Source organism: Pristiophorus japonicus, chromosome 8 (assembly GCF_044704955.1).
Source record: "Pristiophorus japonicus isolate sPriJap1 chromosome 8, sPriJap1.hap1, whole genome shotgun sequence".
NCBI classification, from domain to species: Eukaryota; Metazoa; Chordata; class Chondrichthyes; family Pristiophoridae; genus Pristiophorus; species Pristiophorus japonicus.
Window position 1 is genome coordinate 225,380,371 of NC_091984.1, and position 72,089 is coordinate 225,452,459.

General features: G+C 47.2%; 1 protein-coding gene across 1 annotated transcript; it reads right to left on the reverse strand.

The window, feature by feature from the left end:
• Positions 1-15,755: 15,755 nt before the first annotated feature.
• kctd10 (potassium channel tetramerization domain containing 10) lies at positions 15,756-51,456 on the reverse strand. Its single transcript, XM_070888014.1, has 7 exons — positions 51,395-51,456; positions 44,556-44,769; positions 34,140-34,309; positions 29,221-29,307; positions 28,085-28,137; positions 25,653-25,848; positions 15,756-19,927 (listed from the first exon to the last, which is right to left on the reverse strand). The coding sequence occupies exons 1-7, from the start codon at positions 51,395-51,397 to the stop codon at positions 19,709-19,711; spliced, it is 942 nt and encodes a 313-aa protein (XP_070744115.1). The 5' UTR covers positions 51,398-51,456; the 3' UTR covers positions 15,756-19,708.
• Between the last annotated feature and the right edge of the window lie 20,633 nt (positions 51,457-72,089).

Genomic DNA, 72,089 nt, shown 5'->3' on the forward strand with positions numbered 1-72,089 from the left:
GAGGTGCTCAGCGCCCTCCCGAAAGTACTTCCTCCACTTAGGGCGGTCTTTGACCAGGGATTCCTAGGTGTCGGTGGGGATGTTGCACTTTATCAAGAACTTCTTGCTTGCCGTGTAGGAGTTTCAAGTAGAGTGCTTTTCACGACCACCGGACATCCCAAAACCCTTTACAGCCAATGAAGTACTTTTGGAGTGTAGTCACTGTTGTAATGTAGGAAACGCGGCAGCCAATTTGCGCACAGCAAGCTCGCTCAAACAGCAATATGATAATGACCAGATAATCTGTTTTCAAGTGATGGTGACTGAGAGATAAATATTGACCAGGACACCAGGATGAACTCCCCTGCTCTTTTTCGAAATAGTGCAATGTAATGTAATGGTCCTGTGAAACTAGCAGTCTCACTCATTTTAGTTGGTACGGGGAATTGAAAGAACATACTGGTCCATAAGAACATAAGAAATAGGAGCAGGAGTAGGCCATTTGACCCCTTGAGCCTGCTCCGCCATTTAATAAGATCATGGCTGATCTGATCATGGACTCAGCTCCACTTCCCCGCCCGCTCCCGATAACCCTTTATTCCCTTATCGTTCAAAAATATCTCTATCGCCATCTTAAATATATTCAATGACCCAGCCTCCACAGCTCTCTGGGGCAGAGAATTCCACAGATTTACAATTCCAATAGGAAGTGATCTGAGGTTAAGGCACTTTTTCGGTGCAGCTTTATTCTCTATTTAACCAGGGCTTGATACTGACACAGGAGTACAAAACGTGGCAAATGTTTAACCTCATAGTGTCTAAGAGCACAAATTCACCCACAAGTAAAAGCAAACTAGCTACCACAACTGCACTCAAAAAGGCTTCTGTACGAAAGTATCCACCTGATATTCTGTGGGGAAAAGGGTGATGTCCTGGGCTAGTTTCGATCACCTGGATGGGTCAGAGAGGAATTTTCCCAGATTTTGTTCCCCCAAGTTGGTCTAGGTTTTTATCTGGTTTTTGCCTCTCCCAGGAGATCACATGGCTCCGATTGGGGTGGAGTGTAGAATGGTTCAGTGTAAGGGGTGTCGCAGTTGTGTGGGGCGGACTGGTTGGGCTGGGTGCTCTTTACCTGTCCGCCATTGTTCATTGTTCATTGGTTTATATGTAACCTTCAGGGCTGCTGACCGAGGGCCGTGCGGCTCTTTGTCGGCCGGTGCGGACACAATGGGCCGAAATGGTCTCCTTCTGCGCTGTAAATTTCTATGTTTCTATATGCAGTGTGTACTTTTTATGCAAGGGTACTATATGTTCTTTTGGGTCGTTTTCCTCATTTCCACTAATTGTATTTCCTCACACATTTATGGTTGAAAGGGCAGGGCCAGCTTTCCTCACCAGCAGAGCTAACTTTCTGTCGTCTGGCAGATGATAGGCCCAAAGTTGGCAAAGATCACCCCCTAGAGGCTGTGACTTGTTTTTTTTCTTACACAGAATGGAAAACACATTGCAGCCAACTCAGAGGAATTCATTTACAGGTTCATCAAAATGGCAGGTGCACTACTTTCAAATGAGTCACGCTGTAATTCCAATGTGATCCCTCTGATAGCAGCAAGTGTGGAGCCAGGCTCATTATTGGGCCTGAATTGGAAGTGGAAATATATGAAGACTTAAACAAATATATAAATACAGCTGCCCTGGAGTTTTGTGGTAAAAAGCACGATTCGATGTGCTACATGCGTTGGTGTTTAGAGGGACCTGAGTGTCCTTGTACACGAATCACTGAAAGTTAACATGCGGGTACAGCAAGCAACTAAGAAAGCAAATTGGCCTTTATTACAAGAGAATGAGAGGTGATCTCATTGAAACATACAAAATTCTTAAAGGGCTTGACGGGGTAGATGCAGGGAGGATGTTGCCCCTGGCTGGGGAGTCTAGAACCAGGGGTCACAGTCTCAGAATAAGGGGACGGCCATTTAGGACTGAGATGAGGAGGACTTTCTTCACTCAGAGGGTTGTGAATCTTTGGAATTCTCCACCCAGAGGGCTGTGGAGGCTCAGTCTTTGAGTATATTCAAGACAGAGATCGACAGATTTTTGGATATTAAGGGAATCAAGGGATATGGGGATAGTGCAGGAAAGTGGAGATGAGGTAGAAGATCAGCCATGATCTTGTTGAATGACGAAGCAGGCTCGAGGGGCCCAAATGGCCTACTCATGCTCCTAATTCTTATGCTCTTATGTACATGAACTATGGGGACCAGGAGGACCTAGCTTCAATCCTTGGGTGGTGCAGAGCTTGGTGAGCAGCACTGTGACAGTGAACTAGGAAAAGAGGTGCATTTATACACCACGGATACAGCCAATTTAAGTACTTTTGAAGTGTAGTCAATTCATGCACAGCAAGGACAACAACAACAACTTTTATTTAAATAGCACCTTTAACGTAGCAAAACGTCCCAAGGCGGTTCACAGGAATGTTCTAAGACAAAACAGATAAAGTTGACACCGAGCCACAGAAGAAGAAATTACAGCAGGTGACCAAAAGCTTGGTTAAAGAGGTAAGTTTTAAGGAACGTCTTAAAGGAGGAAAGAGAGGTAGAGAGGCGGAGAGGTTTAGGGAGGGAATTCCAGAGCTTAGGGCCCAGGCAACAGAAGGCACGGCCACCGATGGTGGAGCGATTATAATCAGGGATGCTCAAGAGGGCAGAATTAGAGGAGCGCAGACATCTCGGGGGGCTGTGAGGCTGGAGGAGATTACAGAGATAGGGAGGGGCGAGGCCATGGGGGGGATTTGTAAACAAGGATGAGAATTTTGAAATCGATGTGCTGCTTAACTGGGAGCCAATGTAGGTCAGCGAGCACAGGGGTGATGGGCGAGCGGGACTTGGGCTGCCGAGTTTTGGATGACCTCAAGTTTACGTAGGGTAGAATGTGGGAGCTCATCCAGGAGTGCGTTGGAGTAGTCAAGTCCAGAGGTAACAAAGGTGTGGATGAGTATTTCAGCAGCAGAAGAACTGAAGCGGGGCGGAGGTGGACGATGTTACGGAGGTGGAAATAGGCGGTTTTAGTTATGTCGTGGATATGTGGCCGGAAGCTCATTTCAGGGTCAAATATGATGCTGAGGTTGCAAACTGTCTGGTTCAGCCTCAGACAGATGTGAGGGCGAGGGATGGAGTGGGTGGCTAGGGAATGCAGTCTGTGGCGAGGCAGTCTTCCCAATATTCAATTGGAGAAAATTTCTGCTCATCCAGTACTGGATGTCGGATAAGCAGTCTGACAATTTAGAGACCATGGAGGGGTCGAGAGAAGTGGTGGAGAGGTATACCCTCAAACAGCAATGTGATAATGACCAAATAATCTGGGTTTTTGTGATAATGATTGAGGGATAAATATTGGCCAGGACATCAGGGATAACTCTCCTGCTCTTCTTCAAACAACAGTGCCCAGGATCTTTTACATCCAGCTGAGAGAGCAGACGGGGCCTCGGTTTAATGTGTCACCTGAAAGACAGTACCTCCAACAGTGCTGCGCTCCCTCGGTATTGCACTGGAGTGTCAGCCTGGATTTTTGCACTCAAAGCTCTGGAATGGGACTTGAACCCACTACCTTCTGACTCAGAAACAAGGGTGCTACCCACTGAGCCAGTAGCTGACGCACAAGAGGTAAAGTGAACTTCGATTTGCAGTGCTGATTGTCTCCAACCACAAATCACAAGGTAAGACTTTCATCAAACCCACTATGTTTCCTTCAGTTATGGTACAGTCATAGTCTATTCCTTTTTCAATTTTGCCCTTTATTCGTCTCACTAACTCTTGCTGGAAAACAGTTTCCCAGATCAGGTCACCCTTGCTGAAGTGACCATTCTTCATATGTGAGCATAAGCAATGCATATTGACCAGCTATTCCATCATTGACTGTCACAGCAACCTTGATCCAATTCTACACATGGGCAAGGGTTGCTCACTAGCAAGCAGGCGCAAGAATTCTGGCAGATTATTTTTCCCCCCTTCCCTAAGTCAAGAGTGCTGAGGCCAATTCTAGCATCGCAAGCTGAACTGGGCACAGACAGGGAATTTGATAGAATCATAGCGCACAGAAAGAGGCCATTTGGCCCATCGTGCTTCTGCCAAATCTTTGAAAGAGCTATCCAATTAGTCCCACTCCCCCGCTCTTTCCCCATAGCCCTGCAAATTTTTCCTCTTCAAGTATGCATCCAATTCCCCTTTGAGTCACTTGATCGTCACCCCATCCGCCACTTTAATCATTCACTCCCTGCACCACCGGTTCACCGTGGCTGCATTGTGCACCATTTACAACATGCTTCTTTGTCATCACCTCCCAAACCCATGGCCTCTACCACCTAAAAGGACAAGGGCGGCAGATACATGGGAACACCATCGCCCCCCCCCCCTGTCTTATTTAAGAAACATGGCAGCCAATGTGCTCACAGCAAGCTTCCCTCCGAGTCACACACCATCCTAACTTGGAAATATATCGCCGTTCCTTCATCGTCGCTGGGTCAAGATCCTGGAACTCCCTCCCGAACAGCACTGTGGGAGCACCTTCACCACACAGAGAGGGCACCGCAGGTCAGTATCAAACCTTAAATGGAGTAAACAGACACCCGCATTCAAACCACAAAGCTTTCGGTGTTCGGCATCTCGATCTTCTCCACTTGCCTGGATGAGTGCAGCTCCAACAACACTCCAGAAGCTCGACACCATCCAGGACAAAGCAGCCCGCTTGATTGGCTCCCCATCCATCGCCTTCAACATTCACTCCCTCCACCACCGACGTACCGTGGCTGCAGTGTGTACCATCTACAAGATGCACTGCAGCAACTCACCAAGATTTCTTCAGCAGCACCTCCCAAACCCACGACCTCTACCACCTGGAAGGACAAGGGCAGCAGGCACATGGGAACACCACCACCTCCACGTTCCCCTCCAAATTACACACCATTCTGACTTGGAAATATATTGCCATTCCTTCATTATCGTTGGGTCAAGATCCTGGAACTCTCTCCCCAACAGCACTGTGGGAGTACCTTCACCACACGGACTGCAGTGGTTCAAGAAGGCAGCTCACCACCATTTTCTCAAGGGCAGTTAGGGATGGGCAATAAATGCCGGCCTTGCCAACGACGACCACATCCCGTGAATGGATTAAAAAAGTACTTAGGCAGGAACTGGAAGACCCAAGAACTGTATCTTAGCATTTATTTTATTGCTTCTTGGGTTGTGGGCAGTACTGGCTCTCGTTGCTCTGAGTGTGGGACCTGAATCATGCGTAAGGATAGAGGAAGTAGGTTCCGAACCTGAAGGACATCAGTGAACCAGTTGGGTTTTTGACGACAATCTGGCATTTTCTGCTGCTAATTATCAGATTAATTGAATTCAATTTCACAAGTTGCTATGGTGGGATTTGAACTCACGACCTCTGGGGTTACCAGTCCAGCACCATAATCATTCAGTGACTTCTGGAGAAGAGGAGGAAATAAAATAGGAAGACTTGCAATTATATAGCGCCTTTCACGACCACTGGATGTCTCAAAGCGCTTTACAGCCAATGAGGTACTTTTTTGAAGTGTAGTCATTGTCTTATTTAAGAAACATGGCAGTCAATGTGCGCACAGCAAGCTCCCACAAACAGCGCTGTGATAAAGACCAGAAAATCTGCTTTTGTTACATTGATTGAGGGATAAATCTTGGCCAGGACACCGGGGAGAGCTCCCCAGCTCTTCTTTGAAATAGTACCATGGGATCATTTACGTCCACCTGAACGAGCAGATGGGTCCTCGGTTGAACAGCTCACCTGAAAGACGGCACCTCCGGCAGTGCAGCACTCCCTCAGCACTGCACCTCCGGCAGTGCAGCATTCCCTCAGCACTGCACCTCCGGCAGTGCAGCACTCCCTCAGCACTGCATCTCCGGCAGTGCAGCATTCCCTCAGCACTGCACCTCCGGCAGTGCAGCACTCCCTCAGCACTACACTGTCATCGGTGCCATTAGCCCAGATTTTTGTGCTCAAGTCTCGAGTGGGACTTGAACCAACAATCTTCTGACTCGGAGGCGAGGGTGCTGCCCACTGAGCTACAGCTGATACTTGAGGAGAGGAGTAAAAGTCAAGGGGAATGAAGAGCAGAACAATACTTCAATCTCCCCCGGCACAATATTTACCTGGAAAATTTAATATTCATTTGCTTTCAATTTAATTAAAAAGCAGAAAAATGCCGAGGAAACAACGCAAATATAAATGTCAGATATTGTGCGAGTCAGAAACAAATAAGGAACAGCCAGTTGTTCGACTCTAGGATTAAGACACAATGGTAAAAAAAAAACTGATCGTGACACTTCAATGTGTAAAACACATTCTTCTATGACTGTGACCTTGCTCATCCTGTTACTCATTGCAATAATTGACTTTAAATAAAAGCCATTAATGCTCCGGATATCTGCAGGAGATTTTTTTTTCCTTTCTCTGTTTAATCTGTTGTAGTTTTGCCGCTCCACTGTTGTGTTGGATAATAAGATAATGGACTCGCGCCCAGGAATCCATTAACGGACTGGTTTCTGTTGTGCAATCGCTCACGCCTGACACTTGCAGAAGCTTGAGTAATAGTGTTGTTAATTTAATGTGATCGTGCAAATATGGAACAGTTCTCCAGCTCAATTACTGTTCCTTTCCATATTGATTAAAATTGGTTGTAGCAGTCACTGTAAAAATTATATTCTCGGCTCCTCTGTTTTTATTACCTTAGCAACCTAGAAAATAACAACTATGAGAATTTAGGAACAGCCATTAGACCCAACAAGTGTGTCACTTGTTTTTCCTTTCCTTCGGCCATGTTTTTCTCATCCGTTTCTTTAACCAATGACTTCTTTAAACGGCCATTTAGGACTGAGATGAGGAGAAATTTCTTCACTCAGAAGAAATCAGGTGAATCTTTGGAATTCTCTACCCCAGAGGGCTGTGGAAGCTCAGTCGTTGAGTATATTCAAGACAGAGATCGATAGATTTTTGAATATTAAAGGAATCAAGGGATATGGGGATAGTGCAGGAAAGTGGAGTTGAGGTAGAAGATCAGCCAAGATCTCATTGAATGGCGGAGCAGGCTCGAGGGGCTGAATGGTCTACTCCTGCTCCTATTTCTTATGTTCTCCAGGGGTCCTGCCAAAGTTACGATGGGAAACCAGGAGAACCCCCGTGGAATTTCCAGGCCGATATTTCTTAAACATTGAGACCTGCCAGATGGACTGCAGTGGTAACAGTGTGATACACAACCACCCAGGGTCTGTCCAACTTTACATTTCCAAATCCCGAATCCTACCTACGATAGTTAGCATGCGCAGGGATTGGGTGGGAAAGTGGAGTTGAGGTAGAAGATCAGCCATGATCTTATTGAATGGCGGAGCAGGCTCGAGGGGCCGAATGACCTACTCCTGCTCCTATTTCCTATGTTCTTGTGGAGATCGGTCTCGCGGGTGCTAGCTGTTCTCTGGCACTTCGCCCAAGTGGTCATTCTTCATGTGCAAGACTAGATAGCGAGTGAAGGCAGATGCAATTAACCATGTGAAGTATCACAGTGAGCCCAATCCTGACCCTTCCCTCACATGATGTTTGCATGAACACACTTCCAACAGGAATCTCCTGATAGCGATCCAGGAGTTGGAAAACCAGCGAAGAGTTAATATTTTTGGTGTAAATATGTGTTCACCGATTTTTTAATAAATTTATTAATTCGCTTACCATTCTTTTGTGGTGTCTGTCATTTCAACTTTACAGTGTGATATGGCCTGCGAGATGGATGGAATGATGGGGATGTGGTGAGCAGGAGGGATCTGGGCTTTAAATCATCCTGGTGTGAGGCTGGAGGTCTGTTTGGAGGAGGGGGAAGAGTTCTGTGATCACCACCTAGTTGAGGCAGAGCTGTTTAATACACCTCACCTCACTTAATTGTAGGTAGGTAGAAGTGTTCTCGGAATAATCTCGAGGTTAAGGCCTCCTGGTGAGAGCCCCGATGTCCCTCCTCATCTCTCTGCGCACATGTTTTCATCTTCCTTGCTGCCTACGCTCCCTCCACTGTAGATTCTGGAGGGCGAGGCAGCATGCCAGTACAGCTCCCATTCACATTACCAGGTGTAGCAGTTTGAACAATGTCGCTACTTTTTAGTTGCCACAAGACTCCTAATACAAAAGAATCTTGAAATTACCGAATGAAACTCTTGTAGTGGGTGAAACCAGCAAGAAACCACTGAAACTGCACTAACCCGACTGCTGCGAGTCATTACTGATGATCCCTTTAAATAACATCTCTGGAGCCGGTTTCCTGTTGTTTCACGCCACATCCCCTCTTCGGTGTGTACTCCAGGTGCTAAGGTAAGTGGCGAGAATCAGTTTAGAAGATCAGGCTGTCAGTGAGCGCTGCACACTCACTGACGTCACAATCAGCCTGGCGTTGACGTTCCTGGCAGGGGTGGGGAAGAATTTGGCGTGCGGCAGTGGGTTCGCCTCGCCCCCGTGATACCGCTCTAGCGCCATCTGTTGGCAATAATGGGAGGTGCTAAGGGAATGGATTCCACCGCCCCCCCCCCCGCCCCGCACACCCCCTCCCGCAAAACCTTACGGTCAATGTTTGGAGATTGAAAGGTGGGGTCGGGGTGGGACTTGCCTTATATGCGAGTCATTTTCCTGGGTTGTACCGATCTACTTCTGGACACTCCAACGTTACTCACCACTCTCTGGCTTCCCTCTTCTCCTCTCTCTCGGGTTCCCAATCTCCCACTCTTGTCAAACAATATCTGGGGAGATGCACACACTGATATGTCAGTGCAACTTATTAGCCTGTCAGAATTTTTTTTGTTGAGTTTTTTTGACTGGCAAGTGGGAACGATGCCTTATACAGGAATATATATAGAATTCACATTTAACATCTACACCTATTATATTTAACCAAAATACATAATCATCCATGCATGGGAATACAACGAGTATCCCACTGTAATGCCAAACACTTTTTTCATACTTTGCTATAGAACCCAATTTGTTTAAGATTTGGATATTGTTCCCATGTCTGGGAGGCTCTTCTGCTCTCCTCGCACTCCCAGAATACGAGAAAACACTTGGATCTAATCTTTCTGTTACTTGTTTGTGCTCCTCTGAACTTTTCTCTTTCCTGCCAAGCTCTACCCCATACGCTCTTCCTCATTTCTGCATTCTCGGTGTTCAAATCAAGACTCATTGCATGCCTTCCACTCTGAAATGCTGTCTTTCTAAGAATCCGTGTGGAACTCAATTCCTTTGGTCTTCTCTTCAGCACAGAATCTACAGATGTTTAAAAGCCAAGCTTAGCATCACCGAAACACTACTTTGTGATCTATCTCAGCTTCTCTCCCGCTGTTTTCAACCTCAGTGGTGACCCGGCCTTGACCCCTTTACCTTGTGTTCCAAATAAAACAAAGATGCGCTGCTGACTACAGATCAACCCACTCATGGGACTGGAATCAGATACAGCCCAACATGTAACTTCAATTTATACAAATAAAGCTCTGATGTATGCGCACAATTGTGCGTCTATTTGACTCATTCCTGCACCATAGCAAGGTTAACAAAGTATGAGGCACTCGGCCAACCAGCACATCAAGGCTTTTGACAAGGTCCCACACAAGAGATTGGTGTGCAAAATCAAAGCACATGGTATTGGGGGTAATGTACTGACGTGGATAGAGAACTGGTTGGCAGACAGGAAGCAGAGAGTCAGGATGAATGGGTCCTTTTCAGAATGGCAGGCAGCGACTAGTGGGGTGCCGCAGGGCTCAGTGCTGGGACCCTAGCTATTTACAACATACATTAATGATTTAGATGAAGGAATTGAGTGTAATATCTCCAAGTTTGCAGATGACACTAAACTGGGTGGCGGTGTGAGCTGTGAGGAGGACGCTAAGAGGTTGCAGGGTGACTTGGACATGCTAGGTGAGTGGGCAAACGCATGGCAGATGCAGTATAATGTGGATAAATGTGACGTTATCCACTTTGGGGGCAAAAACACGAAGGCAGAATATTATCTGAATGGCGGCAGATTAGTGAATGGGGAGGTGCAACGAGACCTGGGTGTCATGGTTCATCGGTCATTGAAAGTTGGCATGCAGGTACAGCAGGCGGTGAAGAAGGCAAATGGAATGTTGGCCTTCATAGCGAGGGGATTTGAGTATAGGAGCAGGGAGGTCTTACTGCAGTTGCACAGGGCCTTGGTGAGGCTTCATCTGGAATATTGTGTTCAGTTTTGGTCTCCTAATCTGAGGAAGGACGTTCTTGCTATTGAAGGAGTGCAGCGAAGGTTCACCAGACTGATTCCCGGGATGGCTGGACTGACATATGAGGAGAGACTGGATTGACTGGGCCTGTATTCACTGGAGTTTAGAAGGATCAGAGGGGATCTCATAGAAACATATAAAATTCTGACGGGACTGGACAGGTTAGATGCAGGAAGATGTTGGGGAAGTCCAGAACCAGGGGACACAGTCTAAGGATAAGGTGTAAGCCATTTAGGACTGAGATGAGGAGAAACTTCTTCACTCAAAGAGTTGTTAACCTGTGGAATTCCCTACCGCAGAGAGTTGTTGATGCCAGTTCATTGAATATATTCAAGAGAGAGTTAGATATGGCCCTTATGGCTAAAGGGATCAAGGGGTTTGGAGAGAAAGCAGGAAAAGGGTACTGAGGTGAAGGATCAGCCATGATCTTATTGAATGGCGATGCAGGCTCGAAGAGCCAAATGGCCTACTCCTGCACCTATTTTCTATGTTTCTAAGACTACTTCGGCTCATGCACAATTTGCATCGTCAGTCATTCTCTCTGACATATTTGAAGAATGGGAACAAACAGATAAGATTTCTGAGGAGCTCCCTGATGGCTCAGTAGGTAGATACACTGGTCATTGCGCAACTGAGCCATTCAGGACAGAAAGGTCCCAGGTACAATCCTGGCTTACGCTGATCGCGCACTAAAGGTGTTGAAGTGTGCCTCTATACCCTCGAACTCACAAAGAAAAAGTATCCAGAATTCCTGCGTCAGATTGTTATAGAAACTTGGAAAATAGGTGCAGGAGTAGGCCATTCGGCCCTTCGAGCCTGCACCGCCATTCAATATGATCACGGCTGATCATGCAACTTTAGTACCCCATTCCTGTTGTCTCTCCATACCCCTCGATTCCTTTAGCCGTAAGGGCCACATCTAACTCCCTTTTGAATATATCTAATGAACTGAACTATCTAGTGATTCCCCATTATAAAGTGCAGGTCTGAAGATGTGGCATTGGGTACTGGAAGGCTCTGCCACTGATGCTGGTGGTGGGAGTGAATAGTGGACCAGACTGCATGAGTGAGAACGCAGGTCGCTCAGACGGCAGAGATTTGTATATAAAGACTAGGACTTTGGAGACAATGAGCGAAGGGTCAGGGAGTCATGAAAGTCAGCAAAGCCTGAGCCAATAGATGAGTTGCACTTAGTATGGGATAGGACATAAGCTGCTAGGATTCTGAGTGAGTTGGAGTTTGTATAGGATGGGGCTCAGGCCAGCAAGAAGAATTGGAGAAATTGAACCTGGCGATAACCAAGGAGTGGGTAAGGAATTCAGCGGACTTGAGCAAGGTGACGGCTTTTCTAAGATGGAAGTTAAGCCGTTTTGGTGATGGCCTGGATGTGGGGTTAGAACAAAAGAACACAAGAGATAGGAGCACAAGTAGGCCATTCGGCCCCTTGAGCCTGCTCCGCCATTCAATAAGATCATGGCTGATCTGATTTTGGCCTTAACTCCACTTCCCTGCCCGCTCCCCTTAACCCATGACCCCCTTATCATTCAAAAATCTGTCTTTCTCCACCTTAAATATATTCAATGACCCAGCCTCCACAGCTCTCTGGGGCAGAGAATTCCCAAGATTCACGACCCTCAGAGTGAAGAAATTCCTCATCTCTGTTTTAAATGGGTGGCCCCTTATTCTGAAATTATGCCCCCTAGTTCTAGTCTCCCCCATCAGCGGAAACATCCTCTCTGCATCTATCCTGTCAAGCCCCCTCAGAATCTTATACGTTTCAATAAGATCACCTCTCATTCTTCTAAACTCCAATGAGTATAGGCCCAACCTGCTCAACCTTTCTTCATATGACAACCACTTCATTTCAGGAATCAACCTCGTGAACCTTCTCTGAACTGCCTCCAATGAAAGTATATCCCTCCTTAAATAAGGAGGCCAAAACTGTCCGCAGTACTCCAGGTGTGGCCTCACCAACAGTTGTAGCAGGAGATCCTGTAGAAGCTCCTCTTGGAGTTGACCAGGATATTGTGGCTTTACACAGACTTGTGGCAGGGGTCACTGCCTAGCGATCAGGAACAGGAACCATGGCTGTTTCCCTGGGGGCACGGAGGCCCAAGTATATTGTTCCCAGCATTGAAAATATACATTTTAACTGATTGGAAAGTGCTATCATTAGATAAAAGAAAGTGCCAAACCAGGAAGACAGATTAAACAGAACATGAACATATGCAGGAAGGCAAGTATAGATATTTATAAATATAGTTCAAGCTTTATTTAACTTTTGTTCAGCTAAATAAAGTGGCAGAGTTTTACAACTGTACAAAATACAGATTTTTTTCAACATTGTACTAAGATTATAAAAATAAAAATGGAATACAGTACAGTATATGCTTCCGTGACATTCAATCAAAGGCGGTTCAAATATTTGAAAACAGATCAAATCAAACTAGTACTCAAAAGATTCAAAAAATCAAATAAATTCAGACACGTCTAATTGAACAGACAATTGAAATTTGATCTAAAGTTGCTTACAGACAGCTGTGCTGGTGATACAGGGCTCGCAAGTGCAACTCTGAATAGATTACTGCAGTACTGGCTTGAAAGAATCACTTGTGCTCAAGTATTACTGATTTTTAATAAACATTTTTGGCGTGAAGGTAAGGGACATTAAGTACTGGGGAATGAAGCATACTCCATTTTGGGCAATCGTGCACTCCCAGGCACTGTTCTCACTAGGGTGTGCACACCCACAGGGTCCTGCGGAGGCCGGCTCTTATACCGCAAGAACAAAGCACAGTTTACAGGGAACGTTCCCTCCCAGGTCCCCAGGTCAGGCACACCATGGAAATTGTTAACAAAAAACTAGCAGCACCATTCGGAATCATTTTACACTCCCCAGTGCTCTCGGTGCACATTTTGTTCATCCAAGGGAAATTATTTCCATTACCGTACCAAAATGGATAGGACCAGGCAAACTTGTCGGTTTATTAATACCATGGAGTCTTCCTCAGGTAGTGCACAGTTAGATGCAGACCAAAACTCTCTCTACTCTAGCCCAACATGATGCCTTACACTCAGGTTCAGAAGAGCAGTACGATGCAGAGTAAAAGCTCTCTCAATTCAACAATACACCGGAGGAGAGCACCTACTTCTGCACCACTCTGCATCCGTCCACCGTCCATGCTCGTCCGCCCTGTGGTCTCAGAGTTCAAGCGCCAATTTAAAGGCAGTTTTGTGCTGTGGGGCCATGCCCACTCGAAACTGCCACTCATTTTACTTAGTAAGTACTACCTGCAAGTATTACTTAGTAATTATCAGGAGCTTTTGAATAAACGTTCATGTCAAATTTGGTTCCTAAAACCAGCATTACACTCTCAGTTGTGTGTGAAGGATCAGGAAACCATCCAAAAGGTTGTGGCTGGTAACCCCCCCAACAATCAAACTTGGATGTGCTTAAATGGAGCCATTGATCAAACCGATAACCCTGGAACCCGAGTGAAGAGTTTCACACAATTCAAGTTACGTCGAACATGCCGGGGCTGGAAGGTACGAGGTCTGGGGAAGAGAGAAATTAATACTATGCAAGCAGATAGATGCTTACGCCAAAAAACATTTAAACTTGGTAATAGTTGCAGAAGGTTCTTGCCTTTATTTTTTAACTGTCTCACGTCTCCCGTGAACCACTTCCATAAAAGCACTCTATAAATGGAGGACATGGAGACCAGGAAAAGGGGCATGTATTGCACTGCATCCTGGGAAAAGCTTGCTGGACAATGTAATATTAACCGATTGTCTTCTGTGCTACTTTATGGTGGAAAGTCGGCTACAGACTTCAAACTGAGGCAGTGTGGTTGTTCCAACGTCTACCAAAGAGTGCCACGAACAAGACTTTACGATCGCTATTGGTTTCTGATGATATTAAAGCTCAGTATTTAAATGAGTGAGCCATTCGAGCCACTGCTGAGTTGTATGACTCCTGAACTGTTTTCCTTTGTTCACAGCCAATAAGAGAGCCACATAATTTTTTTCCCCAAAAAACAAAGCATTTTTAAGAAAATTACAGCTTTGAAACAAAGCTAAAAACCTGCTGTTCTCTAAATTTACAGTGGAACCTCCATTGTCCATGCTCCAATTATCCAGCAAAATTTCTGTGGGGCGAGCTTGGCCCAGAAATTGGTTCCTACCATCCTGCTGGCGGAGACTGGGCCCGGGGAATGACCCCTGCGCTGGAACGGGCTCGGGCCTTATTTGCAGGACCGCCGGTTAGGCCACATGTTGACCACGCTTTCTTGAACAAGGCAGGCTCGGTCGATGCCAGCTGCATTCAGGGCAAACCAATTTTACCAAGGGGGGTCTCAAGCAGGCGTTGGGCTTGCTATTTGCGATGGGACTGAGGCCTGCTTCAGGCATGGGCCTTGGACGCCTCTTTTTCTGCCTTTACCAACATGGCGGGCGGCGCACCTCTGGCACGTAATCAGTGGGCATGTCCCGCCCGTCATGTTGGATGCTTAGGCTCCCGTTTTGTGTCATCGAATTTCTAGGCTGCTGAAACTATGCAGTATTTCTTTTGTTACTTGTACTCCAAATCTGCACACTTATTTGGGGCCCGTCAATTATCGACCAACTTCAGTAATCCCCCGTGGCTGATAATGAAGGTTCCCTCTTGTACATTTAACCCGCAGACCTCGGAAAACAAAAATAGCCGTTAATCACATGCTACGTACGAACTTCACAGTGGTGCTCAAACTGTGATTCAACGGGACCTGTCCTAAAGGTCTGAAGTAAAACCTGCACCGGAATAAATCAAACGGAATTAAAATCTGTACTGGCATCAAAAATAATTATAATGCTTTGACTATGAATATAATATTTCAGAACTGTTCACTGACATTAACCCAACAAAAAAATAAGAGTTATGTGCACATGTAGTGACATGTGCACTAGAAATCAAAACCAGCTTCAATAGACTGATTCTTCAGTAAGTTAGAACTCATACACATGAAGAAATAGAATACGTGCAACCCATTACGACTATTTAGTAATATCAAATAAGGCATGGAGCCCTCAACTAAGTGCTAGGATTATATTTTGAATTTGTGCTAAACGTTTTGTTTTGTTCAGATCAGTCGAGCAAGGGAGGCTGGACTCGAGACTTACTGAGTTAAGAAAGGGAGGCGGGTCTCGAGACTCACTGACAGAAGGCCAACATCGCCCCTGCTGAGTTACAGTGCTCCAGCGCACGATCAGAGAGACAGGAGGCTCCGCAGGTTTGTCCAAGTTTGATAATTGCCCACTTAGTTCCATTTTGAAGCAACACAACTGATCAATCAAACCAAGGATTCAGGCTTCTGAACCCTGGTGATCTACACATTCTCCCCCTCAGGGAAACATGATTTGAATAATAAAAGATAACTGGATATCTGGCCGGCCCACAATTCCCCCCCCCCCCCCCTCACCCTTTTAGTCGTAGGCAGTGAACACCATGTGTTGTCCCCGAGGTACTGGCTGCATTCTAAACCCAGGTAGCGAATCCACCATGTGTATAATAGCAGATAGGAAGGATTTCCTGCACCGAAACCAATTTTAAAAACCAGCCTGTGATGAATTCATTCGCCACATATTGATTGACTCAAATAAAAGCCAAAATGCAGAATTTACAAGATAGGTTCAGATTAAGACAGACTTCTTGCCATGATACCAAACCTACTGTCAAACCATTAGAGCTTTTAACGCCTATCTGAACAGGCGGCTGGGGCTGTAGTTTGATGATTCTTCTGAAGGGCGACACCTCGGACAATGCAGCACTCCCTCGGTACTGCTCTGGAGTGCCAACCTGGATTGTGTGCTCAAATTCGCCACCTTCTGTTCCAGAGGCAGAGACATTCGCCACTGAGCCAAGCTAAGATTTACGAAGAGATGCCATCTTAAATCTTACAATGATTGGCAGCCAGAAATCTATGCATGTCAACAAAAGGCACTGTAGAAAATTGATCAGATGCGAGTATGGGCACGAGGTATGTTTTCCCTTCTATGTGAAATCGCATTTAAGTAGATACCCGTTGTGTTACTTTCAATTTTTAACCGAGCAATATTGGAAGACTCGAGGCGGAGTAGGTTCAGGCCGTGGAGACGGGAAAAGTCAGCTTTTTTGTATTGGCACGAACACAGAGGTTACATGGACAGTGAAGAAAGACTGGATTGACTAAAATTCACCAGCTAGGAATAAGTTTATAATGGACTCTGCAACAAGATTTTTGTGATTATTGGTAGGCCATATGGGTTGGCACTGTCCCATGAATATCTACACCCGTTGCATTTTTTAGCATTTTGCTAGCAAAGAGTAATTTGTCTTTAAAAAAAATCCCTTAAGTAGCAAAAATGTTGGTGCTTGATTGACAGTAAATCATTAGTCCTAATTATTGATTAGCTGCAGTTTATCAGCAGTACTTCACTGACAAATGTACTAACTGATTGTAGTAATCCGTGATGTTCTTTTATCAGGCTACGGAACTGGTGACTGGAGGCAAGAGCTTCCATTCTACTGGTTAAAGTTCATTTGACGTCAAAACACTGATTCACTGACAGCACTGGGGTACCATTTTCATTAAATAATGCACGTATAACACATTGCTGATTAATAACTCAGGTCATTATCACTTTGTAACTAACCACAGATAAGTTCTCTTTCCTCTCAGCTTATCCCTCACATAGTGCTGTTCAACAAGATCGCGCACCAGTCAAAAGTAAAGGAGGTCAGAGGATAAAACGTAACGATTGTTCAGCTAGATTCGACAGACTTGTGCAATGGGCCAGGTCTGCACCAAAGACATTTGTTCCATTGCTCTGAAAGGATTAGGAGGGGTTGGGAAATTCAGACCAACCCACACACATTTCCGCACTCGCGTTAGTGGCGGGTTTATCGAGTGCTTTGGTACGGACAATGCGATATGAAAATTGCAATTTTAAGTCAAAATGCTCATGCATTCATCAACTTAAATTGATGCATTTAAGGAGGCTGGATAAGCATATGAGGGAGAAGGGAATAGAAAATTACGCCGACAGAGTTAGGTGAGGAAAGATGGGAGGAGGCTGGAGTGGAGCATAAACGCTGGCATGGACTGGTTAAGCCGAATGGTCTGTTTCTGTGCCGTATATCCTGTGTAAATTACTCCCACCACCAGTGACAGACGTGTAATCACCAGTGCTTCACTCCAGTAACTCAAAATGCTCTTTCCAAACGAACCCAAGTTTGGGAATCTATAATCTGACTGTACTACCTGGTTCAATTGGACATAATATTAACCCTCAGTGAGAGGACTGCAAACTGACTGCTTTCATTTTGACTTATTGGGTGGCTTAGATTCTGCGGGTGATTTTGCCAAGCTGGTTAATTATTGTATGCTGCCAGTAGCAATGAAAGAGAAACTGTTACCTTTTATGTGCTGAGCGGTGTGAACTGCGATACGGTTTCGATTCAAGACAAATACAGGAGCTCTCGCACTTGGATTTGCTTTCCTTTTGGGAAACACTAGTTACGTGTGGAGTGAGTTTCTTTAGGTTCTCAGTTAAGCTAGTCGATAGAATATTTAGCAGTGGCAGATTGCCCCCGTCTCTAGCAGGGGCGGGCACAGCATCACCCACCCGTACACTGCTGTACAGCACTGGCACTACCCTCGGTCCGGACAACCCATTCAACCCGGCTTCCCAACTCAATTTGATTCCCCTGGCCAAATTGGGACATGTTTTTAAGTGGATAAAATAACTAGAGCCTCTTTATCTCCGTTATCCTCATCTCCGCCATTGGGGGGGGTGGGGGTTATTTTTATCATGCAGATCAGTAAGGAATCGGGATGCTAAATGCTAGCGGCAGCATCATAAACCGTGCTCACAGTCAAACTTCGGGCCAACAGAAGTAATTATTTTTTTTAAATTATACTGTTCTGGTATCTATTTTGATCAGGGATAGAAATCCTCTCCACACTTGGCAAATATCTGGCACCCATTTAAAAGCAGGAATGCTGAAGATACATGGTGTTCCTGAGGATATCAGTAAGCAGCGAGTTATGGGCAGGCACCTGTTGTGTGGAAATAAATCCGAAGTCGTCTAATGTGCTGCAAGAAATTCTTTTGGGCAACGTAAATTACAGCCCTGTGAGCGCGCTTACACAGTGCACTCGACAATACAGTTAGCCTTTCCATCATCCATAAACCCCTCCCATTCAAGTGATCGCTGTTACTAAGTGATAGCTCATGATTCAAGGTGATCAGCTGCATGGCAAAAAAGTTGAAAATGGAACAGGCCAGAGACAAAACAACAGGAAGAGAGTTGAGTCCATCGTGTCTGGGCATTGGGAATATTAAAATAAAACATTTTTGATCTGTAAGGAAGTACTGAGGAAATCAACTCTACAAATCTTTTTTAAAAAGCAATGGATTACAGCACTCTAGGATCACAAGGGAACCCAAGAACTGCAACAAGGGCTTCCTAGTTCTTTGGGTGACTCAGTGTCTAAAACAAAAAAGTTAAGTCTATGTTGTGGGAGAAAAAATACTTTTTTTTGCTATGACAGGCGAGATTTTGCCCAGCGATATCTGTGACTTTGCTACACCAATTAGAAAGAAAGAAAGACTTGCATTTATATAGCGCCTTTCACGACCACCAGATGTCCCAAGGCACTTTACAGCCAATGAAGTATCTTTGAAGTGTAGTCACTGTTGTAATATAGAAAAGGTAGCAGAGGTTAAAAAAAAGAAATGCTGGAAATCTGAAACAGCAACGACAAAATGCTGGATGTACACAGTCAGGTCAGCAGTTGCTTGAAAGAGAAAGGGCAGAGCGGCATTTAGGGTGGAGACCCTGGACAAAAACACGAAATGTTAACCTTTCTCTCAGGAGCTGACCAACCTGCCGTGCATCTCCAGTTTATTCTGATGAGCACGTTGGGTCTGCCAAGATTGAAAGAGCCACTTCTGGAGAAAATGCAGCACTTCGGTTAACTATGAAAATAAATTAACTGCACAGTTACATTTTCTGTGAAGAGTAATAGACGAACATATTCTGTACAATTTAAAAAGAGGAAAAGTGTATTGCTGCTTCACCAATAATTCGGGCAACTTTTAAGGCTAGAATGTAACTGTGCAATCGGGATCGCCAAGCTAGATTTCGCAGTGTGTAAGTATTTGACTATACTTTAGCACTGCAAGTACTGTACATCATCAGGAGTTCCTCAGCCTTGCAACCTTTTACCGATTGGCTTTAACCCATCACCGTTATCAAACTTTGCAGGAACTCCATTACGTGACAAAGTTTTCTATCTCTGGGCGGGGGGGGGGGGGGGGGGAGTGGAGAGAAGGGCTGGAAGTCAGACCTGCACGGAGCCTCGGCCAAACAGAAGCCAAGGTTCTCCCCTCCCCCCTCACTGATGGAGGTGTGATCGGTCATCTGGCCGCTTGATGTGAATCCTCCGAACCCGTTCGATTCTCTCCCGCTCTTCCTCCTCCTCGAGGTGGTGAGACCGACCAGCTGCCCCTCCGGTGGCCTCCAGCAGAGCGTTGTCGGGTCCACGCCCGTCCTGGGTCTCGTACAGTAAAATGTTCAGAGTCTCTTCATAGATTCGGGCTTCGGGGAACTCAACCTGCAGGGGCGACAAATCGTCAATCCACATCTCACAGTACCGCACGTCAAACCTAGTGAATTCTAATAGACTGGCAGCAACCTGACTGCAGTGTCTCAAATGACTTTCCTTACCTGACAATAGACCAGCTTAGTGAAAATTTGTGCACAAAATCTTCTACTGTTTAGCTCATAAGGAGCACTGCACTATACACCAGAGGGCCTGGACACTGGGACCTTGTCGTTAAAAAGGATTTGCATTTATGTAGCTATTTCTACGCCCTCGATATCCCAAAGAGCTGTACAACCAATGACGTACTTTTGAGGTGTAGTCACTGTTGTAATGCAGGAAACGCCAATTTGCGCACAGCAAGCTCCCACAAACAACGTGATAATGACCAGATAATCTGTTTTTAGTGATGTTGATTGAGGGATAAATATTGGCCAGGACACTGGGGATAACTCCCGTCTTCTTCTTTGAAATAGTGCCATGGGATCTTTTATGTCCCCCTGAGAGAGCAGACGGGGCCTCGGTTTAACGTCGCGTCCATACTTAATTATACTTAAAAAATAAAAATCACAAATACTGTGGATCTGAGATTGAAACAGAAAAAGTGCAGCATGGCTTGAAACAGGAAGGTAAGTTGAAGTCTTGGTGGGACACTTCACTGCAACTCCGAAGGGCCATCTCGGAGATATAAACCTATCCTTTTCCTGCAGATATTAGTCAGCCTGCTTCACGGGTCTGGCATTTTCCGGTTACACCACTTTAAACAGCTTTGCTGCAGGTCTCCTACTGTAAATAATCGGATCTTTCTGTACAGTACGAGAACGTAGTCAAAGGCAGATTGATTATTGTAAGTAACCTAGCCGCCGCTTCCAGTCCATGAGCTGCCTGGATCACTCAGGGAGCAGGCGACTGATTAATGCGATATGTTATCATGTTGAACAGGACTTTACAATAAAACGTACACTGTATTGCTTATACAAGCACTGGTCATGGGCCAACATTAAAAAATAAACTCCCAATATGGTTTTAGACTATAGAGCTTTAATAATGAATGAATGTAATTTAAACATACGAGGTAGCACAGTAAATCAGAGGCCCAAGTGGCTCTACCACAGTGACAGGACAGATGTGCACACCAGATTTCCAACGTAGCTCTGGAACAGACTGCAATCTCATGCGGTGGAAAACGATTCACTGAATTCCTTACAGAAGGTAGGTATTGCAGGGAATTCAGGGCCAGAGGGATCTCCTGGATTAGGTTCAATGGCCTAGATAGATCGGAGAGGAATTTCACAGATTTGTTTTCCCCTCCAAATTGGCCTGGGTTTTCTTTAATCTGGGTTTTTTTGGCCTCTCCCAGGAGATCATATGGTTTTGGATGGGGTGGAGTGCATACGCTGTGATACACAAGTTAGCACAATTGTGTGGGGCAGGCTCTATGGGCCAGATGGTTTTTACATGTCCGTCCTTGGGCTCGGTATCAAATTTTGTTTTGTAACGCTCCTGTGAAGCACCCTGGGACATTTTACTTTGTTAAAGGCGCTATATAAATACAAGTTGTTGTTGTTGTAGGATAGCAGAACAGTCGCTTCCCCTCACGCAGGTTGGAGGAAGACTCTTTGCAGCACATCCTAATGTACGTCCCAGCAACCAGTTATCACAGCAGCACAGGCAGAAGCTAAGGAGCGAGAATGCGAGCCAGTCTGATTTATGGTGCAAGTCAATTATACAGACAGGAAGGTTAAGGGTTGGTGGTGGGGAGACAGGGGAGAAGGGAGAAACAAATTACATTTATAGATTGCTCTCCTGTAACAGTGTCCCAAAGCACTGTACTGGGACACATTGGACAATGAGCAGGAAGTAGGGGAGAACTTCGGGAAGGTGACTGAAGACAAAGTGGGCCATTTTATAATGGTGGGGAAATAGGTAGCAAGACAGAGAGGTTAGGAAGGAATATCACACAGTGTAGGGCCCAGGGGATAGAAGACTGGCAGTGATGCTGGTGTGGAGGGAGGTGCAGTAGACTAGGGCAGTAAGAGTGCAGCTTCCACGCTAGGAGGAGATTGCAGAGATAGGCTGGAGCAGCACCTTGGTGGGACTTGAAGACAACAACAAGTATTTATATAGCGCCTTTAACGGAGTGAAACGTCCCAAGGCGCTTGACAGGAGTGTTATGTGATAAAAATTTGACACCGAGCCGCACAAGTAGAAATTAGCGCAGGTCAAAGAGGTAGGTCAAAGAGGTTAGGTTTTAAGGAGCGTCTTGAAGGAGGAAAGAGAGGCGGAGAGGTTTAGGGAGGGAGTTCCAGACTTGGCGCCCAGGCAACCGAAGTTGAGCGATTATAATCAGGGATGCTCAGGAGGGCAGAATTAGAGGAGCGCAGACATCTCCGGGGGTTGTGGGGCTGGAGGAGATTACAGAGATAGGGAGGGGCGAAGTCCATGGGGGGATTTTCTTGCTTGACTTCCCTTAAACTTTAGGAACTTATTGCAGTCAGATCACAGAGTGTGCCATCTCTCGGGGCGGCAGGTGGGGGCGTGGTTGGCGGAGGGAGGATGCGGTGGGGGAGGGAAGGCGAGGGGGGGGGGTGGGAAAGGCATGGAGTAGGGGGGGGAGAGGAGCCGGGGGTGGAGGTGGGGAGAGGCGGTGGGGAGGAGGGGAGGTCGGGGTGGGGGAGGAAAGGCGGGAGTAGGGGGGGAGAGGAGCGGAGGGCGAGGCGGGAGGGATGCAGTGGGGGTGGAGGGGGGGAGAGGCGGGGGGGGGATGGGGGAATGCGGCGGGGGTAATCCCATTTACCGCGCAGCCACTGTATTAAACGGGGGTAAAAATTCAGCAGGCATTTCGATCAAGAGCAGCCGTTAACAATATATAGAGGTCAGATTACTTCCTAGCGGTGGTTTAAACCGAGAGTTAATGATTACACCACAATCATTAATCCTTTAGTTCGGTTGCTGTCATGCATCAATGATATCCCAGAGTAATTGTAAGATATGATGGAATCACAGAGTTCAGATAATAAAACCGCTCGAGCTTTACTGTTGCACTGTGATCCCCTGAGCCTTTGAATAAGCTTACTGCCTTGTAATCACACCACCATTCTCTATTTCACCACGATCAAACTTTTCACCGTCATATCGATTTTATTCAGTGATATCTTGCTTTAGGAAAACAAAGCGCAAATCTCTCTCCTGTGCAGACAAGAGCTTGTGGCCAAAAAATTATTTTCTGACTAATAGTTATTGTGGAACCTTGCTATCTGATGTCAGCCTTGGTGAATGGTAACATTCTCACCTCTGAGTCAGAAGGCTGTGAGGTTCAAGTCCCCCTCCAGAGACTCGAGCACATTAATCTTGGCAGACACTCCAGTGCAGTACCAAGGGAATGCTGCACTGTCAGAGGTTTTGAATGAGACATTAAGACAAGACTCCACCTGCTCTCTCAGGTGGATGTAAAAAGATCCCATGGCACTGTTCGAAGAACCGTGGGGGGAGTTCTGCCAGTGTCCTGACCAATATTTATCTCTCAAAGCAACATCACTAACACAGATAATCTGGTCATTTATCTCAGTGCTGTCAGTGGGACCTTGGTGTTGGCACGTGCATTGCCTTGTTTCCCTACAGTGCTGTTAATGTAGGGAAATGTCCCAAAGCACTTCACAAGAGTGTTATCAAACAAAGTTTTGACACCGACCGACATAAGGAGAGATTCGGACAGATTGGTCAAAGAGTTGGTTTTAAGGAGCATCTTAAAGGAGGAGGGGCAGTCAATGGGGGCGCGATGGAAATCGGGGATGGCAATAGGTCAGAATTGGAAGAGTGCAGAGATCTCGCATAAGAGAATGTAAGAATTAGCAGGAGTAGGCCATTCGGCCCCTCAAGCCAGCTCCGCCGTTCAATAAGATCATGGCTGATCTTAGACCTCAACTCCACTTTCCCACCTGATCACCATACCCCTTGATTCCCCTAGACTCAAAATATACTCAATGATTCAGCATCCACAGCCCTTTGGGGCAGAGAATTCCAATGGTTTACAACCCTCTGAGTGAAGAAATTCCTCTTCATCCTAATCTTAAATGGCCGACCCCTTACCCTGAGACTACGCCCCCATTTCTGGACACTCCAGCCCAGGGAGAAACAACATCTCAGCATCTATCCGGTCAAGGCCCCCCTTAGAATCTTATATGTTTCAATGAGATCACTTCTCTTTCTTCTAAACTCCAGAGAGTAGAGGCCCAACCTACTCAATCTCTCCTCATAGGACAACCCTCTCATCCCAGGAATCAATCGAGTGAACTTTTTAGTGCATCACCTCAAGGCAAGTATGTCCTTTCTCAGATAAGACGACCAAAACTGTGCGCAGTACTCCAGGTGTGATCTCACAAAGGCCCAGTACAATTGTAACCAGACTTCCTTACTCTTATACTCCAACCCCCTTGCAATAAAGGCCAACATGCCATTTGCTTTTCTAATGGCTTGCTGTTCCTGCATGCTAACTCGCTGTGTTACCCGTATGAGGACACCTAAATCTCTCTGAACACCAATACTTAATAGTTTCTCACCATTTAAAAGATATTGTTTTTCTATTCTTCCTACCAAAGTGAATAACCTCACATCTCCTCACATTATACGCCATCTAACACCTTATTGCCCACTCACTTAACCTGTCTATATCCCATTTGCAGGCTCTTTGTGCCCTCCTCACAGCTTACTGTCCCACCTAGTTTTGTATGGTCAACAAACTTGGATACATTACACATGATCATTTCATCGAAGTCATTAACATAGATTATAAATAGCTGAGGCCCCAGCACTGATCCTTGCAGCATTCAACTAGTTATAGCCTACCAATCGGAAAATGACCGGTTTATTCCTATTCTCTGCTTTCTGTCCGTTAACCAATCCTCTATCCATGGTAATATATTACCCACAATGCCACCAGCCCTTATTTTGCGTAGCAATTTTTTTATGTGGGATCTTGGCGGGTTGTTGGGCTGGAGGAGGCTACAGAGATACGATGGGGAGATACCATGGACGGATTTGAACAGAAGGATGAGAATATTTAAGTTGAGGCATTGCCGGACTGGGAGCCAATGTAGGTTAGTCAGCACTGGGGTGATGGATGAACGGGACTTGGTTCGAGTTAGGATATGGGCAGCTGAGTTTTGGATGAGCTGAGGTTTATGGGGGGGGGGGGGGGGTGAAAAGTAGGAGGCTGGCCAGGGGAGCATTGGAATAGTCAAGTCTGGAGGTAACAAAGGTACGAACGAAAGGTTTCAGCAGCAGATGAGCTGAGGCGGGACAGAGTCAGGCGATGTTACGGAGGTGGAAGCCAGCGGCCTTGGTGACTACGACAGTGTGTTATAACAGTCACTACACTTCAGAAAGTACTTCCGCGACTGTGAAGTGCTTTGGGATGCACTGTGGTTGTGATAGGCGCTATACCAACACAAGTTCTTTTTTTTGGCCCGATCACTATGCTATGGCATTTACCATAGTAAATAGCAATCAGTAACAGTGAATGGTTTATTGAAAATATTAACAAAAAGCTAATTAATTTAGATTTGACCTTGAAGCAAACAGATTTGAGGTTTCTATGAGCAGGGCCCAGATCTGCAGGTCAGAGAACGGAGGAGATTCTGGGTTGCTTCATTTCATTTCACCGGAAGAGCCTGTACCTGGGTTATGAGCAGCATGTCAGTGAGCAAAAAGACCGCTCAGCCTCCAAACTGAAACCCACCTTGGTCTGTTTCTTCTCCGTGGCGTACACGATGGAGGTGCAGCACACCTCAGCGATCTTACGGCCCTGCCCATAAAAGGACCAGCAGCAGATTTCATCGCCGAGGACGTCTTTTATGAAAAGGACTCGGCCATTAAAGCGCAGGGACAGCTTGTCGAACAGCTCGATGTTCTTCAGCATGTTATCATCCGAGTTGCTGAAAATAACAAGAAAAGAAAACGTTCAATGAGACACACACTAATCTGAAGCAGGTTGGCGGGCAGTTGGTCAAAACCCTGCCTTTCGCCTCCGGTATAAGAGGATCTAGCCACAGTCAGATCAACGGCAAGTAGTCGACAAAAATGCCTCATTTTCCCACCAATTATGAAATAGCATCGGAATTTCATTAACCGCGAAGCGTTAGGGAAATCCTGAGGACATGAAAGGCGTTATATAAATGTAAATATCTGTCTTTTCGTTCTTAAACTTCAGGCAAAGGCCGAGACCCTAAGCTCGAATTCCCCGTCTAAATCTCTCCACCTCTCTACCAATGTTCCCTCTAATGTTGGTTTCCTGTGCGGGCCCCTTTAAATTTGCTGCGCGGTTGCACATGCTCAGTATCTCCTCCAGCGGCAGCAGCTGGTGAGCGGCCTGCGCGACACCTCACCATTGATGCGTGGCCTCGCACCTTAGGGGGAGAGCATTGTTCTCAATCCTCTCTCTCCCCTCCTTAAAACCTACCTCTGTGACCAAGCTTTTGTTCACCTGCCCCAATATTCCCTTATGTGGCTCGGTGTCAAATTTTGTTTGATAATGCTCCTGAGAAACACCTTGGGACGTTTCACTACGTCAAAGGCGCTATATAAATACAAGTTGGTGTTGATTAACTGAGGCCGAGGTGGAGCAATTCAATCTCCAGTGATCGAATGTCACTAGATTCATCCATAGTGATGCAAAAATAAAGTCGTTATTAAGAAAGCAGCCTTATTTTTCACCACGTGTGAAATATTACCAAAGATCTTACAGTGGAGCACTGCTCGAAACCACAGCATTATATCCTTGCCTATTTATTTCTATAAACAGGTTGAACCTCCCTTATCCAGAACTCCCTTATCCAGAACCACCCCTCATCCAGAACTATTCCCGGCCACCGGGTGGCGCATGCGCAAAACTCCGACATGAACCAATTGAAGTTCTTCCTCGCTGCCGACTCCCACAATCGCTGGCCTGACCCCACGATACACCGCCCCGCCCCACCCCACCCCCCGATCTCTCTGCCGCACTCCCAGCCCCAAGCCAGCCAGCCCCGATATCCCCTTGCTCAGTACCTGTACCATCCAATTTAACGTAACTACCCCTCGTCCAGAAAAATCCCTTATCCAGAACAGGCCAGGTTCCGAGGGATAAGGGAGGTTTAACCCTGTATTCGGTTCCTCCCTATAGAATACACAAGATCCCACCTGAATGGTTTGGTAGCAGTATGCGGAGAAAAGTTGCTCTCGGGCTTCTGTCAATGCCGTTGCTGAGCCAGTTCTGAGGTGGTGAGCAAGAGGCAACTCATTGTCCAGTGTTCCCTCAACCCGTCTTGGAAACAATGTCCAGTTTCTATTCAACAGCAAAGCAGTCAGGAGTCTGGGGACTTGGCACGAGAAGCCATGGGTGCCAAACAGCACCACAATGTACTTCACCTCCCAGTATTCCGCCTGCTCCACCCCCGTTCTCCTGAAGCCCTTGATTCTTGCCGGGGTACTGTTTTACACATGAACAATGGTCACTTGGGCAAGACCTCTGGTACCTCAACCATTCATTTTTCGGCGCATAATCTCCTGCCGCCCTAAAACGCTCCAAGATCTCTGCGCTCTTCCAATCTTAGCCTCCCGCAACACCCCTGATTTTCATCGCTCTACCACTGGTGGCCGTACCTTCAGCTGCCCCAGTCCCAAGCTCTGGAACTCCCTCCCTAAACTTCCCCGCCGCGCTCCCCTCCTTTAAGGCGCTCCTTAAAACCTACTTCCCTGGCCACGGTTTTGGTCACCTGACCCAGTATCCCCTTATATGGATCGGTGTCAAATTTTGTTTGATAACGCTCTGAGGCGCCTTGGGACGTTTTACGCTATAGGCGCTATATAAATGAAAGTTGTTGTCGTTTTTGTGAAAGGCATCCTGTCCTCACCCGATACACAGACACCCGCCCTGTCCAGAAGGTGGATTACTGGATAGCGATCAGCAATGCAAGCCATGGCTGATGTTTTCCATGGTTTCCCGAGCTCAGGAATATTGAAGCCAGTTGTATCGCCCATGCTGCTGCAGCACAGACTGGGAACTGGGACCCTTTTGGTCGACAGCTTCACACTCCACCCCTTAGGCCATCGCGAGAGATCAATTGTACTTTCTAAATGTGTGTACTAATGTCTAAAACAGTACTTGGCACTGATCAAATGGTCTTCGCTTACCTGGTGTAGGAATATTTGTTGTTGCTTCTGTTATACAACAGCTTAACGGCAGGCTGTAAAGAGAAAAGAATATCAGTAGTTATGGCTCGGAGAACCGTTGGCAGTCAATTAGAATACTGCTTTGCATGTTTGGTACACGGTTTAGTCCTACTTCACACTGGTTAGGTCACAATAGGATCTCCTTCTCTACCTCTGGTGGCAGTAAGGAGCTAGTGTGAAACAACTTTAAGGAAGGCTATACTTGCATTAGAGGCTGTTCAGAGAAGGTTCACTCGGTTGATACCGGGGATGAGGGGGTTGGCTTATGAGAAAAAGTTGGGCCTATACACATTGGAGTTCAGAAGAATGAGAGGTGATCTTATTGAAACTTGTAAGATAATGAGGGGGCTCAACAAGGTGGATGCAGAGAGGATATTTCCACTCATAGGGGAAACTAAAACTAGGGCGCATAGTCTTGGAACAAGAGGCTGTCCATTTAAAACTGAGATGAGAAGAAATTTCTTCTCTGAGGGTTGTAAATCTATGGAATTCTCTGCCCCAGAGAGCTGTGGAGGCTGGGTCATTGAATATATTTAAGGCGGAGAGAGACAGATTTTTGAGCGATAAGGGAATAAAGGGTTATGGGGAGCGGGCAGGGAAGTGGAGCTGAGTCCATGATCGGATCAGCCATGATCTTATTCAATCGCGGAGCAGTCTCGAGGGGCCAAATGGCCTACTCCTGCTGCTATTTCTTATGTTCTTAAATCCAGGCGGTCTTAATCCAGGTGCTAGAGGAAGTGGGTAAATGCCACGGAACAGGACAGAGATTGGCACAAGTTGGCAATGCCAGCCTTTGGTTAGGGATGGGAATCGGAAAGATTGGTGCTGCAATGGACGCTCTTGTAAAATTGGCTGCGGCACACTGCTCTACACAGAGCTCTGCTTTGCCACGTCGTGACCTGGGGGTGACTCAATACTGACACTGGATAGAGAAAAAGATGGACTTGCGTGTCTAATCTTGAACCGTGAAAGGAAAAACACGCATTGGGGGGGAGGGGAAGCGCCACAAGTGATAACATGTCCCACAAGCCAGCGACACTCACTGTGCACCTCCCCCTTCCCTCCCGGCCCATGGTGCCCATCCCCATTGCTCGAACCTTGTTCGATGTTGCTATCAATCGCTGCTCCTCCTTGTTTGATGTGATCACAGGAACTTTGCAGAAAGGCTCGTAGGTTTCCTTCTGCTGTAAAACAAGCACAAGTACCTCAAAACATTGCAAATCAAACATTAAAAGGAACCATCGAAAGCACAGCTCACTTTATAGAGCACGATTTCCAAGAGCAGTTATAAGGAACCGTGTTAAAAATAAAAAGGGATTAAAAGTTGTGGCAACGAAACAGGTCTACGTAATTGTGGGCGATTCATTTTTACGTTGTAAAGGCAATCAAAGTCGAGCAACGACGAGGGAGGCCACTCAGCGCATTTAGCTCATGTTACTATAGAAACCTTTGGTTCTTCCATCACAGTATCCAACTGCAGGTCGAATGATGTCACAGCTTTCTTCTCCGCTGCCCTCCTTGGGGATCATTCTGGGTGTTAATCACTCGGGAGACAAAATGCTTCCGAACATCGGTGTCGAACTTGCCTTTTGTTAGTCTGTACCCGTGTGTTCATGCCCCAGAGTTGTGATTTACCTCGAAATAGTGCTCTGCATTCACAGTTCCCATTCCACTTCACAGTTTATGTACCTCTAAGGGTCCCTCTGACTTGCCTCCTTTCGAAGCTAAAAGGATGAAGCTTGTCTAACCTTTCCTCATAAAGCCAGTGGCCCTTGACTGGGTCATTTCCAGGGCATGCACAATGCCCATGTATCTCAGCAATCAGAACGTAGTAGCCACGGAGCAACGTGACCAGCGCGCTCTACAAATTCAGAGTGAAGACCTCAGATCTGTGCTTCACCAATCTAACAATCTAGAGGAGCATTGTCACAAACTCCACTCCCTCGACACCGTCTCCATCCCTGTCTCCAGCCACTGCCTAAACCGGACCATTCGCAATATTGGAATTCTGTTCAACGCTGAGCTGCACTGCAGCCCTCAAATCCAACCCATCACATCAGTACCCACCTTCGTCCCCACTGCAATCCCTCCGCCGCTGAAACCCTTATTCTTGACTTCTACACTTTCATCTTCCATAAATTCTTAATTGCCCAAAACCTCAACACCCGTCCTTTACTAACTTCCGCTCATCAGTCAGTCCCATCCTTGCTGATCTACACTGGCTCTTCACTCCCAACCCATTTAGAAAGCCCTCCTTGGCCCTGCCCCACCCTGTCTCTGCAATCGTCTCCAGCCCTACATCCTCTCCCAAATATCCCATTCTATTCCTCTGGCTCAGCCGCAACGGTCCCATTTCCTGCAATTCCCTCCCTAAATCTTTCCACTTTCCTCTCCACTTTTAAAGACTTTCTCAAAACCCATCTCTTCAACCAAGCTTTTGATCACCTCTCCTGATCTCTTGGTTTGTGGCTTGGCGCCTGTTGTTCTTATGCCCGTTTGTGAAGTGCCTTATCTCCAAGTTTGCAGATGACACTAAACTGGGTGGCGGTGTGAGCTGTGAGGGGGACGCTAAGAGGCTGCAGGGTGACTTGGACAGGCTAGGTGAGTGGGCAAATGCATGGCAGATGCAGTATAATGTGGATAAATGTGAGGTTATCCACTTTGGTGGCAAAAACACGAAGGCAGAATATTATCTGAATGGCGGCAGATTAGGAAATGGGGAGGTGCAACGAGACCTGGGTACATCAGTCATTGAAAGTAGGCATGCAGATTCAGCAGGCGGTGAAGAAGGCAAATGGTATGTTGGCCTTCATAGCTAGGGGATTTGAGTATAGGAGCAGGGAGGTCTTACTGCAGCTGTGCAGGGTCTTGGTGAGGCCTCACCTGGAATAGTGTGTTCAGTTTTGGTCTCCTAATCTGAGGAAGGACGTTCTTGCTTTTGAGGGAGTGCAGCGAAGGTTCATCAGACTGATTCGCGGGATGGCGGGACTGACATATGAGGAGAGACAGGATCGACTGGGACTGTATTCACTGGAGTTTAGAAGGGGGGAGAGGGGATCTCATAGAAACGTATAAGATTCTGACGGGACTGGACAGGTTAGATGCGGGAAGGATGTTCCCGATGTTGGGGAAGTCCAGAACCAGGGGACACAGTCTTAGGATAAGGGGTAGGCCATTTAGGACTGAGATGAGGAGAAACTTCTTCACTCAGAGAGTTGTTAACCTGTGGAATTCCTTACCGCAGAGAGTTGTTCATTGGATGTATTCAAGAGGGAGTTAGATGTGGCCCTTACGGCTAAAGTGATCAAAGGGTATGGAGAGAAAGCAGGAAAGAGGTACGGAGGGAATGATCAGCCATGATCTTATTGAATGATGGTGCAGGCTCGAAGGGCCGAATGGCCTACTCCTGCACCTATTTTCTATGTTTCTTAGGATGTTTCTTTAAGTTTAAAGTGCAACATAAATGTACTCTCTTGTTGACTGCAGTGACTGGGTACATTAAGTATTGGGTTTACGATCATTCCCAGATCTCCTTCAGCTTCTCCTTTAGACAGCTAGACATCATTAAGTATGTTGCCCCATTTCTTCGTCCAGAGTACAATTCAAATTTACCAGGGTGAATATTGAGGCTTAAAGGTTTAAATTATGTGGGACAGGCTGCATAAACTTGGCTTGTATTCCCTTGAGTTTGGATGGTTGAGGGGTGATCTAATTGAGATCTTTTGAAAGGGATTAGACTGAGATAGATAGATTTTTGGGAGGCACTCAGGGAAATCAAGGGATATGGGACAGTGCAGGAAAGTGGCGTTGAGGCAAACAATCAGTCAGGATCTTACTGATGACGGAGCAGGCTTGAGGGGCCGAATGGCCGACTCCTGCTCCTAATTCTTATATTTCTTATGTAACTATTTCCTCTGGTGGATAAATCCAGAATAAGACACATCTTAAAATGAAAGCTAGACCATCAAGAGTGAAATCAGGAAGCACTTCCTCACATACAGGTTAGCGGAATTCTGGAACGCTCATCTCCAGAAGGCTGTGGATGCTGGGGTCAAGTGAAATTTGAGAGACGGAGAATGATAGATTTTTGTTAGGCAAGAGTTCAAGGGATAGGGATCAAAGACGGGTGAAGGGAGAGGAGGTGAAAATAAGCCATGATCGGATAGAATGGCTGAACAGGCTCGAGGGGCTGAATGGCCTGCTTCTTATCCAAAGTTTCTATGCCCTGCATTGTATTCATTTTCAGCTGCCATATTTTGCAAACTTGCAAATGTTGGTGTCTCCCCCATCCATTTAGTAAAAGAAAGACTTGCATTTATATAGTGCCTTTCACAACCACCGGATGTCGCAAAGCGCTTTACAGCCAATGAAGTACTTTTGGAGTGTGGTCACTGTTGTAATGTGGGAAATGTGGCAGCCAATTTGCGCAAAGCAAGCTCCCACAAACAGCAATGTGATAATGACCAGATAATGTGTTTTTTTTGTGATGTTGATTGAGGGATAAATATTGGGGATAACTCCCCTGCTCTTCTTTGAAATAGTGTCGCGGGATCCTTTACATCCGCCTCAGAGCAGACGGGGCCTCGGTTTAACATCTCAACGAAAGACGGTACCTCCCACAGTGCAGTACGCCCTCAAAATGTCAGCCTAGATTTAAGGCTCAAGTCCCTGGAGTGGGACTTGAACCTACAACCTTCTGACTCAGAGGCGAGAGTGCTACCCACTGAGCCACGGCTGGCACATTAGTACGATTTGCTAACGTGATTAATTGCCTTTAAGTTTCTGAATTGAATTTCCTTATGTAAAGTAAAAATTGTAGCAGCCCCAGCATCGATTTCTGGGGTACTCCATTCAGTACATCAGCCAGCACTGCTTCTTCTCTTTTAGCCAATTCCTTACCCACCTCCAAGTTTTAATCTAGGATGCCCACTGCCTAAACATTTGTGGCAGGATTTCATGAGATTTTAATCAAAAGCTTTCTGGACCTCCGGATTCACGGAGCGAGGGTACGAGGTACGGCTCTGCTCACTGCGACATTAGGGGACATCCAGGAATTGAAGGCAGCCTGGAGCAGAGCATCAGGACTGGTCTCCAGCCTCAGAGGCGATGTGGGCTACAACTTGATAAGCTCAGGCTCTTCAGCCTCAAAAAGGGAGGATTCAGAGAAGACCCAATAGAGGTGTACAAGGCCATTGATGGGAGCGAGAGGGGAAATCAGAACATGCTCAGATATATCCGGGTCGGAGGACAAGGGAACATGGCTGCAGGGTTCTAAAGTGCAAGTTTAAGGCAGAAATCAGGAAACATTTCCTTACACAAAGCTGGAAGAGGATGCCAGGAACAGTAGATAGAATCGTACAGAACAGGAGGCCATTCGGCCCATCGTGCCTGTGCCAGCTCTTCGAAAGAGCAATCCAATTAATCCCACTCCCCCTGCTCTTTCCTCATAGCCCTGCAATTTTTCCTTTTCAAGTAATTGTCCAATTCTCTTTTGAAAGTTACTATTAAATCTGCTTCCACCGCCCTTTCAGGCAGTGCATTCCAGATCATCATAACATGCTGCGCCATTTTTTTTTTTGCCTCATTTCCCCTCGTTCTTTTGCCAATGATCTTATATCCGTATCCTCTGGTTACCGACTCCCCCCCGGCCATTGGAAACAGCTTCTCTCTATTTACTGTATCAATACCCTTTATAACTGAAGCAAGGCCACTGGAATCGTTTAGGAAGCTAACAGATGGGGAAGTTGAGCACTGAACAGGAATGTTTTGGGCATCAAAAAGGCTGACCAGCTCTCACCCAAACCTATCTTGTGAGTCTGCAGTCCCTGGCAGGAAGTGCTTTGGGGGTAGCCCACACGACAACAGTGACCACACTCCAAAAGTACTTCATTGGCTGTAAAGCGCTTTGGGGCGTCTGGCAGTTGCGAAAGGCGCTATATAAATCCAAGTCTTTCTTTAAATGCAAGTCTTTTAAAGCGGCTTATATAGTAATGTCATGCTCGGCGAAGCTTGATACCTGAAGGGCAACTTGGCACTCTTCCACCAGTCCCTGTACCAAGTAGTACTTGGCCTCGGCGAGCAGCTCCTCGATCACGCGGTTACTCTCCGGGAGGGGCACAGCCCCGTCACGCAGGTAGTTCAGGACCGCACCAAAGTGCTTCCCACAGCGGTCAATTAGGATCCAGCCTGCAAAAATGGAAGACATTTAGGTTCTTATCCCAGCTGTAGCCTCAACCTTTGACACTCTCTTTCCCCCTCCCCGCTCCCCACCCCCCCACCATGTAGATGCATTAAAATCAATGTTGCTGTCTTCTCTGTCCGTGGGGGCATGAGAGAGGTGTGACTGGATGATCTCTGCAGATGCGATCCTTGCAGAAACGGATACACCGGCTGCCCGGCCTGTGTCAACGTTACGGGCCGCACAACTGCTGGGCCAGAGGAAACCCGCCAAGGCTAGCAAAGCAGAAAAGGCCAGTATTGCACATCAGGCCAGTCGGTATCTGAAACAGAAAGCTTAATGTTTTGGCCGAGGGTTCCTTCTAGTGTCAGCTGTGGCTCAGTGGGCAGCACTCTCACCTCTGAGTCAGCAGGGTGTGGCTTCAAGTCCCGCTCCAGGGACTTGAGCACAAAAACCCACAAGATCCCATGGCAGTATTTCAAAGAAGAGCAGGAAAGTTACTTATCCTTCAAAACATCATAAACCCACCCGCCCCCCCCCCCCCCCCCAGATTATCTGGTCATTATCACAATGCTGTTTGTGGGAAGCTTGCTGTGCGCAACTTGGCTGCCGTGTTTCCCACTTTACAACAGCGACTACACTCCAAAAGTACTTAATTGGCTGTAAAGCACTTTGAGACATCCGGTGGTCGTGAAAGTTTTTCTTTAATCAACAAGACCTAGATAATTAGCGTTTAAGCAATTGTTTGCCAGGCCTTTAAACAGACTGTAATGTTTCCACAGCGAGAGCCAGGTCAGTGCGTTTCCATTGCAGTTATTTGAAGAAGTTACCTGTAGAGTTGAGAGCACTCAACTCAGCTAGAGACCTTTTCATCTTAGCTTTCATTACCTTTTCTTTTGTCAGTGCTGCTTGCTTTCTTCCTGAAGAGGAAACCTGTTCCCAATGCAACTCTCAAATCAGTCATTAGGGGGCTGTGCGACACTAGCATAGACTGCCTCTCCCTCCTGACAGGAGCAGCACTGGTTCCTGCTTAGCAGATACGACTGATATTGAGAGCTGTATATGGGTACAATTTATTTATTTATTTATTTATTTTTACAGTTGCATTACCACCAAAGTTCCTACGGGTGGCGGTATTGAGCCATTAGAGGTGACTGTACTCGGCACTGCCCCCAGGAGGAAAGTAGAGGCACTGCAGATGGGGAAGTCGAGCACTGAACAGGACTGATTTGAAATCTTAACGTTCTAAAAACATAATAGGATCAGGAGTAGCCATTTGGCCCCTCGAGCCTGCTCCGCCATTTAATAAGATCATGGCTGATCTGATCATGGACTCAGCTCCACTTCCCCTGCCCGCTCCCCATAACCTTTTATTCCCTTATCGCTCAAAAATCTGTCTATCTCTGCCTTAAATATATTCAATGACCCAGCCTCCACAGCTCTCTGAGGCAGAGAATTCCATAGATTTAGAAACCTCAGACAAAATTCCTCCTCATCTCAGTTTTAAATGGGGCTTATTCTGAGACTATACTCCCTAGTTTTAGTTTCCCCCTATGAGTGGAAATATCCTCTCTGTATCCACCTTATCGAGCCCCCTCATTATCTTATATGTTTCGATAAGATCACCTCACATTCTTCTGAACTCCAATAATTATAGGCCCAATCTACTCAACCTATCTTCATGTCAACCTCCTCATCTCCGGAATTTGATCAGTTTTGGCCAGTGAATATCTCAAAAGCATTTGATTCAGCACAGTTAGCATGCAAATTTTTCTTCAATATTCAGTACATCATCAGTAGCAACTGGATTTAACAGTTCGTCTACGAAATTTGTCAAAATCAGCTGACTAAAATTTACTGAAGATAAGGGATATTTCTGACATTCAGAGAAACATGTGTTAAACAGTACAGAGGAGACAACTGAGGCCTTGGCCTCCAATGATGGAATGAAGGGCAGGGCGAGAAAGACAGAATCCAGGCTAGTCAAAGGATTTGAGGGAATACAAGACTGAAGGAGGTAGCTGGGTTGGATGAAATGAGTCCTTGCAGGGTTTACATTTTTACATATTTACATTTGAGGCATTGGAAGACAAGGTGCTCGCATAAGTCATAAAGATAGGTTTGATGGGCAATTAATAGTGAGGCACTTCAGGGAACTCTCCCAAACAAAACACAACTGAAGTTAAGCCTGCTATTATATACTTAGTCTAGTATATAGTCTAGCAGAAACCAAGCGCAGGCAGCGGAAAGAGCATGCGGCAAACCAGCCCCACCCACCCTTTCCCTCAACGACTGCCTCTGACAGGGACTGTGGCTCCCGTATTGGACTGTTCAGCCACCTAAGGACTCATTTTTAGAGTGAAAGCAAGTCTTCCTCCATTCCGAGGGACTGCCTATGATGAGGAGTTGGTGGCTAAAGTTTGATGAGAAGGCAAAAGAGTCTTAATAGCTGGTGCCAGCATTAAGAAAACAGAAGTACAAATTTCTCCAGATAATGACAGCGTCATTTTGGATTATAGAATTGTTTCAATTTACAAAGAAGTTTCTGTTTTCTAGCATGTAAAAAGCACAATTTCACACTCCAGAAACAACATAATGGCCCTGAAATTCCAATGTCCTGGGTCCGTAAGAAGTTCCCACGGACCCGGGAAGGCATCGGAATAGCCGGTTTCCAACGCGCAATACGCATGCGCTGAAGACCAACATTTCCGATCTGTCAAGTTTTTGGTCTTGACAGATGGCCACATCTCAGGAGCGAGGACACTTGCAGGGGCAGGATTTCCGATATTTAGGAATATCTTGCCCTGCCAATGTCCTTTAAAATCCTGCGCTTGAAAAAGTAGAGGTATAGCCTACTTTTACAGGTGCTAGTGATTAAAAATACACATACAAATAAAAAATAAAGTTATAAAAACACTTTTTGTTTAAAAACCCTCCCCACTACGGTAAGTTTATTTTAAGTGTTAATAAAAAAATTATTTTAAGTCGTAAAACTATTTTTTTATATAACAACTTTAATTTAAGTGCATGTTAATTGTGTACTTTATTTTCTATTTTTTATTGGTTTTTAAGTGTTTGGGGGTGGAGGGGAAGGGGGTTTCTCATTAATAGCAATAGGAATTCCCTACTTACTGAACTCCTATTGCTATGAATGAGAAACTATACTGTACCTGATTGGCTGCTGTCACTAGATCCCGGCCTGTGCACGTCCCCACGTGCACGCACTACGACACGCAGTCACCAGAGGCCTCAGGATCGGAAGTTCGGACAGTCGCAGCAGCAGCAGGTAAGTGAGTATCTTTTTGGTTTTTTTTTTTAAAAGGTCGTTTCCCCGCGGGAAGAGGTCGAACGGAATTTCAGGGCCAATGTGAAGTAATGCAATCAAATGCAGCACTGAGGGAGTACTACAACGTCAGAGATGCCGAGAAGTTAAATCGATGCCTCATCTGCCTGTTTAGGTCAACAACGTAAAAGATACCATGGGTGATAATCTGAAAGAGACAGCACTCCCAATAACCAGAACAATAGTGATCCCTCAACTAACATCACCAAAACAGATTCATTGGTCAATTACCTAATTTGCTGTTTGTGGATCCTTGCTGTGCCAAGATTAGCTGCACGGTTTGCTCACACAGCGACAGTAACTGCACTTCAAAAGTAATGAAGTAACTGTAAGCGTTTTGGAACATCATGAGGATGTGATGGGCATGGTATAAAAGCTAGTTCTTTTGCGTTTTCCTGTATTGTATTCCCACTCAGTGGGTATCACTGTTGGCCAGTCACGTAACAACGTGCTTTTACATAGCACCTTCAATGGGAAAAAAAATTCCCACGGTTTTACAGATAGGTGCAAGGGAGAGAGAGATTGGGACAGGTGGCTGAAAACTTCGGAGATGGGGTTTTTGACAGGGCTTTTAAACAGGAGAACTTCCTTCTGACTCGGATGTCTTCTGAGGAAATTCTGCCGACGTCACCCCTGCCAGCAGCAGCAGGCCTTGAGGTCCCCAGCTGCAAGACATCTTGGTCCCACTCCTCGGGGAGTTAAATGGGGGCTTCCTACAAGGGGGGGGGGCAAGGTTCAGGAGGGAAGCAGGGCCGCAGGTAGGATGGCGGGGGGTGCTGTATATAGGTCTTAGTTCTTGTTAAAAATATTTTTTTGTTCAATGTTCACTGTTGGTGATGGTGGGAGGGTGTTGAGATATTATTGTTGTGTTAAAAATGTTGACGACAGTTTGGGGTTTTGGTGGGGGGAGGGGGGCAGAGGATGTTATATATGTTTGTTCTAAAAATTTTCAAATTTCTCTTTAATTATTAAACATTTTTATTTAACTTTACAATTATCCTGAAATGTCTTCTAATAATGTACGGTAAAACATCAATACAAGGGTTAGAAACAATGGCCAGTCCGGGCAGAAGGAAATGTTACGCAACAGTAACTGTCACCAATGTAAGTTCACGCAAAGCGTTCAGTTATGAGCTGCTGACACAAGGGTTTTGCAGCTGCGTAACTACCCCACGGGGCTTTTCCAGTCTTGCGAGGGGGGGGGGGGGGGGGGGGGCATGAGTTCAGCCAGGCTGATTGACCTCCCAGAGGTCCTGGTCATCCCCCTCCTCCCCTCTCTCCTGAGGTAGACCAGCGGTCCCATCTGGCAATTGTTGTCCTCTCCTGATAGCAGGTCATGCAACATGCAGCACACTACAATGAACTCAGCGATCTGCACAGGATGGTATTGTAGGTTGCCTCCAGAGTGGTCCAGGCACTTGAAGCGCTGCTCAAGCACTCCAATTGTCTTTTCGACGACATTGCGTGTGCCTATATGGCTTTCATTGTAACGCTTCTCGGCCTCCGTCTGGGGCTGACGCAGGAGGGTCATGAGCCAGCTGGCAAGGCCATATCCTTTATCCCCCAGCATCCAACCGTGGCCTTGTGGCTGACTCTTAAACAGTCTCTCACGCAAGATGTACTCATCATGGAAGCTGCCTGGGAAATTTGCATTTACTGCCATGATTATTTGCTTGTGGTCGACAACGAGCTGCACATTCAGGGAGTGGAATCCCTTTCGGTTCTGAAACACCTCTGCATCCTGTAAAGATGTGTGTACAGCCTGTTGCTCCCTGCACCTTGGAGAAGTTTGCTATGCGCGAGAAACCCAAAGCCCTCTCAGTCTGTGCCTCCCTGGCCATATGGAAGTTTATAAAGTCCATCCTGCGTGCGTAAAGGGCTTCAGTCACCTGTCGAATGCAGCATTGTGTGGCGTGCTGAGAGATACCGCAAATTTCACCAGCCGAGGTCTGAAAGGAGCCCAATGCGTAGAAGGAAAGTGCTGCAGTAACCTTATTAACCTCAACGGGCAGTGCAGTCCTGATGGTGCTGGTAGGCTGCAGATCCCCCTTGATGAGCTGGCATATCTCACTGATGACCTCCTTTCAGAAGCGCACCCTCCTGACGCAAGTGTTATCGGACAAGTTCAGATATGATTGCTTATCCCTGTAAATGCGTTAGGTGCAACATCTCCTCCTCCTCAGCAGTATGCCATCTCTTTGATTGGGCACATAATGCTCTTCAATATACCTTCTCCCATCTCTATTCTGCAGCATGTGATTAGTGATCAATACTGGTTGAGAAATTACAGGCCCCATCATTATAAATGCCCTTAATTTGTTGTCAACAGATACAAATGTAATTAGATGATTGGCATGATCAAAAAGGCCCTTAAAATCATTCACAAATTGATTCTCCTCACAACCACTTGAAGCAGCCTTTTAGTACAGATCCTCCGAGTTACAAAATGGCATCCGAAGTGCCGAGTACTGCCGACTTAAGGTCAGGTGAGCGCAGCTTTTTTTCAGCGACTTTTTCGGCCAGTGATCATTTCGGCGAATTTTGGGCGATATGCTGAAAGTAGCGGTCGGCGATAATCGGGCGCAAGTTTCCATTTTCAGCGCTATTCTCGGCCTTGCATGCAGATGACGTCATTTTTTTTAAAAAATCAGGCCGGGCGATGCAGCACATTCACGTGTGCCGAAAGTTGGGCTGGCAATAAATGGGCGATAATCGGGTGCTGGTTTCTACTTTTTAGCAAATGTGGGCGACAGCCTGCATCTCACTGCTTATATGGGCGCTAAATAGGCAATGATGTGCCAAAGTCTAGCCCTCGAGATGTAACCGGTTTTAAGCAAGCGCAGAGCTTGGGAAAGGGAGGAAAGAACAAAAAGGGAAGGTCTGCGATAGGGTGGAAAGCAGGAGAGATTAGAGACAAAAGGGATGATGGTGCATGGCGCATGGAGATGGTAATGGAACAAGTAAAGAAACAACAGATGGGTCCCGAGGAGGTGGAAATGGAAATGGTAGAATCATCAGCACGAAAAAATAAGGGCAGTGGTTATGATCTGAAATTGTTGAGTTTTCCAGTTCTGATGCGAGGTCATCGACCTGAAACGTTAACTGTGTTTCTCTCTCCACAGATGCTGCCCGACGTGATGAGTATTTCCAGCACTTTCTGTTCAGATTTCAGATTTCCAGCATCTGCAGTATTTTGCTTTTGGTGTTGCTGTGTGGGGGTCTCTATTTCACGCCCGGACACCGGTCAGACCAGCACGCCCATTCTCTGCGCGGGTAAATTACTGGCAGCCTGACATTGGCACAAGGCACTGAACGATGCCACTAGTTTGAATCGCCCGCGGTGAGGTCAATAAAGCGTGCTGCTGAGGCCAGAAAACAGTCCTTTTACCGGTCCAGGGACTTGTGTCGGGACAGTCGGGTCGGAACAAAAATCAGAAAATGGCGCAAACACTCGGCAGGTCAGGCAGCGTTTGCAGAGAGAGGAAGGTGGGGGTCACGCTTCCAGTTGACGATCGGTCGGCAGATGTTCTGGGCAGCTAGTCTTTACAAAAATATCGATCATTTAGCTTTCAGGTACCATCGACCAAGGGAGTCAGGAGTCAGTGACACAGGCTCACATTCAGTGTTCAGTGGGGTGCCGGTTATGGGTCGGGAAATCCAGTTGCTCAATAGGATGTAAACATGAGTGGCCAGCTCCGCAATTCAAACCAGACTCCTTAACCCACATACTTTTTTTTTTAAACTTTAAAGACTTAAAAAATAAAGCCTCCCATTTCTACAGCTCCTTTCACGGCCACCGGACGTCCTAAATCACTTTGCAGCCAATGAAGTACTTTTGGAGTGTAGTCACTGTTGTAATGTGGGAAACACGGCAGCCAATTTGCGCACAGCAAGCTCCCACAAACAGCAATGCGAAAACGACGAGATAATCTGCTTTTGTTATGTTGATTGAGGGATAAATATTGGCCAGGACACCTGGGATAATTCCCCTGCTCTTCCTCGAAATAGTGCCATGGGATCTTTTACCCGAGAAGGCAGATGTCTCATTCGAAAGACGGCACCTCAGCGCTGCACTGGAGCGTCAGCCTAGATTTATGTGCTCAAGACTCTGGAGTGGAACTTGAACACACTACCTCCTGACACAAGAGGCGAGGGTGCTGCCCACTGAGCCACAGCTGACAGTAGTTTAAAACATCAGCGACCCTTAATTCAATGGCAGCCTTGAAGCACACTGGTACACAGCTCCAATCCGGCCTTTACTGGATTGCTGTGATCTAGTCAGTCAGTGTCTTACACCACTTTTGGAAGGGTCAACATTATTTTCTTAGTCAAATATTCAAAGCATGCAAATCTCGGGATTTGGTATTCTCTGTCACAGCAACAGGGAAAACAGGCCAAGTGGCTTATGTAAATCGCACGGGGCTGGGATCCAAGGAATTTATTGCAGAAATGCAATGGGAGATCGCAGACTATAAAATTTATGCACAAATAAGGCAAGATATCCATTCCAAATCATTACCAAGCTACGGCTGCAAGATTATTCTACTGATTACGACCATAAATATCACTGACAACAAATCTCAACACACAAGTGAAGCAGGTCCTGCTCCGCTCCCTCTCTCTCGCCCACCCCCTTCCTCTTCCCCCCCCCTCCCCACTCGCTCAACCACCCACTCTTTCCCCTGTCCTCTTCCCCCCCCCCCCCCACACCCCTTTCTCTCTCTTTCTCTTGTGCCCGCCCTCTCCCCCCCACTCACTCCCTCTCTCTCCCTCTCTTTCTCTCGTCTGCCCCCTCTCTCTCTCTCTCTCTCTCTCTCTCTCTCTCTCTCCCCCTCTTCCCACCCCCCCGCGCTCTCTCTCCCGCCCTCTACTCTTGTCCCACTCTCTCGCACGCCCTCTTCCCTCCTCTCTCACCTGCCTTCTACCCCCCCCTCTTTCGCTGCTATTTATTTATTAATAAACGGTAAGCAGGTTTGAATAATGCACAATGCCCGTGGCAACCCTACTCCAGGTCAGACACCTTAGTGCAAACATCGAGTCAAACCGAGCACCATTTGGGACAGAGCAGCATCACTATGTTAGCAGCTGCACTGGGGATGTCTATTGGGGATTTGTGTTTTTTTTTAAGTTAAGACTTTTGTGCTCCCAAATTGTTTATTTAAAAGTTGGATTGTTGCCTTGGTGACATTTCACCCGTGAGAAGGTTCTACATCTGCTACACATCAGCTACAATGGGTTCTGGGCTGTTTGCATTTGTAGACAGACCAACGACAGCCTGCTTCTGTCAGCAGTGCGATATTCGATAGGTTTGCAGCCCGGTGACAATACCTGCTTGCTAGCTGCTGTCCATGTACCAGATTCAGCCATGATCTCATTGAACGGCAGAACAGGTCCCGAGGGGCTAAATGGCCCCCTCCTGTTTCTAGGTTCCAAAATTAAAATGGCTCGCCGGTCCTTTTGCAGTCGGCCATCATCACTCCGAGCAGAAATTAACTTCTTCCACATCGGATTAACAGCGGAAGCTGCCCATTTGGCCCAAGTGGTCCACGCGAGAATCCTCCCACCTTACTTCATCTAACTATCAGCATTTGCTTCTATTCCCTTCTCCCTCATGTGCTTTTTGAGCATCCCCTTAAATGCATCTATGCTATTCGATTCAACCACTCCCTGTGGTAGCGAGTTCCACATTCTCACCACTGAGTCAAGGTGTTTTTTCTGATGTCGGTGCGTCCGTGAATTAACTATTGGATTGCTTGGTGACTATCTTATACTGATGGCCTCTGGTTATGCTCCCTACTGGATTGATTAGTGACCATCGTATATTTATAGCCCTTGTTCTGGCCTCCCCCCACAAGTGGAAACATTATCTCCACATCTGCATTATCAATCCTTCTCCTAAAGACCATCATTTGGGTCGCCCCCTCAGCAACGTTCCCGCTACGCTGCACGGACGCACATCTGCAAGGTCCCGCGCGGGCATCTCAGCGGTTTTTATACCGTAGATACCGCGCAGGTGCAGACATGTGAACGTGCCGCGCAGTGGGGGAAGCAGTGCGGCCTTACAGGGGACGTCGCAAGAAATCGTGACTTGGGGGAAATAACCGGAGACCAAAAAGGTCTCCTCAGACTGGTGTTAGAATCGAAGGAGTCATTCCGTGGTACAATAGCTAGAGCAACTTGAACAGCGGGAACATAAATAACTGATAACAGGCAGCTCCAAACATCTGAAGGCCAAGAATGGACTCATTGAACGGCGGTGCAGGCTCAAAGGGCTGAATGGCCGACTCCTGCACCTATTTTCTATGTTTCTAATGGCCTGTCTGACTCCAGCCTGGGGAGGATAAGGACAGGAGAGGTGGGCCTTCAGAAAGTATAAACAGGAAAGGCAGGTGAAGCGGAGGGTTTCACCCGAGAGGTCAGACAAAGAACTCGACGAGCCATTGGGCACCCTGGTTTGGGAAGAGTCCTTATAGGTTAAATGGTCCTGTCCATATCTTACACCAGGCCCACCCCCAACGAGAGAATAAAAGACCTAGAAGGCGTTTCAGGGCAGACGGTGCAGAGAAGAGCTATTGGTGGCACCAGCCGTCTGTCTGATCGGGACCAATACCAGCTCCTTGTCATGGTCATATGTCTATCCTGACTGTGCGTTGTGTTTGACTATATTTGAACTACCGCTCCTTTAACTAAAATGCCTCATAACTCCCCAGACCCGTTGGGTATCCGTGTGTGACCTGTGATCCTAATCTTACAACATTGCCTCTCAGTCTTCTGTTTCCGAGAGCAAAGAGGCCCGAGCCTGCTCAGTCTTTCCCTGCGCCTCAATGCCAAAACAGGACGTACCCAAGTGACGGCTTAACTTGGCCGGCAGGGTGGTGCGGCGGGGCGGCTGAGTGGAGAGCTCGACTTACCTTCGCTGTCTGTCAGCACCTCCATCCTGCCACTGAACATGGCCTTGAGCATGGTGTCCTGCTTGGTCAGGGTCTGCATGGTGGTGTAGTACAGGGCACCGCCCACGTTCAGCTTGACGTACTTGGAGCTCGGGCTCGCCCCTTTGAAGGAGGTGGTGCGGGTCGACGCTGCCGGCACCGGACTCACCGCGCTTTCTCCGGACATTCTCTCGTCCTGCGGGAGGCAGCAGTGTTTGGTTAGGAAAAAGAAAGACTTGCCCCTATAATTGCAGGAGGCTTCTTTGTCTGTGATTTCAGATTGAAAAAAGAAAGACTTGCATTTATATAGCGCCTTTCACAACCTCAGGGCGGCCCAAAGCTCTTTGCGGCCAATGAAGTAATTTTGGAGTGTAGTCACTGTTGTAATGTGGGAAACGCCAATTTGCGCACAGCAAGCTCCCACAAACAGCAATGTGATAATGACCGGATAATCTGTTTTTGTTACATCGATTGAGGGATAAATATTGGCCCAGGACACCGGGGATAACTCCTCTGCTCTTCTTCGAAATAGTGCCATGGGATCTTTTATGTCCACCTGAGAGAGCAGACGAGGCCTCGGTTTAACGTCTCATCCGAAAGACGGCACCTCCGACAGTGCAGCGCTCCCTCAGCACTGTACTGCAAGTCCCAGCCTAGATTTTTGTGCTCAAGTGCCTGGAGTGGGGCTTGAACCCACAACCTTTTGACTCGGAGGCGAGAGTGCCACCCAGAGCCACGACCTGACATACAAGGTACCTGGGAGCACGAGGACACTGATCAGAACAGGGGTTTGAACGCAAGTAGCAGTAACTAGTTCCTGAACAACTCGCATTTATAGAGCGCCCGTTTAATGTGGTAAACAATGCCCCAAGGCTCTTCACAGGAGCACAATTGGACAAAAAAATGACATTGAGTCAAAGAGACGTTAGGACAGGTTGGCCACAGGGTTAGGTTTTAAGCAGTGTCAAAGGAGGAGAGAGCAGTTTAGGGAGGGAATTCCAGAGCTTCGAGCCCAGATAGCTGAAGGCACGACCGCCAATGGAGGGCCGAAGGGGGAGGGGGCGCGGGGAGGTGGGGAAAGAGATGGACAAGAGGCCAAAGTTGGGGGAACACACAAGTATAGTACAAAGCGTACTAACAGACCAGCATGACACACCTTGTGGTCTAACAAAACTGATTTAAAAACACTGTCCACATCCCTTCTAAACAAGTGAGGGATTCCAATAAGGGCGCCTTTATTCACATCGGGTTTAGTGAGCAGTAAAGGGCACCGGATGCCCAATCTGCGGGTAACAGCGACACTATCTTGCAAATCCAACCAGCCAAATTGCCTCGGAGGGAGTGTAACGTAGGTTCACTCGGCCGATTCCTGCAATAAGGGGATTGTCCCATGACGAGAGATTGAATAGACTAGGTCTATATTCCCGAGCGTTTAGAAGAATGAAAGATCATCGTGCTCTAGGATCTTTTACGTCCACCTGAGAGGGCAGACGGGGCCTCGGTTTAACGGCACCTCCGACAGTGCAGTATCCCTCAGCACTGCACTGGTGTGTCAGTCTAGATTTATGTGCTCAAGTGCCTAAAATTCTTAGGGGGCTTGACAGAGTAGATGCAGGGAGGATGTTTCCTCTGGCTGGGGAGTCTCGAACCAGTGGTCACAGTCTCAGAATAAGGGATTGGCCATTTAGGACTGAGATGAGGAGAAATTTCTTCACTCAGAGGGTGGTGAATAAGAACATAAGAAATAGGAACAGGAGTCGGCCATTTGACCCCTCGAGCCCGCTCCACCATTTAATAAGATCATGGCTGATCTGATCATGGACTCAGCTCCACTTCCCTACCCGCTCCCCATAACCCTTTACTCCCTTATCGCTCAAAAATCTGTCCATCTCCACCTTAAATATATTCAATGACCCAGCCACCACAACTCTCTGGGGTAGAGAATTCCATAGATTTATAACCCTAAGAAATCTCTCCTCATCTCAGTTTTAAATGAGCGCCTCCTTATTCAAAGACTATGTCACCTAGTTTTAGTTTCCCCTTTAAGTGGAAATATCCTCTCTGCATCCACCTTGTCGAGCCCCCTCATTATCTTATAAGTTTCAATAAAATCACCTCTCATTCTTCTGAACTCCAATGTGTATAGGTCTAACCTACTCAGTCCATCCTTATAAGTCAACCCCCTCATCTTCGGAATCAACCTAGTGAACCTTCTCTGAACAGCCTCCAATGCAAGTATATCCCTCCTTAAATACGGAGACCAAAACTGTATGCAGTACTCCAGGTGTGGCCTCACCAATACCCCCCCCGTACAGTTGTAGCAGGACTTCTCTGCTTTTATACTCTATCCCCCTTGCAATAAAGGCCAGCATTCCATTTGCCTTCCTGATCACTTGCTGTACCTGCATACTAACTTTTTGTGTTTCATGCACAAGGACCCCCAGGTCTCTCTCTACTGCAGCAGTTTGCAATTTTTCTCCATTTAAATTATCTTTGGAATTTTTTTTCCCCCAGAGGGCTGTGGAGGCTCAGTTGTTGAGTATATTCAAAATATTAAGGGAATCCAGGGATATGGGGATCGGGCGGGAAAGTGGACTTGAGGTAGATCAGCCATGATCTCATTGAATAACGGAGCAGGGTCGAGGGGCTGTATGGCCTGCTCGTGCTCCTAATTCTTATGTTCTTAACTGATCCAAATCAGCCGCTGATTGAGCACAGGGTCTACAATTAGGTGAGTGGGATAAAGCAGCACCAAGCTCATTGGCAAATCCCGGGTGCTCAGGATGGTCTCCTTTCTGCCTATAGTATTCTGTGCAGAACCACTGAAACGTTTAACTCGCCGACAACCTCCATGCGAGCCCGACTGCAATCTGGCTTTCCACGAGGATGTGAGCAATGAAGACTTTTGTTTCTGAGACTGTTAGTTGCGGAAGTCACAACACAATAGAAAACAGGGCGGCATCATGAAGCAGCAGGCTCACACGAACCGTTTCCTATTGCAACGGTGCCGGCATCACAACTTGTTACAGCTCCGGGACCTCCCGAGATTGTCAATGGTGCTATAGAAATGCAAGTTCTTTCTTTCTTTCTTTCTGTCAGTCACATCTGGCAAACCTATGCAGGAGCCATCCTTCGTAATCCCAGCCCTCAAAACACAGTCCACAGCCCCAAATACTGATCCACCCCAGTCCCCCGGATACCGATCTCCCCCATCCCCCAGTACCTTGGATACCGATCCACCCCAGGCCCTCCAACATGACCCCACCCCCCCCTTGGGCTCAGGCCCTCCAACACGACCCCCCCCCCTTCCCCAGGCCCTCCAACCCGACCCCCCACTCCAGGCACTCCAACACGATCCCCCCCCCCCGGGCCCTCCAACACGATTCCCCCCCCCACCGGGCCCTCCAACACGATTCCCCCCCCCACCGGGCCCTCCAACACGATTCCCTCCCCCCCCGGGCCCTCCAACACGAACCCCCCCCCTCGGGGCCCTCCAACACCATCCCACAGGGCCTGGACAGCACCATTTGAAGAGCAGAGTAAATCTCCCAGTGGCATGGCCTACCCTGAACCAACACCACTGGGGGGAAAAAAAAGCAGCTTAACTGACCACTTATCTCATTGGCCTTTTTATGGGATCTTTGTGTGTGTGAAATTGGCTGCTGTGTTTGCCTACATCACAACACTGGTTACACTTCAAAATCCAATTCGTTGGTTGCGAAGCATTTTGGGACAACCCGAGTATGCGAGAGGTGTTACAGGAATTCACATCCTTCTTTCTCAACGTGGCCGGTGTCTCGCACCGTAACCAAGGCCCTTCGCTGAGGTTCCCCACCATATTATCCTTCCACGTGCTTCCTGTTCTGGTCACCACATTACAGGAATGACGCGATTGCATGAGAAGGGGTGCAGAGGAGATATACCAGGATGTTGCCAGGAAATTTTAGGTATGAAGAAAGATTGGGGCTGTTTTCTTTGTAATGGAGGAGGCTGAGGAAAGACATTATTGAGGTGTATAACATTCTGAGGGGCCTAGATAGAATGGATAGAAAGGACCTATTTCTCTTAGCAGAGGGGTCAATAACCAGGGGGCGTAGATTTAAAGTAATTGATAGAAGGATTAGAGGGGAGATGAGATCTTTTTTCACCCAGTGGGTCTGGAACTCACTGCCTGAAAGGGTGGTAGAGGCAGAAACCCTCATCGCATTTAAAAAGTACTAGGATACGCACTTGAAGTGCCGTAACCTACAGGGCTATGGACCTAGAGCTGGAAAGTAGGATTAGGCTGGATAGCTGTTTGTCGGCCGGCACAGACATGATGGGCCGAATGGCCTCCTTCTGTGCCGCTAATTTCTAGGATTCTAGGATGCCTGGCGCGGCTCAGTAACCTGCTCTCAAGGCTTCCATCAATGCTGCGTCACTGCAACCGAGGTGCTGAACCCAGCCGTGAGGTGCAGCGAAGCAGGAGCTGCTGGTCCTAGGGCCGTGCTGTAGTGCAACCAACTCTCTGTTAACATTTATTCCTTTCCTCCATCCTCTCCCCCCTAAATAAAATGACTTTTGGACCAAATGCACCAAAAATAATCCACATGTTGAGTGGAAGCCTGATTAATGGCCCTTGGTATACCCCCACGGGGAGTCACAGAATACATTTACAACTACATAAACCTGAGGTCGTCCAAAACTCAGCTGCCCCATGTCCTAACTCTCACCAAGTCCCACTCACCCATCACCCCTGTGCTCACTGAGCTACATTGGCGCCCGGTTAAGCAACGCCTCGATTTTAAAATTCTCATCCTTGTTTTCAAATGCCTCCATGGCCTCGTCCCTCCCTAGCTCTGTAATCTGCTCCAGTTCCACAACCACCAGAGATATCTGCGCTCCTCTAATTCTGGCCTCTTGAGCATCCCTGATTATAATCACTCAACTATTGGTGGCCATGCCTTCTGTTGCCTAGGCCCCAAGCTCTGGAATTCACTGCCTAAACCTCTCTGTCTGTCTCTCTCTCTCCTTTAAATTGCTCCTTAAAACCCATCTCTGACCAAGCTTTTGATCACCTGCCCTAATTTCTCCTTATGTAGCTCAGTGTCAATTTTTGTGTGTTAATCACGCTTCTGAAGCACCTTGGGACGTTTTATGTTAAAGATATTTTTATAAATACAAGTTGTTGCTGTTATCAACAAAGTGTGTCTGGAAAGCAGGACAGCAAGTGTGACGTTACAAGTGTGGACTATATGCAAATCATTTAATACTCATTTATATAATGTATCACTGAGCAGGTCTGAATTCTGTAACAAATCACCTCTGTTCCATGTCCTATTTGCTTTATTTATACTATTCGCCCTATTTAATCAACTAACACTTTGAACTTCCTCCTTGGCAAGTTCTCGCCCGCACACACATGCAAACTATTTTTACCAGTAACATATACAGCAACTTATATTTAACTATGCTGCACTTCATCAGCCCAAGCATTATTTCCTGTCAAAGCTCTTTTTGCAAAACCTGTCAAGCTTCACTCATCTAAGCAAGCCTGGCTTCATATTAAAACCAGAACACTGCAGCACACAGCCATCCCTTCATTCAATTCACTGAAGATATTTGAGCTGCTTCAATGACATGCTCAGGCTCTGAACAAGTGCAATAATTTTACTTATTTGGGTTTAAACATTAATCTACTTTGACAATGTTGCACTTCAAAATAAACACAGACTGGCAATCAGTCTTACTCTTTCTAAAACCGATGTGTATTTTTATATACATATTTATATATATCTATATAGTTAGTTATGTTTATATATATATATATATATATATATCTATATCTAAATTAACATTTTTATATATTAGAGGGGACGCAAAGAAAAACTTGTTTTTGCAGCGAGGGATTAGGATCTGGATTGCACGGCCTGACAGGGTGGTGGAGGCAGACTCAATGGTGGCTTTGAAAAGGGAATTGGATAAGTACCTGAAGGAAAATATATTTGCAGGGCCACAGGGAAAGGGCGGGGGGGGGGGGGGGAGAGTGGGACTAGCCGAGAGCCGGCATGGGCTCGACGGGCCAAATGGCCTCTTTCTGTGCTGTGACCATTCTATGATAATATCAACACGCCTCTCTCTTGTTCCAATGTTGAGAGCTGGATGGGGTTTGACGATGACCCGGACCGGGTGGCTATTAAAAGATTTCCCATTGGGAATAGGTTTCTTACATTACAAGAGTGACTATAGACTCCCGGGGGGGGGGGGGGGAGGAGAGTGCTTCATGGGCTGTAAAGCGCTTTGGGACGCCCGGTGGCGGTGAAAGGCACTATGTAAATGCAAGTCTTTCCTTCGCTCCTCTCCTGCCGAAGGCACTGAATGATTATGGCGCTGGACTGGGAACCCCGGAGGTCGCGGGTTCAAATCCCACCATGGCCGACTGGTGAAGCTGAATTCAATTAATCTGGTAATCAGGCAGAAGATGTCGGATTGTCTTTTAATTAACAGATGCTCGGGGGGCCGGGGAGGTTATGGTGAGGGGGTGGGGGGAGGTTATGGTGAGGGGGTGGGGGGAGGTTATGGTGAGGGGGTAGGGGGTGGGGGGTGTGCGGCCCGGGGTGAGGGAGGTTAGGGGCCGGGGGTTGGGGAGGTTTGGTGCCCGGTTGCCCGGTGACCGAGGCCCGGAGACCGCCTCCGCCTCCCTCCCTCCCCCCACACTGTGTGTGTTTTACAGGACAGCGGGCCCGCGATCGCCCGCTGCCAGCCGCCGCTCCGTTCACAATCAGACCATTTAATGTTTTAAAACCCACACACAAAATAACTTTCACAAGTTTCCGTCTCACCATCAACCCCGCCGCGCAGCTCCCCCAGCGGGCTTCCGGCTACTCCCGACCGCTTCCGCCCCGCACGGTGTCACCGGCAAACCCGTCACTTCCGCCCCGCTCGGTGTCACCGGCAAACCCGTCCCTTCCACATATTCGAGTTTTGAGACAAAGTATTTTTAGTTAGATTAGATGCGATGATGCATAACATTCCACATAGTGGGGGTGGGGTGTGGCACAGCAAAGCCTTGCCTGCCAGGCTAGTTGTGTGTTGTTTGTAAGTTAGGATTTTGATTTTGTTTAATGTTTCTTTGACTTGGCCAATGAAGGCCCAATCTATGATTCCTCCATTGTTACCGATAAACCGTATTCTAATGCTAATATTCATTCAATAAAACTGCTTGCGAAGATAATTTAAAGTTAATTAGTATAAAGGACATAGACTAGAAGTCAGTTATGGGAATTAAGGTACCATTTCAGGATGGAACAGTTTGGATAGCGGCTGGTTGAGCAGACAGCTCTAGCTTGGGGCCTTTGACTTAATGGCCCAATGTAGTGCCTAGAACATAAGAACATAAGAAAGAGGAACAGGCCCCTCGAGCCTGCTCCGCCATTCAATAAGATCATGGCTGATCTGATCATGGACTCAACTCCACTTCCCCGCCCGCTGCCCATAAGCCTTGACTCCCTTATCGTTCAAAAATCTGTCTATCTCCACCTTAAATATATTCAAATCCTTAAAAAAAAGTCAGCAAAAGTTGAGAGGCAGGCTCACGTTACATTATGGAGAATATTGAAGTACCCTCTAGAATATCTATTTAAACTAAAGAGAAATTATAAAAAGAAAAATTTGCGTTAAATAAAATCATCCCTAATCCCACTGCATAAATAGAACACATTGAGTGGGCGGCACACTGGTGCAAGATATTGAATGGAAACTGCAGCCCGCTGTGGCGCTGAGAGCTGACATGTGAAGTCCAGGATTCCCCACTCGCCCACATACTCATTAATTGTGTCGAATGTTGCCACGTTATGATGTCAATTGGAGGCTTGCTGCTTCCCCATATGGACAAAAGGATTATCAAACAGGCATCCCCGGTCCTTTGCTGCAATCTGCCTAGCAGCTGAACACAGCCGCACTCACAGAGTCCGGAGAGCAGGCTGTCCACCTGTTCTCTTGGCTGCTCAGGATGTATTGCACAGAGAAACCAGACTGGGGAATTGGTGAACTAAAAACCTTTAAAAGTTTTAACCTTCCCTTAGGAATCCCCTTCCTAACCTTCTCCATGTCTCCAATTCTCTCTCCTTTAAGTCATCCCTTAAAATCTACCTTTTTGACCGAGATTTTGGTCACCTATCCTGTCTCTTTATGCGGCTCGGTGCCAAATTATCTTTGATAACGCTGCTTGGGTTGTTTTACTACGATAAAGGCGCTGTCCAGAGCAGGGAGTTATCCCCGGAGTTGCACAGGCTGCACCAGGGAGGACAGGGATGGATGAGATAAGAGGGATCCAAATGGATTGGCCTTCAAAACGTATAAATAAGAATGTATGTGTAATGGTTGACGGAGGGTTTAGACAAAGAACCCAAATTGCCATTGGGAACCTTGTTATATATGTACACTCTCTGTGTAGTCTCTGTACAGTTGCCTAAGATGGAGACTTGTTTACTGGAGATACCATCAACAAGGTTCACTCTGTATACACTATGCTGGCACCACCAGAGGGCACAACTGGTGGAGGCCCAGGGGTCACCTGTACACCACAGGTACCCAGGTATAAAAGGGAGGCGACCATGTGGTATCCTCGCTCTGGGGTTATATTAAACGGACTAAGGTCACTACAGTTCAAGTGCAATATGTTGCCTCATGGAATCATTATCAGAGCATCTAAAGACATAACAATTGGCGACGAGATTATGGATTTTTACGTGAAAATGGCTCACTTTGGTATGTTGCAGCAGTTCTCTGATGGGGAAGCCTTTGCGGAGAGGCTCGACCATTTCTTCACAGCAAACGACCTGGCAGGCAATGATCTGACCACACTGGCTGATAAGCGCAGAGCTATCCTGTTCACCAGTTGTGGGCCCACCGTCTATGGCCTCGTCAGGGACTTGCTGGCACCAGCGAAGACAACGACCAAGACGTACGATGAGCTTGTAACGCTGATCCAAGAACAAATCAAGCCCAAAGAGAGCATCCTCACAGCCAGACACCGGTTTTACACCCACCGAAGGCCAGGAAATAGCAAAATATGCCGCAGACCTCAGGAGGCTGGCGGCACCATGTAATTTCGGCGAACACCTAACCGAAGCACTGCGGGATATCTTTGTCATCTGAATCGGCCACGAGGGCCTTCTTCACAGGCTACTATCTGTGGTTACCACAGTCACACTGCAAAAGGCCATCACCATGAGCCAGGCATTCATGACCTCGACCTGCGACTCTAGGCGGATGACTCATCCTCAGGACTCAAACCCGGCAAGTACTGTGCACAGACTGGCACCTTTTAGAGGCTGGACTGTAGAATATGAATCTCCTCAGGGGAGAGAGAACAGGCCCCTGAGTCCCTTAACTCTGAGTCCGCCAAGGGGGGACTAATCAGTTAGCACCATGCTAGCGTTGCGGAGGAAATCACCGGGCTCACCAGTGCCGTTTTAAGGACTATGTGTGCAAAGGGTGCAGCACAAAGGGCCACCTCCAGCGAATGTGTAAAAGAAATAGGACTCATTGTGTTGATGAAGAGTCTGCAGAGGGCCACGAATCCAGCGCGGATCATGAAGAGGTGGTCAGAGAGGCAGCTCAGCCCCACGATGAGGTGTATGGAATGTTTACCAGCAATGTTCCCGATTGAGGATGGAAGTCGAGATAAATGGCGCTCCAGTCTTCATGGAGGTAAACACGGGGGTGAGCCAGTCAGTAATGAATCAAGAAGCCTTTGATAGGCTATGGGACAATCAAGCTGAACGACCCAAGTTGGTCCAGGTTCAAGCAAAGCTGTTTAGCTACACCAATGAACTCATCCCAGTCGTTGGTAGTGTGAATGTTAAGGTACTCCATGATGGCGCGGTGCACAAGTTACCCCTGTGGATTGTTGCAAGCGATGGTGTGGAAGAAAGAATCTATGAATCTATGGCTTATGGTAAAGGGAAGGGTTAAATTTTGTTTTTGCTATATTTGAAGAAATAATAGGACTAGAACAACACCTACACTTTTTAGCCTTGAAACTTAGAAATGTAATTAAATGACTATCTGGTATTAAAAGGGAGTCTCCTGATATTCTGCTTATCAGACTGTGAACAGAGAGAAATTATGCCAGGACAGATAGAGTGTGTGCCTCCCGAGATGACCTTTGTACTCACGGAACTAATGAATAAGATTCCTTTTCTATTTCTGTATTCTATTTCTGTATAAAGATAGGGACAATTTGCTTGTAGAGCAGAGTCTTCTGCCTTGGTACGGTCCAAGCAGGCTCTCCGAGATATCTCGCTTTTTTAAAAATAAAATTCTCTCGAAGTGCAATTCTGAAAGTCTCCGCCTGAGTTAATTTAAGCTAAATTTCCTCGACAGATTCTGGCGTAGTCAGGCAGGATCTATAAAAAAAAACGAGATCCAAAAGAACTAAATTTAACTTTTAAAGAGAAAGGAGGAATTTTAAGGACCTTCCTAGCTGAAAGGAGGAAGGTGCCTAGGCCGTCCTAGCAAAAAGGGGACGGGCCGCCGAGATCCCCTAGGGGGTGAGGCATAATTTAAGGTAGCTACCGCAAAGAAGCTAAAATAACAAAAAGGCAAAAGGAGACCCCGAGCTGAGCAGAAAAGAGAACACCGGTGAGCGCTTTGTAAATTATTGTATATTTTGTAGGATTGTCCTAACTCTCATTTCAGAAAAGATCGCGAGACGTTGCACCCGGAAGAATGGGAAACGGCTCTAGTCGAGCAGGGCGCTCGCGCCCAGCTCCTAGAAAAGGAAAGAAAGACGACCTCTCAACTGAAAGAATGAAAATACATCCTAAAACTGAGAAAAGAATCCGTAAGGTAGTAAAGCAACGAGAGAAGGTAGGAGATCCTATTGTGCCGCCCGGCTCGCCGGCGGACACTGTAATTAAAGAAACAGGAGACGACAGATACGCGGTAACGTTTAGTAGCGATTTGTACGGTTGGTCTGATGGGGATTGGCCATATGGAGGAAGTTTTAAATTGTCCTTAATTGAGGAATGGAGACAGACCACCAAAGATGGGGTGGGGGACCCCACTTGGGATAAAGACTATATGGAGAATTGTTTTAAAAAATGGACAGAGGTGGCAAAGAGGCACCAGCCCCCTAAAAATAAAAAGAAAGAGGAGGAGGGTAAGGAGAAGCCCCCTCCCTCTTACAGCCCCCCGAGTGCCCCGGTTATGACCGCTTCCCCTGTCAGCTTATATCCCCGTCTTCCAACCACCAAGCCGGATGATTGGCAGAAAATTATAGAAATAGTGGCCGCCCAGCCAGATCAGGCCTCCAGGCGACAAGCCCACCCACAAGACCCACCAGAAGATGAAAATGGAGCCGGGGGTGGCAGGGGGAGGAGTCGAGAATAACGACACCCCCCCTAACCCAGGAATAAGTACCAGGACCACTGTGAGGCAGGCTGATTCCAGCACTATCCCCCCGTTACAGGCCCCCCGTGTAATGATCGGAACAACTGCTGTTCTAAAGCCCTGGACACCGGGGGAGGCTCGGGATATGATATCAGCCGCCCCTAACCCTGTTAAGAAGCCAGTAGCCTTTCACAACTGGCTTGAGCAAACCTGTACCATATATAACCCCCTCCCCGGAGATGTGAAATTATTACTGCAGGCAGCATATGGGTCCTCTTGGCAGGGGGTGAAAGACATGTTCCCTATACCCGCCGGTGAAAATGGGGATTGGCGGGAAGACAATGAGGAAGAAGGAAATGAGTCCCGGGAACATTGGTTGCAACACAGGGGCAAGGATGCCATATTAAAGGGAGCTAAAAAGCACGGTGATATAGGGGAAGTCACACGCTGTCTTCATAAAGCAGAAGAATCAATTATAGATTTTGCAGGTAGATGAAAAAATAGTTGGGACGAACATGCAGGAATCCCGATGGATCAAAATGAACCTTTGGCAGTACAAACCTTGCTAAATTGCATGTTGCCGCAACAAGCAAGAACATACAAAATTAAGGTCTTGGACTGGCAAGGAAAAAGTTGGAAAGAAACGATCACAGTCTTGGCCAACATGGATAGGGAGGGACTATTCACCTATAAGGAAAACAAGGCTAAAACAGCAGGTCAGTACTATCAGCAAAAAGGAAGAGGACAAGCGCAGAATAATAGAGGAAGATATGGGGGACGAGGAAGAGGGAGAGGACAGTGGCCCCAAAGAGACCGCTCTCAAGATGAGTGTAGAAATTGCGGAAGAAAAGGGCATTGGGCTCGCGATTGTAGGTGCCCCCCGAAACAGGGTGGAGGATTGCAAGGGGGTTTCCCCGAACCTCCACCTCCCTTGGCCCCTCAGTTTTCGTTCTCTAACCCCAACCCGCACCAATCAGCATAGGGATGCCCCGGAGACTTAGTGGTACAGGCACCAGCCCTCCGCCTATCAGCGGACATAGAAGAAAACCCTCTGGCAGTAGTAAAAGTAGGAGACACTTATGTGAAGTTCCTGGTGGATACCGGTGCTACTATGTCTTCTGTACCATCCTCTGTGGGATTACCTGTCAGCAACACCACCGTCTTAAGTGGGTGTGGCCGGTGTCCCCATGAAATAATTTTTATCTGAACCTACCAAATTGATAATTGAAGGACAACCAGTTAATGATGAGACTTTGATAGTCTCTAAAACAACACCTCTCCCTTTATTGGGAAGACAGACTTTGTGCAAACTAGAAGCCACAATTTATTGCACAAAGGAAGGAATGTTCATGGAGCTCCCTCCAAATAAAATTCATCAGTTCTTTAATGGGATTAAAAAAGAGACAAGGGAGGATAACAAAGAAAAGGCTGCCCTCTATTGTTGGCAATTGAATGGCAATTTCTACTCCCCTTTGATACGTGAAGTTATACAAAATTTAAAAGCTAAAATCGATCCCAATACTGAAGAATTGATGTATATAATTTTGACAAGCTTTGAGGCAGTTCAGCTTCACTGTACAGCCTGGTACACTCGCCAAAGAGCTGAAACTTACCAGTGTCTGGTACAATCCTTTTTGAACAAAGAAGAAATAATAGAGGCTACGCCCCGCATTTATTTTGGACCCGAAGGATTGGGGGTAGCCATTGACTTGACACCCTTACAGCAGCAGCGGTATAGAGAAGTGAACTCGATACCCCATCTGACATTGGCTGTAAAACCGCCAGCGAAACCTAAAGATATGGGTCCGATGATTGTAGGAATAGAAAAAGAAAAACAGCAACAAGGCTATCAACCTTGGGCAGTAATAAAACTGCAAAATGTTCAGATAGACTTTATCACCCACAACAGGGGGATTCTCCAGTGGAAAGGTAAAAATCATGCCTCCACTTTTGAAAAACAGCAACCCCCGGAACAACCAAGCCCTAAGCTGCCAATGGCATTGAATCAAGTATCTTCTGAACTTTGGGCAAAGCATAAGAATCATGTTGGGCAAGTTCATTCTGCAGTACCCCGTCGGGTACAATTGATAAAGAACGCCGTGTTACCAAGCATTAGGCAGTACAGACTGCCTCCAGAGGCAGAAAATGGGATAGAGCCAGTCATTTCTGCATTGTTGGAACAAGGAGTTTTAAAAAAGACACAGAGCCCGTGTAACACTCCGATACTGCCCATACCAAAGGTTAATAGGCCGAATGAGTGGAGATTTGTGCAAGATCTGAGAGCTATTAAGAGCATGTATAATAGCTAAAGATCAAACTGCTAATATCTATACTGATTCTAGATATGCATTCAGTGTAGTCCATGATTTTGGACAACTGTGGAAAAACAGAGGCTTTATCACCTCTGGTGGAAAGCATATTAAGTACTCTCAACTGGTGCTTAATCTATTAGACACCATTCAGTTGCCAAGTAAGGTAGCCGTTATCAAATGTGCAGCTCACACAACCGGTGAGGATGAAGTATCAGTAGGAAATAGGAGGGCTGACGAGGCAGCCAAACAGGCCGCTTCGGCACAGGCAGACTGCCTTCAAGCAGTCTCAGTTTCCCCTCCACAGGTACTTGACATCCAACAACTTAAGACAGCCCAACAACAAGTTACTATGCAAGAAAGAAGAACTTGGGAAAACCAGGGTTGTTTTCTCAGAAACGACATCTGGTGTCACCCTGATGGGCGAACTGTTTGCCCTAGATCTCTATTTTTGCCCCTGTCTCGCCTAGCACACGGTCAGGCTCACATGGGCAAAGGAGGGATGATAAATGTTATTAATGCACAGTGGTATGCCCCAGGAATAACAGTAGTAATTGAGAAAGTTGCTAGAACATGCCAAATTTGTCAACAAAATAACAGAGGTAAAACACCTGCTGAATATGATCATCCAACCCAGCCAAGTATGCCCTTTGAGAATTTGCAAATTGATTTTGTCCACATGCCTCCAGTATCAGGTCTTAAGTACCTATTAGTCATAGTAGATATGTTCACAAGGTGGGTAGAAGCGTACGCCACTAGGAGAGATGATGCCCGAATAGTAGTAAAAATTCTACTAAAAGAAATAGTACCAAGATATGGGATACCTATGGGAATCAACAGTGACAGGGGAACCCACTTCACCGGAAAAATAGTGCAAAATCTTGCAGAAGCGTTAGGTTTCCAGTGGAAGTTACATATACCATATCAGCCACAGTCCTCGGGAATGGTAGAAAGAGTAAATGGGATAATAAAATCTACCCTTACCAAGGTATGTCAGGAGACTGGACTAAAGTGGCCAGATGCCTTACCATTGGTATTGTATACAATGAGAAACCAGAAAAACCGAAACACTGGTTTGACACCACATGAAGCCTTGTAGGGAAGACCAATGCCTACTGGCGTAAAACCACCACTGGCAGCTGAAAAAATAGCATTCATTTGGAATGATGAAAAATCACTAAAGTATGCTCAGGCCATGTGTGAAATAGCGAGGAGTCTGCATGAACAGATAAAGCAGACACAGGTGCCCCCGTCGGAAGGAAATATGCACCTTTCAGGCCTGGAGACCAAGTGTTGGTAAAAACATTAAACAAAGAATCCTTTTCTCCTAGGTGGAAAGGACCATATCAGATAATTCTCACAACACGAACCGCGCTGAAGTTGGAAAAGCATCCAAATTGGGTGCATGCAACCCGCTGTAAATATTATTTTCCCGACGAAATACAGCCAAAGAAAAGGCATCGAACCAGGATGTACTACGATTGCCTGACTAAGAAAAAGGCCATCCTCTCGCTGAAGAACTGTACCCACTCTTGTATTAAATTAAATATTTGGACTTGAAAGTACTGCCCAAAAGTCCAGGAACGGATGTCAGAGCTCATTTGTGTGCCAGTTTGGGCCTTTATTATTTGGGTCACTGTTACTATCGTGTGGACATGTTGTTATTGTAACGACTTAATTCAAGAGTGGTATAGAAACAAACAAGAAAGGGAAGATGGGAAGGGACTCTTGGAAAAATTATAAATGGACGTTAGGTATACTGATCATTTTAGCGACAGGGAACTCCCAGCAGGAGGAAGAGGTCCTAAAAGAAGGAAGAGTATGGAAGGGAAATATGGTATGGGAAAGAAGTAATAGTGCAAGGCAGCAAGGCAATTTTATATGCCCAGTAGGCCAAAGTTGTAAAGTAGGGAATTTTACGGCACGATGTGAGGCATGTGGAATGAAGGAAGAAAGAGGGGAATTCCAGTTTATATTGGGGAAAGGGTATCGGTTGTTCATAGAATACCAGGCCGATGTGTGGATGAAGTGTACCCTGAGCACAGGGAAAAACAAGAGATGGGGGTACATAGGAAGGCCGGACAGGAGAAAAGGTAGTTATTCTTTTACAAGTATGGTAGAAGGGCAGCGGATGTTGTGCATGAATAACACCCCGGTGAATGGAGGAGACGCATTCGTGATAAAATGGTCAGTAAAAGAATCCGGCCACCCAGAAGACCGGGACCCGGGACATCTAAAAAGGATACTGACCACTTGCATCCCAGTGGTAAGATCCCCAGGTGTATTAAATCTAACAATACGAATTAAATATCCCCCAAAGAAAGAAGATGGTTGCCACACAACCAGTGTTAAGGTATCTTTTGAAAAAGAAAGCCCCGAAAGAAAGAAACGGGATGTATTAGAGACTGTGTTAGGTGGAGTGGGAGCAGGAATAGGAGCATTGAACTCCATGGATATCGAGACCCTACAAAATAAAATCCAGGCCGTCGGAGGACTGGTAGGGGAAGATATAAAGATCAGAAATGCCTGGGATGAAGGATTACAGCAATTACAGATATCAGGTTACGTCATAAATGAAATGACCTGGGAACAGAATGAAAGAGTAGAGAAGGAAATAGAGAACCTAATAAAGGAACAACAGGGAGTAAACAAGTACACCCATTGCCTGTTTAAAGAAATGATCAGACAGCTATTAAGAGCCGAGTTAGAAAGGAAAATATTATCTTTCCATGCAACACATGGGAAAGGTTGTTGGAAATTAACAAAAGGGATAAGCTTCTTAATTTAACCATTAACCCTCAAAAAAGATATACCAGTTGTAATTCAAAAGGATGTAACGTTACTATGGAGATAGTAAATAAGACACGAAAATAAATTTGGTGTCAGTTCCAAGTAATGCCCCAGCTGTTTGGACAGAACTTCTGGTACCCAGAATTTAAAGGAGATTGGGTCGATGAGAAGAATATGACACATCACCAGAGGGGATGTGTTCGGTGGCCATTCGGAATGGTATGTCCCTATCAGACCGCCATACACGAACCATGCTCACTGCAGCACTCCATTGGAGTATGTAAATGGGAATTAAAGCCAACAAATGACACTGATATTACGGAAATAGGACAGAATGAGATCTGTGTGACAGGAAATAAACCTATCTATCTGGATGGAATTTTGTATAAACCCTCCATTAATAAATGCGTGAGAAGAGTCTACACCCTGTATGACCCTGAAGTAAAAAGAACTTATACCTTTGGGCAATGGCAAAATGTAGAAAAATATCTGTCTATGCACAAGATTGAACCCTTACCCCCCGTAATTAATCTGACCAGACTGCACAATTTGATATGGAATTACAAGAAAATTGAGGAAGCTCTGTCAAAGCAAGGCAGAGACATCCACCAATTTAGAGTCGAAATGAGTTACAAGAAGGGGCAGCTAGTGAGAATCGCACACGAAGTCACCTCTTTGACAGTACACCACTGGTGGGATGTGTTTACCGGATGGTCCCCAAAAGCTACAGCAGTACTGAAGCTTGCTATACACCCCATAGTAATCGTAGGTGTGGTTATGCTTGTATTATTAATAATCCTTTGCGGAATGTGGATAAAATAAAAAAATGTAATTAGTCAAGTAATAGGCCTGATCTCCGAAATAAAAAGGAAAAGTGTGTGTATGAAAGGAAGGTTAAGTCGCTTAGAGGAAAAGGTTGATGAAGACGAATATCTCAAAATACGACCCTATCCTGAAGGGTATGAACCCCCTTTTCAGCAAGAAGAGAATATAGGAAATTGTGTTGATCTAAAAATTAAAAAAAAGATCAACAAGGAGGGAATTGTGGAAGAAAGAATCTATGAATCTATGGCTTATGGTAAAGGGAAGGGTTAAATTCTGTTTTTGCTATATTTGAAGAAATAATAGGACTAGAACAACACCTACACTTTTTAGCCTTGAAACTTAGAAATGTAATTAAATGACTATCTGGTATTAAAAGGGAGTCTCCTGATATTCTGCTTATCAGACTGTGAACAGAGAGAAATTATGCCAGGACAGATAGAGTGTGTGCCTCCCGAGACGACCTTTGTACTCACGGAACTAATGAATAAGATTCCTTTTCTATTTCTGTATTCTATTTCTGTATAAAGATAGGGACAATTTGCTTGTAGAGCAGAGTCTTCTGCCTTGGTATGGTCCAAGCAGGCTCTCCGAGATATCTCGCTTTTAAAAAAATAAAATTCTCTCGAAGTGCAATTCTGAAAGTCTCCGCCTGAGTTAATTTAAGCTAAATTTCCTCGACAGATGGACCAATGCTACTCGGAAGAAGGTGGATGGAGACGATCCATTGGAGCTGGGAAGATTTCATCCCTCCAGCGATCGATGTCCCCCGCACTCAGAGGCAAAGCAAGCCCTCACCTGAGGTTGGATCTGGCACCAGAGAGCAGACCAGCACAGCACCCGAGGCACAGACCGCTCAGCACGACTGGTGGAGATGATCCAGCTGAGGCGACCCGAATGCACCTTCCAGGCTCCAGTGGCAGGACTCCGGAGGAAGAAAATCGGAACCAAAGGCGACATCCCAACTTCGGTGGCAGAACCCGGGGAGAAAAGGATCACAGCAGCCGACATCGTGGATGGAAGAAAGATGGCGCCCAAACCACGAGGTGAAGCGCTGAAGGAAAAGATGGCGGTGGCCAGATCACGAGGTGCAGCGCTGATGGAGCAACACGTAGTACCAAATGGAGAAGAGGATTGGGGTAAAAATAGCAAGGCCCTCTTAAAGGAGGCCAGCAACCCACCACACTTAAAGGGACAGTCCCACATTCTCACACAATGTAATAGAAACTGTGAGCTAAATATAAAGCTTGTAATTTATGATCAGAGTTTTATGCTTGTAATAAGCAAAGAAAAGTCGGGCGTAATTTATGATCAGAGTTTTATGCATGTAATAAGCAAAGAAAAGTCGGGCGATTGTGATCGGAGCTACAGTTTATCTACAATAAGCAATGAAACGTTGTGCGATGCAGGATTTCAACTGTATTCTGATTATGTAGCGGGCAAACACCCATCGGAAGCACACAGGTCCAGCGGGCTACCCGATGCTGCAGCCTGCGACCCTGGGACCAGAGTGATGCACCACCGAGTGTGGCCACAAGCAGCTAAAATAGACAAGCTGCAGAGCAAGCGATCTCAGGAGGGCTCAATACCCTGCCCCTGATCGGCTCCACCTCTCAGGCACCCGATGGCACCAACCGCCATGAGCCTGAAAGAGCAAACTGCGCTAAGGAGCAGCCCCCAGACTCCATCGCCGCCAAGGCTACGCCCAGGAGCGAGGGGTCATCCGCGGCGGTTCTCTCAATTGGGACCAGGATCAGCCAGGGTCCCAAACCAATTAACGCCCAGGCAAGCGAGTTAGCAGTTCCCCGAGCACTGCTAGACAACTGCTCCACTGGGAGCAGCAGCAACCCGGGGGCGCAAGGAGAGGACAGGGAGGTGAACCTGCCCGATGCTAGGAGCAACGCCAAAGGCCACGAGAGCGAGCAACTCGAGCCAACCGGGTCCCCACTGCCAGCACTGGGCATCGCCCCACCACCAGGCCACCTGGACACCATCCAGCAGCTCTGGAACTAGCTTGTCCTGACGCACCGGTGCTGACCCCAGCACTGACCCCAGAGATGTACCAGCAATGTATCTCACCAGTCAAATGTACTTGCCTCACAACTGTACCACAAATGCAATGATGTAAATGCAAATTTCCTTTTCTGGACTTGAATGTATATGAATGTGATAAGCCACCGGCATGATCTACATGGGGGGTGGGGGGAAATGTATGTATGTAGCCATGGACACACACATGGGTCACACCCAGAACCCACTGAAGTCCCACTGCATCATCGAACCATCCCAACTGCTAACCACTACCCAACATTGTGGCAATAAGGACTTGGGGGTTAACAGGGAGAGAGCCAAGCCAAAGCACAGCCAAGGTGCAAGGGCTATTGGCACTTAAGTCTGGGAAGAGCCAAGCCAGAGCACATAGTTCAAAGGTATTGGCACAAAAGACTTGGAGGAGAATGATGTCATATATGCATACTATATGTTAGCGTGAATGTTTTCTCGGAAGAATCACTCAACACTCAGAGTCGGTTCCAACGCCAAAGCGGACTTTTATTACGCCGGTGGGGAGGAAGCCTCTGGTCTAGATCCAGGCACCTCTCTCCGACGAACAAAGAAATTCATCGATATTTATATGTTTTACAATAGTTCATTACCGTTACTCAGCCCACTTCGGCTGGACACAATCCAATCATAATGATTATAGATTACATATAGGTTTCTTTAACCCAATAGAATTCCCCTGATACCTCAGGGGCTGTATGTTCGGTTTTTGTCAGCTCGGGCTGATTAACGACCTCGTTATGTGAGGTAGGCCCCCCCTTATCTCTGTTCCTCGGGGCTTTGCTGTGCGAAGTCCTTAATCAAGGACATTCCATACCAGGTACTATAATGGTTCGTTATAGTTATCTTGTCTCAAGTGGATGATCCAAGGCAGAAATCATTAGTAAAGTGGTCATAAAAATCTTCTCATCGGGAAAGACAGCATTTTAGATTAAACTCCAAATTTTATAAACTTCTAATTCAAGTACTTGCCAAAGATTTTTTTTAAATGAGAGACTGAAATCCAATTTTCACACAAGCTGTATACATTCCAACATTTCGGTTTTTTTTAACGGTTCCGTTCACTGGGCAAATCTTGTGTTTTATTTCTCTCTCTGCTGAGTTCGCATAGCTTAGATCTTTTCTCCTCGGTTATTTTCAAAACCCTCCTGCTTGTTTAGACTGTTCGGGACTTTTCTTGATAAATACTGTCTATTCTGGAAATCTTTTCAAACTGCAGTGAAACTTTCTCGTAATTTAAAATCATTATTACTGTAGAGTGTCTTTTACCTCTTCCAATTTTTTTTTCCTTTCCCCAATTAAACCAATATCTTTTTCACAGCAAACATCAACTAGTATTTAGTAAGTTATGTCGTTTTCCATCGCAAACACCTTTTTTTTTCAGCACTTATTTAGTACGTTACATCTTTTTTTCAAACCTTTTAGTTTTATTTCATTTTTTTTTAAAGAGATCAGATTTAACTTTTTGTTTTAAATGTATCGCATTTTGTTGTGCCTTTTCTTAACCAGTGGTACTTGAAACCTTCACAACAAAATTAATTCTTCACTGTTCCCATCCTAATTTCTGCTCCCCTTTTGTAGAATTTATATTTATTGTTGAATTACAAAATGTCAAATATGGTAATACTGTTTTTGTTTTGCCTAACTTCTGTTTCAGAAGCTGATCAAAAACTTTAATCTTTTACTCTGTAACTTCAATTTTGTGATACAGTATTTCATAAATTACATTTTTTTTAAGCTTTAGCTTCTGACGCAGCATATGTAAAAATTTCTTTACTGAGCTAGAAACTTTCGCGTCAAGGTTTTACACAAAGAAAAAATGGGACCTTACTTCCCCAGCCTGCAGCCTCAACACACCCACACAGGCTTCTTTTTTTTTTAAAGGCATTACAGTTTCCCTTCTCTGTTCTTTATCTTATTCCTAGACAGACATTCACAAAAATCTCTTTTCATTCAACAAAGTTTATTGTTTAGCTGGCTCTATTCGTGGATCCATACTTCACTTAAGATAATCACTATCAGGTTTTTTTTTATTTCTTACATATTGATTTACTTCCTCTGTTAATTTTACATGGGCTCGCAGTATCAAGACCACAGCCTTTTCATTTTTATCTTTCTTTTCCTTCTCCCACCATTCCGCTGGTCTGCTGGGCGGGTCCTGAGGATCCCATCCTGCTTTAATCATTCTCTCGATTCGTTTATTTTGTTTTTCCGCCAGGTGGCAGGTAAGGGAGCCTTCCGGCCCCCACTCGAGTTTATCTGCTTTATTGGCCATTCCTGGGTAGGACTAGAACTGTTAGGAATCTACTCTCAGAGGTTTGCCTTTTACCTCGCACAACTTGTAGTAGACCGTCTCTGGGCTGCTGTCAGGTCACAGGTCTGTTTTTACACAAACTTATACAATTCTTACAACGCGTTTAAGCAATTCCTGACAGCGCTCTACATATCCTTAACGACTACCTACCAGCGCTCTGCCCGTTGGTCTGACCCTGTTCACAGGTTTGGATTCCGTTAGTCACTGTGCACCGCCTGGTTCTACCTGGGGTATATTTCAAATTACACTACTGGGTCCGGAAGATGTCTTTCGGAATCACGATCCCACGGTCCAAGTGTGTTCCCGGCACCTACTTAGTTCCTGGCCGTCACGTGGAACTAAAGTCCTCTTAATTCAGGCTCAGGCTAGGTGTTTGAGATATTGGACCGTCTCCTCGTGTCGATCAACCAGCATCCACCTTCCGCACCTGTTATAAAATTTTTGTTTAAGGTATACTCACCCGGTTTCTCCAAGAGCATTCAGCAACCTCAAAATCCTGTTCGTGACGCCACTGTTAGCGTGAATGTTTTCTCGGAAGAATTACTCAACACTCAGAGTCGGTTCCAATGCCAAAGCGGCCTTTTATTATGCCGGTGGGGAGGAAGCCTCTGGTCTAGATCCAGGCACCTCTCTCCGACGAACAAAGAAATTCATCGATATTTATATGTTTTACAATAGTTCATTACAGTTACTCAGCCCACTTCGGCTGGACACAATCCAATCATAACGATTATAGATTACGTATAGGTTTCTTTAACTCAATAGAATTCCCCTGATACCTCAGGGGCTGTATGTTCGGTTTTTGTCAGCTCGGGCTGATTAATGACCTCGTTATGTAAGGTAGGCCCCCCCTTATCTCTGTTCCTCGGGGCTTTGCTGTGCGAAGTCCTCAATTAAAGACATTCCATACCAGGTACTATAATGGTTCGTTATAGTTATCTTGTCTCAAGTGGATGATCCAAGGCATTCCCAGTAGTGGGCCTCACTAGGTCATTGCTTGGTCAGCCTCAGTCAATAGTTCATTACTTGACTAACTGAGTTCCCATCATGCTTGGGCAGCCATTGTATATGTGGCCACTTTAAACCTATATGAGTTTAGATAGATTTAGCAGGTGCCTAATGCCTAGTGTTTTGATATATTTAGCAGGTGCCTAATGCCTACAGCACTATAGATATACTCTCTGTGTAGTCTCTGTACAGTTGCCTAAGATGGAGACTTGTTTACCGGAGGTACCATCAACAAGGTTCACACTGTATACACTATGCTGGCACCATCAGAGGGCGCAACTGGTGGAGGCCCAGAGGTCACCTGTACACCACAGGTACCCAGGTATAAAAGGAAGTCCACTCTGTGGTATCCTCTGGAGTTATATTGAACGGACTAAGGTCATTACAGTTCAAGTACAGTACTTTGCCTCATGGAGACATTATCAGAGCATCTAAAGACATAACCGGCTAAATGGTCCTGTCCATATTCTACTCCAGGCCCACCCCTAAAACAACATTTGTCACTGAGCCACATAAGGAGCTATTAGGACAGATGACCAAAAGCTTGGTCAGAGGTAGGTTTTTAAGGAGCTTCTTAAAGTGGAGCACAGAGAGGTTTAGGAAGGGAATTCTCGAGCTGAGGCCTTGGCAGCTGTTGGCCGTCAATGGTGGAGCAATTAAAATGGGGGATGCAAGGTCAGAATTAGAGGAGCACCGAGATCCCAGATGGTTGTGGGGCTGGAGGGGATTACAGAGATGGGGAGGGGCGAGACCATAAAGGGATTTGAAATGAAGGATGAGAATTTTAAAAGTGAGGTGTTGCCGGACCGGGAGCCAATGTCGGTCAGTGAGCACAGGGGTGTTGGGTGAGCGGACTTGGTGCGAGTTAGGACACGGGGCAGCGAGCACAGGGGTGATGGGTGAGCGGGACTTGGTGCGAGTTAGGACACGGGGCAGCGAGCACAGGGGTGATGGGTGAGCGGGACTTGGTGCGAGTTAGGACACGGGGCAGCGAGCACAGGGGTGATGGGTGAGCGGAACTTGGTGCGAGTTAGGACACGGGGCAGTGAGCACAGGGGTGATGGGTGAGTGGGACACGGTGCGAGTTAGGACACAGGGGCAGCGAGCACAGGGGTGATGGGTGAGTGGGACTTGGTGCGAGTTAGGACACGGGGCAGTGAGCACAGGGGTGATGGGTGAGCGGGACTTGGTGCGAGTTAGGACACGGGGCAGCGAGCACAGGGGGTGATGGGTGAGCGGGACTTGGTGCGAGTTAGGACACGGGGCAGCGAGCACAGGGGTGATGGGTGAGCGGGACTTGGTGCGAGTTAGGACACGGGGCAGCGAGCACAGGGGTGATGGGTGAGCGGGACTTGGTGCGAGTTAGGACACGGGGCAGCGAGCACAGGGATGATTGGTGAGTGGGACACGGGGCAGTGAGCACAGGGGTGATGGCTGAGCGGGACTTGGTGCGAGTTAGGACATGGGGCAGCGAGCACAGGGGTGATGGGTGAGCGGGACACGGGGCAGCGAGCACAGGGGTGATGGGTGAGTGGGACACGGGGCAGTAAGCACAGGGGTGATGGGTGAGTGGGATACGGGGCAGTGAGCACAGGGGTGATGGGTGAGCGGGACACGGGGCAGTGATCACAGGGGGTGATGGGTGAGCGGGACACGGGGCAGTGAGCACAGGGGTGATGGGTGAGTGGGACACGGGGCAGCGAGCACAGGGGGTGATGGGTGAGTGGGACACGGGGCAGTGAGCACAGGGGTGATGGGTGAGCGGGACACGGGGCAGTGAGCACAGGGGGTGATGGGTGAGTGGGACACGGGGCAGTGAGCACAGGGGTGATGGGTGAGTGGGACACGGGGCAGCGAGCACAGGGGGTGATGGGTGAGTGGGACACGGGGCAGTGAGCACAGGGGGTGATGGGTGAGTGGGACACGGGGCAGCGAGCACAGGGGGTGATGGGTGAGTGGGACACGGGGCAGTGAGCACAGGGGTGATGGGTGAGCGGGACACGGGGCAGTGAGCACAGGGGGTGATGGGTGAGTGGGACACGGGGCAGTGAGCACAGGGGTGATGGGTGAGCGGGACACGGGGCAGTGAGCACAGGGGGTGATGGGTGAGTGGGACACGGGGCAACGAGCACAGGGGGTGATGGGTGAGCGAGACTTGGTGCGACTCAGGACAGGGGACAGCGAGCACAGGGGTGATGGGTGAGTGGGACACGGGGCAGTGAGCACAGGGGTAATAGCTGAGTGGGACTTGGTGCGAGTTAGGACATGGGGCAACGAGCACAGGGGTGATGGGTGAGCGGGACACAGGGCAGCGAGCACAGGGGTGATGGGTGAGTGGGACACGGGGCAGTGAGCACAGGGGTGATGGGTGAGTGGGACACAGTCAGTGAGCACAGGGGGTGATGGGTGAGTGGGACACAGTCAGTGAGCACAGGGGGTGATGGGTGAGTGGGACACAGTCAGTGAGCACAGGGGGTGATGGGTGAGTGGGACACAGTCAGTGAGCACAGGGGGTGATGGGTGAGTGGGACACAGTCAGTGAGCACAGGGGGTGATGGGTGAGTGGGACACAGTCAGTGAGCACAGGGGGTGATGGGTGAGCGGGACTTGGTGCGAGTTAGGACACGGTGCAGCGAGCACATGTGTGATGGGTGAGTGGGACTTGGTGCGAGTTAGGACACGGGTCAGCGAGCACAGGGGTGATGGGTGAGCGGGACTTGGTGCGAGTTAGGACACGGGGCAGTGAGCACAAGGGGTGATGGGTGAGCGGGACTTGGTGCGAGTTAGGACACAGTCAGCAAGCACAGGGGTGATGGGTGAGCGGGACTCGGTACGAGTTGGGACATGGGTCAGCGAGCACAGGGGTGATGGGTGAGCGGGACTTGGTGCGAGTTAGGACACGGGGCAGCGAGCACAGGGGTGATGGGTGAGCGGGACTTGGTGCGAGTTAGGACACGGGGCAGCGAGCACAGGGGTGATGGGTGAGCGGGACTTGGTGCGAGTTAGGACACAGTCAGTGAGCACAGGGGGTGATGGGTGAGCGGGACTTGGTGCGAGTTAGGACACGGGGCAGCGAGCACAGGGGTGATGGGTGAGCGGGACTCGGTGCGAGTTAGGACACGGGGCAGCGAGCACAGGGGTGATGGGTGAGCGGGACTCGGTGCGAGTTAGGACACGGGGCAGTGAGCACAGGGGTGATGGGTGAGCGGGACTTGGTGCGAGTTAGGACACGGGGGCAGCGAGCACAGGGGTGATGGGTGAGCGGGACTTGGTGCGAGTTAGGACACGGGGCAGCGAGCACAGGGGTGATGGGTGAGCGGGACTTGGTGCGAGTTAGGACACGGGGCAGCGAGCACAGGGGTGATGGGTGAGCGGGACTTGGTGCGAGTTAGGACACGGCGCAGCGAGCACAGGGGTGATGGGTGAGCGGGACTTGGTGCGAGTTAGGACACGGGGCAGCGAGCACAGGGGTGATGGGTGAGCGGGACTTGGTGCGAGTTAGGACACGGCGCAGCGAGCACAGGGGTGATGGGTGAGCGGGACTTGGTGCGAGTTAGGACACGGGGCAGCGAGCACAGGGGTGATGGGTGAGCGGGACTTGGTGCGAGTTAGGACACGGGGCAGCGAGCACAGGGGTGATGGGTGAGCGGGACTTGGTGCGAGTTAGGACACGGCGCAGCGAGCACAGGGGTGATGGGTGAGCGGGACTTGGTGCGAGTTAGGACACGGGGCAGCGAGCACAGGGGTGATGGGTGAGCGGGACTTGGTGCGAGTTAGGACACGGGGCAGCGAGCACAGGGATGATGGGTGAGCGGGACTTGGTACGAGTTAGGACACGGGGCAGCGAGCACAGGGGTGATGGGTGAGCGGGACTTGGTGCGAGTTAGGACACGGGGCAGCGAGCACAGGGGTGATGGGTGAGCGGGACTTGGTGCGAGTTAGGACACGGGGCAGCGAGCACAGGGGTGATGGGTGAGCGGGACTTGGTGCGAGTTAGGACCTCGCCTGTTTATGTAGGGTATAAGATGGGAGGCCGGCCAGGAGTCCATTGGAATAGTCAAGTCTAGAGGCAACAAAGGCATGGATGAGGGTTTCAGCAGCAGATGAGTTGAGGCAGGGTCGGAGTCAGGTGATGTTATAGAGGTGGAAATAGACAGCCTTGGTGATGGAGTGAATATGCGGTCGGAAGCTCATTCGGGATCAAACACGACACCGAGGTTGGGAACGGTCTGGTTCCGCCTCAGATGTGGGAATAGGAATCCATTTGTCTTTGCCTGCCCCTTCTGGGGTTTGGATCTAATTACATTGTCTTGCTTAATGTGCTGGAGCAGAGGCACAGACAAGGAACAGCTGGGTGGTAAGGGATGAACAAACACATCATTTTAGGGTTGTTTTTCATTTTAAACGGGCACTTTGAGTTTTGCAAAGTATGCAAATTCAGGTGGGCCTGTGATCAGCAAAGTGATAATGTCATCTGATGACATCCCGATGACATTTGTTTCGAACAAGAATCACAAACCTTCTTATTTTGGTTGAAGTATTTCAGGACTTTCAACCTGTGAAAGGCTCCGTGCGGCCTCTGAAACCAGTCCTAAAGCCATGCCTGAAACCCCCGGTCTCAGGTGATTCCCAACCTCTCCCTGTTCTGCCTTCGGTGAATGGACAATGGACAGATTCAGATTCACTACCTCCGGGCTGGGGAGAGGACTGGTCATGGTGGTTGTCCAGTGACTCCCCTGTTGGAAACCTTGCTGCTGTCTTACACTACGGCCTTTGGCTCGTCACCTTGGTTTCTCAGCTGTGGCTCAGTGGGCAGCATGCTCCCCTCTCAGTCCG

What these genes read in the sequence shown, in the direction of transcription:
- kctd10 (XM_070888014.1), bottom strand. An exon ending in GGTGCTGACAGACAGCGAAG is followed by an intron (nt 34,310 to 44,555) that starts GTAAGTCGAGCT and finishes CCATTTTTGCAG; the next exon opens with GCTGGATCCTAATTGACCGC. An exon ending in TGATAGCAACATCGAACAAG is followed by an intron (nt 28,138 to 29,220) that starts GTTCGAGCAATG and finishes TTCTCTTTACAG; the next exon opens with CCTGCCGTTAAGCTGTTGTA.